The sequence below is a fragment of the Ambystoma mexicanum genome, chromosome 11 (assembly GCF_040938575.1).
Source record: "Ambystoma mexicanum isolate Mex_15411 chromosome 11, UKY_AmexF1_1, whole genome shotgun sequence".
Lineage (NCBI taxonomy): Eukaryota > Metazoa > Chordata > Amphibia > Caudata > Ambystomatidae > Ambystoma > Ambystoma mexicanum.
This window is the reverse complement of record NC_090934.1, coordinates 1,483,221,435-1,483,293,286: the sequence shown is the minus strand read 5'-3', so window position 1 is coordinate 1,483,293,286 and position 71,852 is coordinate 1,483,221,435. Positions and strand designations below refer to the sequence as shown.

General features: G+C 49.4%; 1 protein-coding gene across 1 annotated transcript; it reads right to left on the bottom strand.

Moving 5' to 3' along the window:
* Positions 1-17,359: 17,359 nt before the first annotated feature.
* On the bottom strand, positions 17,360-56,396 carry IDH2 (isocitrate dehydrogenase (NADP(+)) 2). The gene is made up of 11 exons (XM_069625217.1): positions 56,115-56,396; positions 46,584-46,675; positions 37,830-37,995; positions 37,098-37,258; positions 36,871-37,014; positions 36,423-36,559; positions 26,436-26,587; positions 25,880-25,992; positions 25,669-25,766; positions 24,707-24,802; positions 17,360-17,736 (listed from the first exon to the last, which is right to left on the bottom strand). The coding sequence occupies exons 1-11, from the start codon at positions 56,245-56,247 to the stop codon at positions 17,652-17,654; spliced, it is 1,377 nt and encodes a 458-aa protein (XP_069481318.1). The 5' UTR covers positions 56,248-56,396; the 3' UTR covers positions 17,360-17,651.
* Positions 56,397-71,852: the final 15,456 nt, after the last annotated feature.

The window sequence follows — 71,852 nt, the reverse complement described above, 5'->3', positions numbered from 1 at the left end:
GAGAAGAATAAACAAACAAATAGGCAAATCTGTCAAGCAATCCTGGGACGTGAAAATACATGGTTAAACATGGAATCCATTTCTCTTTAACACTTCACATTACAGCAGCTGTCACAAGCACTATTTGAAAATGCAAAATGCAGCTAGAGGACGGGATATGTTGAAGTAAAACAAACTTTTTTTCCTAGTTCAACAGACAGCCAAAAGGTGGAGAGAGACTAGCGTTTTAACCCTTCATTGCAAGTTGCCTACAGTACCAATAATGCCTGCGTGGGTGCATCTCAGCTCTCATAGAGCAGCCGTTTGTAGAGTTTATACAATTTGACATTCTCTTGCGTGTATATAACCTCTTACACCTTTTAAGGTTTGCTTACCTTCAGTTTCCCAAGTTTTAGTCATGTTTATCACTGAGGCTCCAGTGTCTGTCAGAAGCAGGGCTTGAGAGCGGCAGGCCTCATATGTGACAGGAATCACATCACATGTGAGGGCCCGGGAACTTGATTAATGGCTCGTTGCCATGCAACCTGGGCTGGAGCAGGACTATCACTTCTTGAACTCTTAAATGGCACCATTTTTCTTGCAGAGCTCATACAATAGGTGCAGCTCAGCAAGAAATTAACAAAAGTAAAACTTTAATGAAAGGCAGCTGGAGGAAAATCGTCCCATTTAAAGCCAAATTGATTTCGGGAAACCTCCATGGCCTGCAATGATTTATGATGGAAGAGGTGCGGAAGAACAACACAATTGAGATTGCACTTGAGAGCTGCCCCCTGATGTTCCGGTGCGGCTAGGTCAGGAAGCATCACTTGTTTCTTCCAGTATTTGCGTAGATTGAGTTCAGGTAGTGGAAGCGGGTTGGTTGAGCGAATGGCAAAAGAAACAATGAAGTGATCGGATCAGATGATAGGGGAGGATTTAGATGTATCCGGTTGTGGGAGCTGAAGATGGCATCAAGTGTGTGTGTGTCCTTTATAGTGAGTCGACCCGTTTATGTGGGGTTGGAGGTTAATCGCATCTAGGCCGTCAACCAGAGTGTCATAGGGTTGGTGGGAATGTCGAGCCATATGTTGAAGTCTCCTAGAAGGGTGAGGTTGGGATGGTTTAGTTGAAGGGTGGCAATAGAGTCGCATAGGTTGTTTGAGATTTGTCCATCGTAGCCAGGGGGTCTATAGATTAGGAAGCTGTGGGAGAACGAAGGGGCGGGGGGATAGTTTAACAAGGAGTGATTCGCAGGAAGGAATGGATGGTTGTCGATGATTGAGGCGTGGAAGTGAGACTTTAAGGCAGGTGCTATTCCCCCCTCTGGAGGGACGTTTCAGTGGGATGAGGTAGTCAGGGGGGGTGGAGGCTTCATTGGAGATGGGGCGAAGTCGTCAGAGAACCAGGTTTCGGTGATGAAGACCAGGTCTGGTTTGTCCGAGGCGAGGAGGTCAAAGATGCAGGGTCTGTTTTTTTGCTACGGATCAGGCATTAAATAGGATGCAATTCACTTCGGTAGAGGAGGGTGTTGGAGAGGCAGAGATGGGGGTGGGGGGGAAGAGGGGGGGAACTGGCGAGAGGGGTGGGGTGGTCGATGAGAAGAGTGGGCGAGCAGAACAGTTGGTGGGTTTCGGTTGGGAGTGGATGGACGCGTTTATTGGGATGATAGGGTTTGGCACTGGGTATTTGAAAGTGGGGTTAGGAGTTTCAGTTGTGGTTGGTGAGAAATCGAGGGAGAGGGGTTTCAGGCAGGGTGAGGAATGGGGGAGGTTGATTGGGGAGACGAGGTGGTGGGTCAGGACAGGAGAGGCGATGAGTACTGAGAGATTGAGGGGGACCAGGTAAGTTCTCTTCAGTGTCTTTGTTGCAATTGGTGTGTGAGAGGGTAGGTGGGTCGGGGGGACGAGGCTTCTGTTCTTGCTAAGTCGAGGCATGCAGTTTTTAGGGAAGGAGTGTGGTCAGAGGAGGATGATGGGAGTTGATGAGGGAAGCGGGGGTGAAAGGTTGAGTCGGGTGTGCTTGGCAGGGTAGTGAGAGGAGTGGGTGTGATCATGGTAGGCTGATGGGTGAGGGAATGGGAGAAGCAGCGGTTTTAGGGTGGTTGACTCACCATCGTGCCCTTCTGGCTTGGTGTTTGGAAAGGGGATGTGGTGGCGGGTGGGCTGATTTGGGGATGGGTGACAGATCGCAGGGGGTGGGAGGGATGGGGCGCACGGGATCATTTTTTGGCAGACCTTGGTTGCTTAGGTGCATTCATGGTTCGAACTGTGATATATATGGGTTGGATGATTTCGTTCACACCATCCCACTTTAGCTATATTACTTGATGTTAATTGTTCATACTTTTATTATTAACAGTGCTATGGTTGTACCTAGTGATTATTTGTACTTTCCAAGTTCAACTAATTCACCGGGTGAGGTTATTCACACTTTCTAGGTTCATCTAAACATGGTGCGATTATTCACGTATTCTAAGTATTATTGTTCCAAGTGTAAACTAGGCCGTAGAATGTTTTAAGCACACTTTCAAATGCAATTACTACACAGATTTGTTAGGGGGGTTTCTAAGTTAAATTATAGATGTGCTACTGGATACATGTTCCCAGTGGAACTACAGCACAGGCGTTAGGTGGCCTTTCCTGGTGCAACTAGACCAGAACTATGCTTTAGGCAGACTATCAGGTAGTAGCTACTGCACAGAGATGTTATTAGTCAGACTAGGATACAGGACTGATATTTAGCAGACTTTCAAATGTAACACCACAGATATGTTTTTAGGTGGGTTTCAAGTGCAACTAGATTGCAGATATGCTATTAAGCACTATTTGGTGGACTTTCTAAGAGCGGCTAGACCACAAATATGCAATTCAGCACTCCAAGTGTGACTACATCACAGATGAGCTAAATGCTAGAAGACATTTTCTAAATGCATTTAAACCTAAGGCAAGACTAGTTCACAGATGCAATTAGGGACCCTTCTGGACGCTATTTCACCACAGATATGTTATAATGGACCCTTTCTAAGCACTATTTCACCACTGGTATGCTAATCGGCACACTTTCTAAATGCACTGTGGATGCTATTAGATGGACTTTCAAATGCAATTATGCCATATTTATGCTATTGGAAGACTTTCTAAATGCAATTATACCACAGATATGCTATTAGGAGGACTTAAATGCAACAGACGGAAGAGTTTACAGCATATTATGTTCCGGTGTTGAGTGGTAAGGTAGTATGGCGTGAAGTAATTGCTTCACTCCCCGCCCTTGCCACACTTCTTGTTGGCTTCTTGCTCCTCCTGCGGATACCTGCAGATACGATCTGGAGCACTCTCTGTAGGAGCCGTCCTTTGCCATGGGTCCTTAGCCGCAGGGGCTGCACGGGCAGAGGACTGCCCTGGAGTGAACAGAAAAGAGCTGGATGGACAGCCAATCAGGGAAGTGGGAGGGCTCGGGAGGCAGGAGCTTGGTGATCCAGGAAGGGGAACAGCAACGGCAGATTGAGGCACACAGGGGCCTAGGGGCTCACAGAGGAAATTCTATTACAATTTTGGGCAAAACGAGGTCACTGCCAACAGATCTGGACAACGTCTCCCAGAGACCCCCCGATCTGCCCATGAGGCAAACTGGGACACTTAGCATTCAGGGGAGATGCAAACAAATGCTGGTCTACGAACCCCCAAAGCTAGAACAGGGGCAACAAGGAGTTGTCGTGCAACTCCCACTCATAGGTGTTAAACCACAAGCGACTCAGCTGGTCCGCTTCTGTATCGCTGTACCCGAGAAGGTGGACTGCGGAATTCCAAATCCCCCTCCATCAGAGCCCATTCCCAGATCTAATCCACCTCGATGAAGAGGATGGAGGGGCGGGGAGAATGGGTGCATCCTGCTTGTTCATGTAACTCAAAGTAGCATTGTCAGTCCTGATCAGAACCAACTTGTCCATAGGGGCAAAAATCCCTGGAGGGCCAGGCCCACTGCACTGAGCTTGAGCAGATGGATGTGTAGGAGGGCTTCGTCCTGGACCATGAATCACCTAGCGCTCTCCAGAGTAACCCCCAGCCCAAAACGAGTCAGTCGTCACCAGGGTAGGCTCCAGTCGGGTGAAGGTGCTCCCACTGAAACATTGCCTTCCAGCCACCAGTGAAGATCGGGCAGCAGGAACAGCGGTATAGGGATCCTGTCTGATCCCGATTGCCCACCAGATGGAGCTGAAGGTGCCTCTTGAGGCGGGTGTGCTGTACAGTGAGCATGCAGGAGAGACCATTGGACCTGAAATAGGCTAGACCAACCATGGAGAGGTTGTAGTGTTTGCCAGAAAGTGACCCACCGCCTTGCGGTGGGACAGAAGACTCAGGTGCAGGAAAGACCAGCTGAAGGGTAGAGTTCCAACACACCCCTAGGAAGACCAATTCCTGAGATGGGCACAATTTCCACCGGTTGGGGGGGGAAAAACCTGAGCTGATGTCTACCAGTCTCTGGCAGGAGTGCACCACTCCTTCAGGTGACCCTGTCTTCAACAGTCAGTCCTAAAAGTATAGATGGCCCTCTAAACGGAGAAGGCCTGCCACTGCGTTCATCAACTTTGTGAAGACACAAGGGGCAGAGTTCAGGCCGAAGGGCAGCATCATGTACTGAAAGTGGTACGACAATCGAACCACAGAAACATCTGATGTGGTTGAATTATGGGTACGCATCCTTGAGGTCCAGGGAAGACACCCAGGACCCTGCTCACAGACTGCTATGTGAACAGGAGTAATCGTCTTGACGTGGAAATAGATTCGGAAAGGACGGTCCAGGACTACACTCGGGCCAGCCTGATTGTTAATGGTTACTGCAAAAATCCTGGAATATTCACTGAAGCCCCCCCGTCTACAATAGAAACCAGTTCCATCTCCAAGAGTGAATGGACCTCCTGTAAATGAGCCAAGGACCCAATCTGGCAAAGCAGAGGACGGAAGAGGCAGAGGAAGACTGAAGCCTATGGAGACTACAGAGGATGCATGGGTTGCTGAATAGACTCTTCCAGGTGTCCTGGAACATAGCCAAAGGAACCACCACAGGCAAGCTGTGTTTCCAGACCTGGACGTCACTGCTTCTTGGCGTCAGCAACAGAGGGGGAGCAGAAAACCAGTGTGATGTCCTCTCCTGCTTCCTCTTGTTGTCTCTTGGCGACCTGTCAGGCCTCCGTGTACCACAGTCTCAAACCCTGGAAGCCGGAGAAAGAGCAGGTTTGTACTAGTGGGATTGAGGGAAGGATCTCTGACCTGGTTGTGTCAGGATGGTTAAGGACTTTGTGGTTTGAGTGGGGTCAATTAGTCATTGGTGGACGAATGAAAAAGGTAGACGCCCTCAAAGGTTGGATGCGCTCCTGCACATCAGATGAAAACTGGCGTAACGCTGTACTCCTCTCGACCCCAAGGCACAGCTGGCTGGGTTGATGTGGGAGATCGAACACTCCATGAGGTCCTGTGCAAGGGCCCGCGCATCTTCCAGACCACCCTTGAAGGAGGCTTGCTTGTCCTAAGGGAAGTCTGGCAGAAATTCCCTGAACTCCCGCCACAGCTTCTGGTTAACCGTAGCCAAGAGGGCATCTGCATTGACTTGCTGCAGACCTTTGAGAGGCAACTGGAGGTGTCTCCCATGGAGGAAGACAGCGAAGATGGTTTAGAATGCGACAAGGCCATGGCCACCACAGAGGAATGGGTCTGCGGGTGGGAGGCAAGCAAGAATGGCCACGATCGGTCAGCCTAATCCTGCTGCCCTCATCTGGGCATTGGCCCTAGGCTTCTCCCAAACCCTCGTGCCACCTGCAGGACATCCTGGAGGGGGATGCAAGACCGGATCATGGTACGTTTCCCCAAGATCTTCGCTAGCACATCCGACTCCCGGGGAGGGAGCATCCAGCACCACCTGGGGTAGGGAGCACATAGCCATTGAATAAAGATCATATTATGCAAGCATCCTTGGCCAATCTACAAAACTGACCCGGTGGTCCAGTAGACGCCACGATTGCCCGCTGAGGTCCCATTTGCGGCCACGTCAGATATACCATCAATCACTCAATCCCCCACCCATCAAGGGAGAGCGTTGTCAATTACACCTCAACTGGAGCCCATATGTTTTTTCTCTGCTCCTTCCCTATGGTCAGAGCATATGGCGAAAATTGCTAAAGAACTACTCGCCTGTAAAGACCCTTGTGATCTCGGCCTACTGGCGAAGGCTCTGAACTGGGTATTGAACCCACGAAACTAAGCAGCCCCCGCCATTAACCAAATCAGACCACTCGAAGAGATGGAAGAATAATACCACCCTGCAAGCACAACCAGGAGAGTTCTGTCAGTTTTGCAAATCAGACTAACAGACAAAAGAACAAAACCCACAAGCGGGGGAATAGATAAACTACACTGCAACCTACTCAACCCAAGATACATGGCAAAACGCACAGAAATCCAAGACCTGAGGGAGGCATAGAACCTCTCACAGAACCATGTCTACCAGACTACTTATACAAAGCCATACTGGACAACTCTAAATTAATCCAGGTCAGAGCAAACTATGCACCACTGATTCCACTGCTTTAAACACATCTGCACCTCACCACTTGTCTCAACCGACAAAGACTGAAACAATCTAAACAGTGGTTCCTTCTGATCGTCGATCCTACAACCCAAACTTTGCAACAAAACTAGCAGACCATTGTCAGCCCATCAACCTACCAAGAAAACCTAATCATTTTGAGAGACATCTTGTTTGAAAGAAATCAAATCAAAACATCAGCAAATTCACTTCAAGCAAATAGTAAACGGATCCAAGCACAATCTTCTGCAGAGAAGGACTGAGCATCCGCCACCAATGGTCGAGTGATCACTAACGAATACCATTTTACATCAAATTTTAAGTCGCTTAGCAACCAGAAATGCAATATTGCATGCCACTAGGAAAAGAAACTGAAGAGTCTAGACCGGGAATCATCCAAGGAGATCTGCTGGAATCAACTCTTCACTTACGAAAACAACCCAAGACTCAGTGGAAAACTGACTCAGCGCTTGGATCAGAGGCCTTAGACCAACTAGAACCAGCAAAACAATTCAAAGCCACAGCAGAACATGGTTCACTGAAGACCTGAATGAACTAAAAAAACAATGGAAAATGAGAGCATTACAACTACTGGACACCAAAGACAAACTCATTATACAAATCAACAGTCCGAAAGGCACCAAATATAAGCAACCAACCCACAAAAGTATCAAAGGGATAAAAACTTCATCCTGTAAGAAAGACTTTAAGCACAATCACTAACCACCTCTGATTAAAATGCAACCAATCCAGACCATCAACACAAAGTGTGCTAATAGAAACAGGTACTGAAACACAGATAATTGACCATACACCTATCACAGCGAAACGTTCCTGCTTTGAACCAATAAAGAACAAACTTTCTCCACATTAAGAACGCCAACCTTGCAGGATCCCCAAGCAACTTCCCCAGACATCTACAAAGAAATCCTCAATCACAAGACCAACACCACACTTCCAGCATCAAACTGGTCACTAGTCACAGGAATAGTATGAAACTCCTTAAAATTGGCATACATCAAACTACTGATAAAAAGGGAAACATTGCCGAAGATCCCAGCAACTACAGACCTGCAGCCAACCAGCCCCAACCAAGTGAAGATCCTGGAGCACCATGTATACAAAATATTCCTCCACTATGTTGAAATGAATGGAACACTACTCGCAAGTTTGCTTCAACCAATGAGATCGGAATCGGCACCTATCCAAAGGGGATAGGATAAAATGACAAAGGCACGCAATCTGTCCTCATGCAGCATTTGACACAATTAGCCACAACACAGACTGGAATACAGCATTAAAAAAAACTTCCCTAAAATGGCTAACCTCTTCCTCACAAATTGAGCCGAACTAAACTTTCTGTTGAGTGCCAAAAGGATCCAGCCTCTCCCCTACTATTCAATGCCTACATAGCCCCTGGATGAAAACCACCTAGAACTATGTAGACAAATGATCATGAAGAACCACGCCCAAGAACCAAACACTCAATTGTCTCACATGACAAAGCAAGACCTCAAACTGAACCTGGCCAAAAAAGAATGGTCCCACTCCCAGAGGACAATGGAAACAACCCATCACTGGACTGGCTGCCAGTCATGGAAACCCAACCCGAAACCTCAATTGTGATAATTTGCCTAGCATGCTCGTGGACAATCCCTGAAGTCAAAAGTCACACTATTACAAAGTGCCCCCATCGCCTTCAACTCCTCGGGAGGTTGCTCCCGTACAGCTCTTCTCAACATAGAACCCATACAATCCTATCCTCAGTTAGCAAGCTTCAACTACGCAACAGCTTTCACCTAGGAATGCTTGAAAGGCTCATAAAGTCACTGCATCCAGAACATAGCAGCAAGGCTACTCCAGAGATAACATACCACATCACATCGCAGCAGCTTCAAGAAGGCTACATTGGCTAACATTAAAAAGAACAATAAAGTCAAGATCCTCTGCATGCCCACAAATCCTTAAACAGCCCCAGAGCCGAATTTCTCCAGGACAAGATCAGCCGCCGTCAACCAAGACGAGACTCAAGATCAAGCAACAACTTCCAAATAGAAGAAATACAAGGAAATGGAGTAACTGCATTTTTACCTAATTACTAACCCATGGAACACAATGCATAATGAAATCAGTACCACAGATGACATCGCCTTCAGAAACAACCAAAACATGGCTATTCAACTGCCAATGACCAGCACAAAGTGACAATAGCAGCGAAACCAAAGCACGAAATCAAGGCGGGGCAAACAATGCCCCACCCCCCCCAGCCATGCACCACACTGCCCAACATTAGACTGGTCTGTGAAAAACACCCTGCATGCAACATACACCATCTGAAAAGACCAGCCATGCACCATATTAAATTGATCTATGGAGACTAACCATGCGTCTCTAGTTGGGGTAGATCAGTCATGTATCACTTTAGCAGGAAGTCATGTATCACTTTAGCAGGAAGTCTTACAACGCACTAAAGCACAACTATACTGAATAAAACTAGAGACCAGCTGGGAGCAGCCAATCTGTTGCACTCAGGAACCAGAGGACTGAAGTGGGTAGCCTCTGAAAAAGGTGGCAGCCAGCACACTTCAGTGGTACCCCCCAAACACTTCTGGCTGACATACTTTGAGCCTAATGAACTCACCCACCCATGTCCAACAATTCAAAACAAACCACTATACACAAAAACGGGCTAACCACCAAAGACAAATTTCACAGACACTGGACATATATTCAGATGGAACATACTAGTGCACACAATCCAGAACACCAGCCAAACACTGACACGGATACCAACACAGTTTATGACCAACACCAGACTCCCCATGATACAACAAACTTACTTCCACCCTAAACTCAAAGGATTCACACAAATAAAACAAACTAGTACACAACCAAGACACAGGCCAGTTTCTCCTGGTTCTGAACTGATCCCATCGCTAATATAAGTTGCCCTCCTTTCTTGCAGAGACCAGCCCTGGGTGGTAGCAGTGCACGTCATAAAGCAACAAAACCCTCAGTGAAGGCACGATCTGTACAATTCAGAGTACAAGGCAACTAAACGAGCCCACGCCATTGGAAACGTTTGACTGCACCATCTGGTCAGACCATTGGTGGAGACTGTGCAGGACCAATTACTACATTCGCGGGCAGCTACTAAGCAGGTTGTTTTAATAAGACAACCTTCACACGCCCCGCTGAATGTTGCCAAGCAACTTCGGTTCATGTCAAAATGAGCTTGCCCCCTTTCCCCATTGGTCTACGCGACCAACGCCCACTTAGACAGCATATTCTCTACGCACATAATGAGCACTTGATTTAACCTTTAGGCATCAAACCAAACATAACTTTCTGAATCGTAACTAAGTGTTGCCAGGCAACACTTGATCATATGACCAGTCACGTGATCCTAGGATATCTTTCACCTGTGATGTTATAGGTTTGTTCAGCCAACACCCCCATCCCTTGCATTTTAGAACACCGCGACCTGCTAATCAGCACTAATCTCTACTCTTACGCATTTACGCGGTAATTGGTGAGTTTTTGTAAAGCAGATGCCATAGTTGTACTAACCTTCAATTACTATGACCGTAAACCACAACACAATAAATGTAAATTATATTCACAAATCATACCATCTAACTTAGAGAATCTACATACAACATGCAATTACTAAACATCACTCCTCTTTTCCAGCTAACGCTTGGAAACACAGCTATTGCAAACTACATAAAATCATTGGATACGATTGCCACAGAGCTTCTCCCAAAATGACTCACTAACTTATTACCAAAATGTAAATCGGCAGGTAAGCAAGTGGGTTTATTGATCGATAGTCTATTACATTTGAGATGACTACCGTTTTCACATGCAGGCCAGCTTTAAATACAGTTCCTGTTTGCCTTCAGATATTTTGTATGGATTTAAAAAACCAAAAGCACTTGCACTTAAGCATTGTGTGGGAACACACGCCAAACTAGTATCTCGTCCATAATTGTCAAGTAAATTACAGTAATTTTCACATTACATACCATCTATGGGATGAGGTTAAGTTCACCAAAGTGTCATCTAAAATACACTTTACTGCTGAACCTATGCCGATGCATATATCCGTTTATTTCTGCATACATGATCATTAATGGTGTTTATTTTTCGTTTTCTTTCATACCCTCCCCTCTCCCTGCTCTTCTGTTTCCCCCTGTAACTGAATAGGTATGTCATGTTATAATAATTTTCTATTCAACTTAACAATGTTACTTCTGGACACTTCTGCTCAAGGGAGCACTGTACCACGAGCCCCAATCCAGTGGTTGAGAAACAGACCGTTTATCACTACACACTGTCCACCAATACACAGCAGAAAGCAAAGCCCCACCACACAAAAAAAACGACAACTCAATAGGATGTTCACCCCACGGAAACAAAGAACCAAGGGAAAGACGGTCAGGAAAGAAGGAAACAGAATACACAGGCTCACCAAAACGGATGCACTAGGAGGCCACCCCGACCTTGAACCGCCCAAAGCCTCAACCGACCAGGGTCACACTACATAACCTGAGAATAGGTATTACCTACACAGTCCCACACCCGAAGATTCTGACGCACCTACCTATCAAAACAATACTCACTATGATATAGCTGATCAGCGCAGCACCAACAAAGCGACTCGGCCCACAAGGAACCTGCAACAACCCAACCCACAGAGATACAACTCTAACGGAACCATAAGTACCTGAATGAGGATACAGACCTCACTAACCCAACCCTCAATCCTCTGCATACTTAACCCACAAAAAGCCACACAACCATCTCTCCCAGCAATCCGCACGCACTTTACCACACCGCATCAACACATAATCACCCACAGCACTCGAGGCCTCGCCGGATCTGATACTAGCACCAAAGCCCAGCACTCTGTATATCGAGCTGAGGCTGCCAACAGCACACCACTTCTCCCACTCTAATCATCCCGACTAACCCACCCGCCCTTGCCGTTTACAGATCCGCCAGAGCGCCTGGTACCAATTCCGTTGGTGCCCAAGTACCTTTAACATAACAAGTGTTTTTGGTTGGCATTCAGTTACTCATTTACACGCCCTGAGGACAACCCAGCAGGGTTGAAACATGTGTTGGCGTTTGTGTTTCTGTAGGAATATTTTCAACTTTTGTTAAAGGCGTTTTTTGTAGTAGTGTTTTCAAGCTTGAATCTGAATTTATATGTTCACATGTAAATCATGACAAATGTTGCCTAATAACAGCACATGAAACTTTAAGTGGCTACGTTTGGTTCTTCCCTTATGTATTTTGCTCCTTAAAGTGGACAGTTTTAGACATTTGTTGGAAGCACAGACAGTGAAGACACCTTGGTTATTTGTGTAAGATTAGGAAACTACATCTGTAACCATTTCTAGCGACTGAAGAGCCTGCTGTGTAACCGTAGCCTTCAGTAACCCCCCCCCACCTTCCAAGAGACTTGGGGTTCCAGAAAAAGACTACTCTTACCCAGAGGCAAGTGAGATCCACTAGTCTAGAGAAGACCTGCAAAATCAGCCATCACTCATGTGCTGCGACCTTGCAGGGCTACAAAACAAGAATACCGGGTGACCGAGCCCGAGTGCAGTGCATAGTCTTCCGAAAGTTGGAATCCTGCTGAGACTTGGAGGACTCCTGTTGGACCCCCAGAGAAAATTTGAATCCCTGATGTCTCCGCACCAGAGTGCAGGACCGAGAGAGAAGAGGATCCGATTGGCGATATTAGTTCCTCTGGCTCCAATAAAAAGGCACAAAATCGACCGAGCCAAGAGAATCCATTGCTCGAAGTCTCCTCTGGCTACTGATGCTGCCAAGTCCCCATCCAGTGTGCAGTTCATTCATCTCAAGACCAAGAATCCAGGGTGTGTCCTGTGCTACTGCTTCCTGATGGCATCCACCCAGAAGATCTCTTCTATGGTACTGTGTGGGTTTGGATAATACTCTTGTGCCAGGCTGAGTGGGTGTGTGGTTGGGAGTTTGCCCATACCACTGGCCCAGCCCATTACTGAAACATGTAGGGAGCCTTCCGTCAAGTTCCTAACATTAAACTCTGAAGCTGATAATTGTCTGAAGAGCAATTGTCTGGAACTCTGACTTGAAACCTATCCGACCTGCTTACAGTTGGCTCATAGACCCACTAGGGTCCCTCTGACTCCGTAAACTCGTGCTATAGACTAGGGAAGGATAAGATAACAGGTGCAAAAGTAATTACTTCTAAATGGGTTTCTTTTGTTAACAATTGTAACAGCAAGCCACTACTACTTGGACAGTGGAACTGTCATTTTCTGGTAACAAGGCGTGAGCTACTGCTAGCCAAGTTGTCCGATGTAAAAGTATTGCTTTACTTCAAATGGTGTCCCACAATCTAAAGCGCAATTGTGCTGGTACTGTTTTATTCCTAACTGAATGTGTAAAAGCTCACCAATCGGGTTTACCTACCTTGAATAACTGATTGTAACATTGGCCATTGCTTTCCCTGATCTGCCTAGTGCATTTAAAAGTTTGAAAGTCAATACTGGTCTTTGAGTTGCTTTTGGCCCCTCAAAGTAGATGGGTATGTTCTTTCCTTGAACAGCTGCTGCTCTTCTTAAATGGCCGGGAGGATAGCTCAGGGGCAACAAGTTTGCCTTGGAAGCAAGAAAACTCATAGCAACACAGGTTTGGATCCCAGTTTCCTGCTGGTATGAAGCGCGTTATAACAATTCTAATTATAACACTGGGTCGTGCTTAAATGTTAAAGATATTTGTACCGCGCACCGTCACCAACAGTGCTGGTCCCCGGGGGCTCTGGCAGATCTGCAAACGGGAAGGTGGGATGGGTTAGTAGGGTGAAGAGTAGGATAGTGAGGAGTGGTGTTCTGTTGGCAGATTCAACTTGGTATACACCGGGTGCTGAGCTTTTGGTGCGAGTATCAGGGTGATTCAGTCCTTGTGTAGTAGTGTGGTGAAGTGCATGCGGATTGCTGTGTGAGAGGTGGTTGTGTTAGTGAGATTAATATGTAGAATGTTCTGCTTTTTTTGGGTTAGTGGGTTAAATGTTACCCAGTTAATCACAGTATGGCTGAATGCCTGGGGTTCGGGAGTCCTGCCTGGTGCAAAAATGGCTAGACTTGGGAGACCTGCATAGTGGGGAGAGGCCCACGCCTAATATAGCATAGTAACTTATTTTGTTGGATTTGAGAAATTGAATAATTCAGTGCAGTCCTAAAACTGCTAGACTCTGGGGTCCCGCAAGGGGAGAGGCGCCCACACCTGGGTTTTGGCGTGATGCAGGAGTCGGGGGGGGGGTGGGGGTGGTGGTCTCTTACCCTACCATCTAAGTGAATATGTCTGCTTGAAGCCTTCGGTGTGGGACGGGCCGTGATGCTATGGATGAGTCGACTTAGTGGTTTTGTCTTGGTCTGATTGTGTGTTCGGTCTGTAGTGTCCTCTTGTGACCATCTCGAGATATTTTATGGATTGTTGTGGGGGTGCATTCTGATTCATTTAGGCACAATTTAATCAATACCACAGTCCCGCTATTAGGCATACGGTCTAAGTTCAAACTTTGGCACAGTGACACTGTTAGGGGACATTCGGTGATGTTGGGAACACCTTCTAAATTGAACTTTATGGGACATGCTACCATTTACAATTCTAACTAAATGTGGGACATGCTATCATTCACAGGTCTGGGGTAAGGTTATGTTAAAGTTAAAGGACATTTGCACCGAGTGGTCCACTGGTGCTCTGGAGGCTCTGAAAAAGGTAAGGGGCGAGTTATTGGGAATAAACTGGAAAAGTGAGCAGCGATGTGCTGTTGGCAGCCTCAGAACGGTGGGTCCGCTGACAGGGATTGGGGTGCTTTACAGTTGTTAGTCGTGTGCTGTTGTGCGACTATGTGTGGTTTGTTTTGTTGGTGTAGTGAAGTTTGTGTGGATTGTTGTGTTGTAGGCTTGTGGTTGTGTTTGGTTAGAGTTTGAGGTGTATGCAGAGGGGTGAAATTGTTAGTGGATCGGTTAATAGGCATTGCTGTCCTTGCAATTATGGCTAGGTGTGATGCTCGTTATCATGCAGTATTCCATCAGAGTTGCACTTGCTAATCTTCAATATCCTATCTAGATGTGAAGCAGGCTAGTGATCACGATTCCATCCAAGTGTGGCACATGCTAACATTTATATTTCTATCTAGATGCGAAGCAGGCCAATCTTCACAGTTCTCTATGGGTGTGACACTAGCTAACTTTGGCAAGTAAGTTAGTGTGTAATGAAATGCAACATTTACAGTCCAGCCATGAAGAGATTATGGCTGGTGGTCATGAATCTTTGCGTGTGCATGGTTTAAGTCGATGGCAGTCTACGTTATGGAAAGGTTGTGGCGGGGGCTTTGTTGTGTGTTGACTGCTGACTGCAGGCTTCCTTTGCGGACACCTGCAGACACATCTTGGAGCTGCCAATGTAGGAGCCGCCCTTTGTCGCGGGGGCTGCCTGGCAGAGGGCTGCCCTGGGAAGGTCAGTTATGACCAGGTGACTGTCAATCAGGGGAGGTGGGACTGGGAAAATGCCAGACACAAACAAAGGACTACACCCCACAGACTGCACCCTTTGGATGCAGCCCAGCACAGAAAAACAGGCTCAGAAGCCACAAAAACACTAGACGAACACCAGATTAGCACACAGTGCTCACCAAAAAATAAACACACATTAAAAGTTCTCTAAGTATAATGGTTACTTACTGACCAGGACTAGCCGCTGCTCTTCAAACTAATTGGGTTTTGCTTTTCTCGAATTGCTTAGTGCATTCTAAGAGTGCTCATCCTTATCATTGATTAGCTTAAGGTTCCTCCAGAAAGTAGGAGTTTTACTAGCTCTGAACTGTTCAAAATGTAATGTTGCAAGGTGTATACTTGTAACTGGTTTGGTCTATGAAATTATTTCTACAACTGAGTGTCACTGCAAGACCACTAGGGTCTACTACCCTCAATTTACTGAATGTAGTCTAAAAGTAACTGGTTTTACCCCAAGAATAGCAGACTGCCATTCTGAAGGTGTAAGTTTGACTCACCATGACCGATTGTACCCTCAATAAGGTTATACCTTGGGTTGGTTTTTAGAATTGTGTTTATGTTTTGTTCTAGTACCTACCCGGGATTTATCTTGGCCTGCTTGCATTTAAATAAAACATTTATGTTTGACATTAGTGTTTGTCTTTGGACCATATATACTACAATTTCCTTGCATCAAGCTATAGCCCCCCTCCCTCCCAATATAAGCCTGCCTGCTCAGTCAGTGATATTTTCAACCTTGTACCCAAGAGTGGTGGCTTGTGTACTCTGATATTGTTTATGAAGTCCTTGGTTGGACTTTAGAAAGACTGCCCCAACAAGGCAGCAACTGATTAGGAATCGATTTGAAGCACTGGTGCACTACCAGAAATTCCAGGAGCACCGTAAACTAAACTGACAATACAGTACTTTTAATTTCTTCTACACCACACAGGTGGCTAGATGCAACATGGTGCCAAACATTCATCCTGCGACAGTAGGTATATTACCACCAGCCCAACTTGTAATCTGTAATTATGTGTCATGCAGAAGTGATCACAGCTTTAAAGTGAGTATTCCTGAGATTAAAGTAGGATGATCATTGCAGTCTATGAACGCATTGTACTGGCAGTGGAGCAGTTTAGAGATTAGTAAACTAACCATAAACCTATTGTAGCGCTGGTCCCAGATGTCATGGTGGGGAAATGGTGCAGCCAGGAAACCACACTACCATCAAGTTTTGTGGTGAGAGGGCACCCGCTCTTTCGGTAGGTTGGGGGGGGGGGGGGCAGAGTACAGTCAGGATAGCTTTGGCTTGTGGCGCACGAAGCCCATGAGCTGCTTGCAGGCATGGCCTGCAGCAGTGAGATCTGGGTCGATGCTGCAGGTGCATTCAAACAGGAAAACCGTGAAATACTCCCATGATAGATAGACTTTCTGGCATTCAAACTGCAAAATCGTAGCTGGATCTCAACATCTCATGCTTCAAATATTCTACCTTCCAGGATAGCAGAAGCCATTGGCCATGAGTGGACATGTTACCTTTGTCATTTGTTAAGTGCTTGGCAGTTGCTTCAAAGCGCAGCACGGGAAGGGGTTGGTGAGTGTTGTGCTCATTAAAGCCCAACAGACAGACCGCATTAGATACTCCGAAGCCGACCTGACAACTTGTATCAAACAATCCCACTGCCTACACCGACACATTTAACGACAGGGGAGGGGAGAGATGCTACGACCCCATCTCCCAGGTGATCACAATACTCACACCGGGTGTAAATGTCAGCTACAAAACAATCCTTAGCAAAGCAGTACTGTTAATGCGGGCACATGTTCCCCTTGGCACAGCTGGAACCAGACCCACAGTACATGGTTACTTCCACCCATTAATAGCAAGGCTAGCGCATCTCCTCCGTTTGTCCACCAAGCACAGTTCTCCCATGCTTCCCCACCCCTCCTTCATATTTGCCAGAGCAAAAGTTCCTGCAAAATGCATAACAAACGACCTCAGAATGCTTTCCTAGCTTAGGCAAAAATCCACAAGTGGCGCACCTGGACACATGCAGGCACTACACAGGTCACCTGCTTCAAGCTCCGAGGCTTCATTAGGTTGCTAGTTTAGGGCAATGGAAACGGGAGCTGCGTGCCCAAGGTTCTCATCTTGGGCGTCATGGTCTCATGCATGCCTTGCTTCGACGCGGGCTTACCTGAATGCCAATCCATCCACACATTAAAAACAGGCAAAGGCGTATCGTAAAAGGTTTATTTGCTACAAGTGTACCATGAAAAGGCTGGTTGACATTTACAGCAGGCCAGGATACTTCCATCAATGAGTCCTGGGGAAGCCAGAAGCTCCACCCGACGGAGCCACGTCACATTCCACTTCCGTTACAGGAGTTTAAAACCAAAAAATTCAAACAGGTTAAAAAAGTAGTTTCTAGTTCAGGCCCATATGTGCATTTATGGCACTGGCTTTCTACCCTGTTCTACTAAAAATTGAGGTAAAAAAATATTGTCTGCTGCTTCCCCAGAAGTGCTCCTTCAGTTTCCCAAGGCTTTGTCAAGGTTGGTCTTGATGGCGTCCAAGAAGTCAGTGGTGTTGACATAATGTTCATTTAACCGTACACTGGAAAGAAAAAAATAGCCATCAATGACAGAAAATAGCAATACAACAAGTCTCAAATGCATTATTGAAAGATCACCTTCAAGTCCAGGTATTTTAGTCAGCAGCTCTTTGCATGCCCGACTCCACCATGTGCTGAGGATGGGTGCAAGTTCGGTACGCAAAGAATCGGCATGGAATGGCTCAAGGCGCGGTGGCTTGATATATGGGCAGGGTACACCAGTGCAATAATGGATTAAATGACTGGGAGTAGTAGTAAAATACATGGCAGGGCAAGCAACCAATCATGTTGCTTGTAATGCAGGCAGAATCAAATGTTTTAAGCCTGAGATCCAATCAAGATGCTGCTTGCTTACCTCCCAAAAGCATTACATTGAAAACAGGCTTACTTCTGCCACCTCTTCACCTTAGCCAACTGTGCAGCGTTCCTTGCTCTTCTCCCTTGAAACTCACATGGGGTCCCTGTGACAGTCTCCAGTCTAGCTCTGTGGACATCGGTTAAGGGTGGGTGGTGTGGGTTTCATTCTAGTGAAGTGGCATGGATTCACATGTTCATGAATATTCCCGTCAGGCTTGGAATCCTTGGCAAACTGCTGAACTGTTTCTCCCAACAAGCAAGTCTCTGGGTCTTACTGCCCCCAGGCAATGACTGCCCTCTACCTAAGCCCCTCCCTCTGGCAGCCATCTTTAGATTTGATAGTATGTAAAGTGGCAGTAGGGCCAACAGAAGAGCCGCAGAGGGGTAGACGGGAGGTTTCGCGTGTGAATCCATGCCAGACCCATGCTGGAAAATACTTGTTCCTTCTCCAGCATGGGGTCTGACATGGATTCACATGCTCATGAATGCATAGCACAACCACGTGAGGTGGTAAGGTGCAACATTAAGCAACTCTTACCTCCTCACCAGGCTCCCCTTCAAGCGAACAGGTTGTGCAACACTGCTTGGCCGACTCTGGACTCCTCCCTGGAAACCCGGTCGCTGCAGTAGAATCTGTGTGCGTTGACCTCCATGAAGCAGCGCTGCAGATGTGGAACACCGTAGTTGCAGTGATCGCTCTGGTCGAATGGGCTCTCGGACAGCCAGGCAACAGTCGGTTTGCCAACCGGTGACAATGGGTGATGCAGCCGGAGAGCCACCTGGAAATTGAAGCCTTGGGGAGGGCCTTCCCTTGGTTCACAGGGCCAAGGTTCACAGGGCCAAAGTTCACAAACAGTTGTGACCATCTTCCGAAAACTATGTGGTCCACGTTGAACTTTAGCCACATCCAGCAAGTGCAGTGTGAAGAAAACGGTAAAAGTTAGACGGCACCTTGGGCATGGAGGGGTGCATCCAAGGCACCACCCTCGTCTCATGGAATGTCAAGTAAGGTGGTTTACAAGATAGGGCCTGATCGCTCCCACTAGTCGCGCGGAGGCAATGGCCACAAGAAACGTTTTCCACGACAAAAATGTCAGTGGTGCAGCATGCAGAGGCTCGAACAGAGGACCCGTGAGACAAGTCATCACCACATTGAGCTCCCACGCCGGGCTGGAGCCTTCACCGGCCGGAACGAACGGAAAAGTCCTTTGATGAACTCCTTGACCAGAGTTCTGGAGTAGCAGGAGATAGCCGCCAGATGAACCTTGATGAAAGCATGCGCCAGCCCTACTTTAGCCAGCGACGGCAAATATGGCAGCACCTGAGGAGCCGTAATCCATAACCTCTTCCACTTATGTCCGTAGCATTCCAGTGTAGACAAAGCCCTGGCCTTAGCAAGCACCTCCTTGCAGTCTGCTGGGATATTGTATCCTCTAAATTCTAGCGCTGCAGGAGCCAGGCCTGCAAGTTCAGTGGCCCAGGGTTGTGATGCAGGATCACACCCCCCCTCTTGCGAGAAGCTCTCCTAGTCGGTCTTGTCGTCACTCTCGACATCTCCGTCGGAGTCCTCTTCCCCCTCCCACGAATTTCTCCAAAATGGTCTGAGAGTAAAAAGCTCCTCAGAGAAGATGTCTGTGCCCTTCTCGACCAGGGGAGACTGTTTTGGCATCGCCTTCTCTGGCGTCCTCTATGGGCTGAACCGACGATTCCCTCCTGGCAGGCAGGGAAACTCTCGCCTTGGGGACTCTACCCTGCGAACCTAGGGCCTTCGCTGGGGTGCCACCAAGCCATCAATGGAAGGCTTCGCTGGGTGAATCTGGGCGTGCACGACCCGGGGCTTCTCCAGAAGCTTACCCAGGTGAACCGGAGTGTTGGCTCATGGTTGAAGGTGCTGGAGACGCTGTGCTCGCCGTGGCCGCTGGGTAGCCCACCACAACAGCCTTCTGTTGGGTCGCCAGAGCACCCTCAAAGGTCTTAGAAGACAGCTCAGATTCTTCTTGTGGCTGGCGGTCCAACCTCATCTTTGACTACCAAATCCTTCTCATCCCTCAATTCCATTTATATGCCCCTTCACACACCAGGGCTCAAAAGAAAGCAGAATGCCTTTTTACTAGAATGTCAAGGTGCCCAAAATAACCTGCAACTCTGCCCTGAAGCGGGCAGCAGATCCTTCTCGGCACAGGCTACTCGCCTGTGCGACTTCTATACCAAAGCTTGCGCTTCCCAAAACACTGGCTATGAAGCACTCACTTGGAAGTAGGCCGTTACAGCTGTAGAGTGGAATGGTAGTGCTGTATAAATCTAGACCCAAATTACCCCATGGCATACAGTGACCACCTTGGTAGGACCTAGCACTGCATGGTTTAGCAATGCAAGTAAAGTAATTTAAAGGAAAACAAGCCCTGCTTGACATGGCAAAATACTGCATGTATGGCAAGAAACCGCAGATTAAAGTAAAAATGCAGAAGTTGATGTGCTTATTTTAGACTGGTGCTGCCATCAGTAAACCTTGAACTCATCCTCTTGTAGGACTGAAATCACTTCATACATCTTCTGAACCACCCCAAAAAGTTCAGCAAACAGCATGGTCTGATGGAGCTGCTCTGGGAAGGCCAACTCACCTGCACAGCCATCCCGATCAGAAACACCTGGCTTGCTTCAGTTTCTTGGTTTGTTGGCTAGAGATTAACGTTCCAGAGCAGCCAACAAAACACGTACAATAGAATGCCAGTAAGCAGCTTTCCTGTGTTAGGTTTAATATGATGAAATATAAACCAGTTCAGCACAGGTAGTTACACGTTTCCTCCGTGCAAATGTTACAGAAAGGGACTGCCAAGTGCCAAAACGTTCCCCAGGGCAGGCCTCCAAATGCCCTGGACTGGAAATACACTCGATGCCCTGCTGCCCTCTGAATAAAAAGCAATGGTAATGTATATTCAGCAGTGTCAAAAATATGGGCTTGGTAATGTCAGCCACCAGATTACCCACAGTGACGGAGGGCTGTGTGGGATGCCTAGGTACAGATTGCCAATTCCATTTTTCTGAATGATTTGGAAACCATAGCGGCCCTTGACAAAGACAGTATGATTTCACCAGCTCAGACCGTTAAGGGGTTTCACTCGGTGGTGGTCATTCTGAAGCCATCGCTTAAGGGTTCTTATGCGGGGGATGAAGACAGACCTACTAGAAAGGAATTGTGGGGGGGGAGGAGGGAGAAGAGACATGTTCGCAGGTCGGTTGGGTATGTAGGTGCAATTAGGATCACAAGCCAGAATATTGGGCAAAGGTACACTCGGAACCGTACTCAAGATTCTGGAAATATTCACCCCCAGTCAAGTCAAAATTGCTGGGGCCACACACCTAAGCCATGGCAGAGAAGAGGTGGGAGTTATGCAGAACACACGGTTGGATCCAGGAAGTGGTTCAGATCTTTGCAGCAGAGACTCCGACAGGACAGCCAAGCTTGAGGCCTACCCACTCCTTCCATAACTATGGCCCCTGGGAAACTACAGGAGAGCTGATAAAGAAACCATGATCAGGGGTCAGTAGGAGGTCTTGCCAGCAGTGGGTCAGCCTCTTGCAAACCGCTGTTCAGGCCGAGGGGCGGCAGCTGCACCAAGTAACTATATTATTAGCCCACAAGCTAAAGAACGGCCAAGCCATAAGCTCCAACTTGGGACTACCTCCACTGGCAGTATGCAGGGAAGTCTGTTAAGGCACCGACAAAGGCCAGCCCTGAAACCAAGCAGGTCCCTGGTGATAGTCATCTGGTTCGCAGAGCAGTCTTTCCTCTAGTAGACAACCAATAGAATGGCCCCACAATCAATCACTCCACCAAAAACGTAGGGTGGCCCAAAAATTGGATAGGTTGAAACTGCAACATTTAACATGGACAGGCAACCAGCAACAGGCATCCACTTGGCGAAATGCAATCACAGTGCATCTCAAAGACTAGGAATCCGCTGCAAGCACAGGCCTTGGTTTCCAGCCTCTAATATGGTAACCAAAGCAAGCCCGCCAAAAGGACAGGGATCGGAACTAGCGGAGCAGTCATTTTGACACTTAATACTTCCAAGCCACCAGCAGAGCAAATGGAGTTAAAGTGAAAAACAGGAAATAAACCAGTGCACCAAACAAATTAGTGACAGTCGAGGGAAGCTAAAAAAGATTCACCTAAGCAACCAGGATACCAAGACAGGTTTAGGGATCAGGGGGTTATCATCCAAAGGACAGTCACCTCAACCAATACATGACTTGAAGGCCTTTATAACATATTAAACATTGGGATATAAGACTAGAACATTATGGGTGTGGAGGTAGTGTACGAGCTAACAATTTGGTCAAAATTAGAGTTGTGAGCCCAGCAATCGTTTTCACAAGTTAGCGAGCAGCATGCATTGCTGCCTCCCCTCTATGAGTAGCACGTGTTAGGGAGAATTCTCCAAATGTGCCAATTTCCCTCACCTTTTGAGACCACCCCTAGCCCCCAAGAAACTTTGCTGGATTTCTAGGATTTCATTGTTTACCTGGGAAGAGTGAGCCCCCCCACTCTATGTATTTTGATGTGTGTGTTTTACTTGTGTTCTTTGGTTATGGAGTTTTTAACAACTCCAGAGGCATATTTTTCTGTGTGTAACGGTACCTTCAGTGCAGTGGCACAGGGGTGTCTTTTCAGACTCCCTAAACGTTTAACTACCTTCCCTGAGAATGACTACTGTCTCTCAGGGCATGTAAAGTTAAACTGACTTTACTAGCCTTTTAAATTTACTGACCCAGCAACTCCCATCTTACTAGACTTCTGGAGGGGTTGTTTCGTTTCCCCCGAGTCTAAACACTTGTTACCTTTTCCTATTTAACGGCTGGTGGCAGCTTAGATCAACTACTGTGATTTTTCCACGACTGCCAACAGTAGCTCAACGTTTTTCAATGGCCCCCAGACGCATCTGTAAAAACAGACTCCCGTCATCTTTTTTCACCATTTCTTTTACGAAAAGTCCTTGTGTTGGTATCTGCGCGCCAAACTAGGTTTGATCCCTTTGTTAGTGCCCTTTGGCAGGCTTTTGCACTGAAGCCCTCCTCTGGTGCCAGAGTGTCTGGGGTGGACAGGATGTGAGGAGGTGCCTCGAAACTCTGCTTAGTCTCCTAGGAGGCATGAATGTACTCTGGTTTGATTGGCCAGCTAGCTGTCCGTCAAGGACAGCCACCCCGCTGGGTGAGTGACAGCCAGGCTGAATATGAATTGGGGGAAAAAAAGCAAGTCTCTGGGACTTGGAAAGAAGAGTCGACCACTGGAATGAAAGAACCGAATGAGGAAGGAAGAGGACTGCTGCAACTCCTGAACGACCAGTGAAGCCCTGCTGCAGGTCCGAATTGCCTGAAACTCGGGACGACAGAGGTTAACTTCTTCCCTTGAGTTTGGTGGAACAACCAACTCGCAAACCACCTGGACACTGTACTATGCTGGTCGAATTTTCAGCAAAGTGCTGTTGAAAACCGGATAGCCAGAGGGAAGGAAACCAGGGGGCCTTTAAGGCTCCCACACCTTACGTCTTGCTACTAGCTTTTGGCCTCTTCCCTGGCCAGTGCAGGAACCTCCTGATGTCCTTTTCCCCACGACTGAAGTAGAGTAACAGCGAGATCTGCTCCAACTGCCAGAACAACTGCCTTAGCTACAGCTTTCAAAAAAAAAAAAAAAGGTACTGTGCAAACGCGGTTAGGAAATCTTTTCGGCCATCAAGAAAGTGCGTGCAACTCCTCACCTACGAAGGCTTGTCCTACCCTAAACATTAGTCAAACCTTTCGCCTAGCCAAAGCCTTTAAAAACCTGTGGCAAAGACTTAACCGTTACATACCAGAACTGGCCCAGGCCTATTGAGAATTGCTGTTCTTGAACCCTTGGCCCTGCCTAGGATTATATTTGTGCTGTCTATTCTTATAACCGTCTTTTCCTTCCTTTTCTAAGTAAAGTGCCATTTTGCTCACACTTCATATGCGCTAAACTGGTTTAGTTACTTACTGGTTGGATTTTTGTGGTTTATTAGTGTATATTGAGCTGCTTGTGCTAGTATAATAACGATTGAGTAAATAAATGGATTTTTACTGAGAAACCTTAAGTGTTTACTTGAATCACTGTATTTGTTGGTCCTTTGTGTAACCTGTTCTACTGCTCACTTAAGTCTGACTGCTCAGCCATCGATACCAATAACTGTAGTACGGGCTTGTAACAAAGGTGAAATTGTGCTTACACTTGTAGCCCCAATTACCCGTAGCGCTCCCAAAGGATACAGCAGGTGATTCTGCCTAACATCGCCACCTCCCTCTATCACTGCCTCCCCCTTTATGAGTAGAATTGTTGGAATTTGAGAGCCCATCATGCAATTAGAATTGGCTACATTTTTACAACGCAAACTGGATTTAAAATGCACTGACTTGCGATTATAACCTATGTTTTAAAACTTGCATATTCTCAGTACAATTCTAAGATTTCTAGCCAGTGGCAGGCCACCACAGACCAATACATGAGTGCATTTCAGTCTAGCATCAACGAGAGCACCACGCAATGCAAGTCATTAAGAACAGACTAGCGCAATGTTGTGAGGGTTTAACTACACTTACTTGCTGAAGCCTCCATGAATGCATCCCGCGAGATCCTTGGTCATTACACCACTTTCTACGGTCTCCACACAAACCTTCTCCAGAGTTGAGGCGAACCTGGAAATGCAAAGCAGGCTTAGCAGAAATGTCGAGCTACAGTAAATCAGCAAATGCAGGGCATGTCTGGGCTTTAGCAGCAACTTTCATGGCAAGAGCTGTTGCAGTTTATAAAAAAGGCTCCTATGCACAATCCAGCACTCTCTGGCTAGAGGTGAATAGCTTTGCTTGCAATGGTACAATGGTGCAACTGGAGGGCCAATGAAGGTACAGCAGCCTGTTACCCTCTCTATGCCAGCTGCCACCAAGACCAGTGTGCAAATGATGAAGGCAGCAAAGCAAGGCACCCCGGCTAATCAGATTAGTTTCTCCTGGTGCTAAACATAACTCAGGAAAGGGGGGGAAGGGGGACGGCAGCATGGCTCCTATGGCATGGAGTCCGTCCTTCTCCTGGTGCTAGATCAGAAAGGGGGGGGGGGGGCGCAGCGGCATGGCTCCTATGGCATGGAGTCTGTTCTTCTCCTGGTGCCAAATCGGGAAAGAGGGATGCACGGGGTGGGGGTGTCTGTCATGGAGTCCGTTCTTCTCCTGGTGCTAAACATCTCATCGGAAAAGGAGGAGGCGGTCTGTGGCACAGCTACTATGGCACAGAGCCAGTTATCCTGCTGCCCAAGATAGACGGCAGGGGATTAAACTCAGTGGGAGAAACATTGGTTATTGCTCTTTTACAGTCTAAAAGCCCTTCACTAGTGGCCTGCAAGGCTTAACAGACTAAAATCTACATTTTGACTAGTAGAACTGTCCAAAGAAAATGCAAAAGCTGAAGCAATGGCTTAGTCTTTAGAGTAGGAGCACATAACAGAATTCAGTAGGTTGACCGGTGGATAGAGGCCCCTGCACTCTAGAAATAGCCCAATTTGACTTACTTGACAAGGTCCTGGTTGCCATCCAGTTTGCCCCTGTGCTCCAATCCTCTGGTCCAGGCAAAGATACTGGCAATAGGATTGGTGCTGGTAGGATTCCCCTAAAAGATTTAATGAATGTAATGGTGAAAATTAGATGTGGCCAAACAATTTGGCTGCCACACTATTATCAGGCTAGCAGAAAGATGCGTGGCGTTGATCGCTGAAAACAAACCTTTTGATGTTCCCGGTAATGGCGAGTAACTGTGCCATGAGCAGCCTCTGCTTCAATCGTCTTCCCATCCGGGCAAACCAGGACAGAAGTCATTAATCCAAGGGAGCCAAAACCTGTCAAAACCACAAAAGCAAATTATGGAGAAGGAAACGCACAGAATTGTCCAGCAACATACTGTGTTCTTGGTTGCATTGTCCACATCTGCACAACATTGTTCAGCTCAGGTTTAGCAAGGCGGTTATCATAACGATTTAGGGGTGCGGGGAGCTTCTCAGAAGGGCCCTTGACAGGGATTTGTGAAAGGCCAGTAAAAAAAAAAATAAACAAACGACCACAGTTCAGGGAATGCATCATGAATGTATGGTGCGTTCCTAAAAAGACAGTAAGTCACCACCACACCAGCCTCCCCATTCACTCGACATGCAAGTATGCTGTAATCACCCCATGTCATTCCAACACGCACAAGTCCGTATTCCAAGTGCAAGCATTAAAAGTCAAAACTTTGAGGGGTCATGTGACACGGCAGCTGACAGATTATGCCTTCACCACGCCTTACCTTGAGCCAGGATGTCAGACTGCACATCTCCATCATAGTTCTTGCAGGCCCAGACAAAGCCACCAGAAGACTTGAGCACCTGCGCTACCATGTCATCAATCAGGCGATGCTCATACCAAATCTTCAGCTTTTCAAATTCAGGCTGGTAGTTCCTGGAATATGAAGGAGAACAGATAATGCTTGAATACCACTACTAAGTCTAGAGCACAGATACCAGGAGACAAATCAACCAGCAAATAAAAGCTCACGTGACCAATAGAATAAATATGGAAGCATCTGGGCGCACTGGCACTAACATGGTCAACACAGCAGGAACAAAATTGTCCTTCAGTATGTGGTGGCCCAAGTTCCTCAAAGTCCCAACATACAGGAGATGGTCAAGGATATGGGCAGTCCAGTGCAGAGTCAGGAAGTAGATGCTGCCGCGATGTAGATGAACTACTGGCAATTGGGGCCACAATAACCTCTGCAGATCCACTGACGGAGAAGGTGAAACCAGGTTGTACAGTCAGGCCGAATAAGCTGGAAGGGCGGTCTCAAATAGTGCAGGGTTTCTCAAATAAAGCTTTGCAAATCCCAAAGAGGTTGGACCTTGAGAGCTTAACCTTAACTCAGTTAACCATGGCTAAATGTCAGGCTGGCCCAAAGACAAGAAGTAAACCTGAAATCAAGCAAAGTTGGTGTAGATTTGTTGCCCATTACTTTATGGATTGGAACTATGTGATAAGTAACATTTTAATCGAGAATTTCTGTAACCCTCTTTACAACACTGAATTTACATTGGACTCGACACTAAAGTTCAACATGGCAACAACATTGATGAGGCACTTCATGCCATTGGTTTGGGGATGCCACATGGCAGTGCCCTTGTGTGGTTTTGCCACTTATTGATTACTATATTTGTACTACTTTGTAAATTGTCGAATAATCCTGTAACGGTTGGCTTTCAATAAGATGTCACCCGGCCACCTTGAAACTTGAGGAAAAAATATCGGTTCCGGAAACTTCTGAAGACCTTACTCTTTGCCTCTGCCTTTGACCCCCCTTCTCCCCGTTGATCCGTTTCTTCTCATGGCACTGTGCACCTGGCCACCCTCTGTTCTTTCGGGCCCAGGTACCTGCTCACCCTCCTGCACTGCCTCCAGGCCACCATCTGCACTAGGGTTCTGTATCTGTACCCATACAGTCCCCCTCCCACGCTTCTTCTGCACTTATCAGATATGCCTTTCTGACTAACTTTCACCTGCCACTTGCTGGCTGCACTACCATGGTTTAAAGCCCTTATTTATTCCATTTCATATTTATTTGTTTTTCTCTCCTCTGCTTCGCACCCCCCCCCCCCCCCATTTTCCTTTCCCATGCACTTGCGCTTTCCCTGTTATTTCAGTTTTTTCCTCTCCCTTGTTCCCCTTCCTTTTTGCCTGGTCACGTTCTGAAACACTTGTGTACGAGCGCGATATAAATAAAATATCATTTCATTTCACACCAGTCTGGTGAGGATTGTGGGGTGTCCTACTTTTTAAAATCTGTGAACAGTGGGTTGTCAGGCAATATGTGCTATAAGAGTGGCTCCATGCATAGATGTGTCACTCCCATGTTAGCTGCTGGGTCCATGTCGTGATCAGTATTTACACCACTTATACAGCAAGGTTACTCACTGCTTTTTAGGTCTCACATTCATTACCATATTATAATTGTTTTTTGTAACACGCTTAAGAGGTTTCTAAGCACAGACTTGGGATCCGAGGCTAGCCCTTTGCCACTGATCTATACTACCCATTACTGCCATACATGCCTCCACATTTCATGTAATTTGCTGCTGTGAGCAGTTCCACCTTATACCATCTACACCCATTTCCAATTATGAGTATTTGGATGTGCTTAGCTCCCATCAGGCCGCCTCCCCCTCCTCTTTCCACCGTGTTCACTCCAGATGAGGTTAGAAGTCCGGTCAATGAAAGTGTTGGGCAGGTGCTCCCGGCTCCTCCAGAACCACAGCGACAACCTCGCTTCAACCTTGGCCGATTCTGCAATCACTTTTGGCACTGAACTTTGCCCCCTGCACTAAGCACTCCCTTGTGCCCCTCCCCCTTAAGCAGCCTTCTACTGACCCTTCCTCTCGGCAAACTACCGCCTGATCTCTTCCACTCCTTTCCTGGGCAAACTGCTGGAAAAGCTGGCCTTTTCCCAGCTCACTTTCCATACTGAATCTGTTGGTTATTTAGAAACAATTACAGGATTCCATATATAAATGGAATAGGACAATACATCAAACATCTTGGGTTACAGTTTTCATCCTCATATTTGGGGTAGCTGTGAGAGGCTTACAACAGATCTTGTACGAATAGCCAGGTTCACATTTTTTGCAGACGATCCAGAAGGATGATTCCGACCTTAATAAGGCTAGCAAGGTGTTAGTTTGGTGGCTTCCATTGGGCAGCTGCTACCCCCAGGCTTCCAACTTAAATGAGGGAGGATGGCGGCGGGGGTTGGGGGGTGTGGAGGAGAGTATGTGGGTCTGTTGGATTGATACATGGAGAACCTATTGGCTAAATACTTGGGGCTGAACTAGATGTGCATCAAGGAGAGGGTTTTGAATAGAATTAGATCTTGGACTGGTGACCTGTGGGTGTTCTGGGGATGGGCAAGGCTGCTCTTAAGGTGATATGTTCAATCACCTGAAGTTGTTATTGTGGCTTAGTGCTAGTCTTACCTGAATAAGATAAAGGGTCTAGCCAGCACAATACAGCTGTTGGATGACGGGGGGGGGGGTCTACAGGCATTGGTGAGCTTTGTAGTGGAAGCTGCTGCAGATGCCATGGTGTTGACTCATCTAGTTAAGGAGAGAGTCACGTCCATGACCATCTATCTAGCTTTAGAGCAGCCAGAAGCACGGAAACTGCACTCCTGAACACCCGTGACGACCTGCTCTCTAATCTAAACTCTAGCCTTCCTTCGGTCCTTGACCTTCAACACAGCCAATCACACCATCCTGATCAATCGTCTCCATGACAACCTGGGCATCGAGGATTAGGCCCTAGCCTGCGTGACCACCTTCCTCTCTGATCGACCCTCCCAGGTCCAACTAGGGTCTCTCCACATGTGTTCCCGTGGCTCTAACCTCACCCTGGATCTTCAACCTTTACTTGGCACCTCTGCTCTACATTTTCTCCTGTTAGGCAGACTCTGCTCCCCTTCAGGCTCCCCTCTCTCGCTCATTCCCCGACTATCCATGATTCAGGAATGGTGTGCGTCCAACAATCTCTGCCTTAATGCCAATAAGACCGTTCCTTTTCCTGCTTTCCCTCATGCAGTCTGGCCGCCCTCATTGGGCCATCTACCTGCGGCTACCTCCGAGGCAAAAAGCATTGGCGTCATTTTCAACTCCAGCGCTCCTTCTCTCATCCTGGACGTCTAGGAAATCCCACTACCAGCTGCACCTCAGAGGTATTCTTCCTTTTCTCACTTTCCCCCAGAAGCCCACTGTCTTCAGAGCCTTGCTTCTCCAGGCTGGACTACTGCAACAGCCTCTTTCTAAATCCTCCTGCTGCTACTCTTCCGAACTTTACAACTTCTCCAGAACAGGACTGGAAGACTTGTCCTTCGCCTCAAGCCCAGGGATCGTATCTCTCCAGCCCCAAATCTCTCCACTTGCTCCCAGTGGCTGCAAGGATCCAAGTTCAACACCCTCTGCATTATCCACAAGGCTCTCACTACATCCAACTCTCCAAGCACTTTCCCTCGAACCCTCTGCAACTTTGAGGGTCACACCAGGCAGAGTGGCAGTAAGATCTCAGCTGGTGCCTCCCTCTGAGCAGCCTCCCTGCCCCTCAAACTTGACATCCTCAAGTTCCAGAAGCAACTCAAGACATTCCTTTTCAGTTCCGATTTCTCTCTCGCCGATTTTCTTATCTGCTTAACTAACTGGTTACTTGGCCTTCCTCTGAACCGTATGGGGGGGTGGGGGGGAAGGCCCCTCCACGACCAAAAGCACTGTGCACTGCCCCCCCGGCCTATCACGCAATAGGGACCATCTGTAACCCCTACAGTCCCCTGCCTCCTTGCAGCCACCCTGTGGCACTCCAGCTTTGCTACTGCACTCTACCCTCACACCTGGCACTTCTCTCCCTTACAGGATTTCAATGACATGTAAAATTGTTTGGTTCCCCTTCCTGGTCTCATCGTGCCAGGAAACATTACAGTCGTGTCATAGCATACGCTTGTACACATGCACTTGTTGAATGCCAAGATCTATGCCCTTACTCAGATGAGTCTGGAAAACGGATGAGTGTGGAGAGCTGATGAGTGTGGACGAGTGTAGAGGATTAATGCGGTTGGCGGATGAATATGGAGAGCCGATGTGTATGAAGGGCGGATGAGTGTAGAGAAGCGACGAGTACGGAGAGCGAATGAGTGGGGAGGGTGGACGAGTAGAGAATAGTTGAATGTGGAGAGCAGCTGAGTATGGAGAGCAGAGGGGCGTGGGGAAGAGAGTAAGAGCGGAGAACGGAGGAGCCTGCAGAGCGGAAGAGAGTGCAGAGGGGAAGAACAAGCAGGGAGGCGCAGAGTGTGGAGGGAGGCGCAGAGCGTGGATGCATACCTCTTATCACACCCCACGCTTACTCTCTCCTTACACCACCAACTAGAACACAGAGATACTATGACACCATTCGGTATAACTGTTCTCATATCAACATCTGCCACTCACTCCCCATCACTCTAAGTAAACATTGCTGGTCTCACACCCCCAGCCAAGCGTTCTCCTCAGGCTTAACGCTGCCACTCTCGGTCTGGATAATTCCGGCCAGATCGAACACATACTCCTGATCTATCAGCCACCACACCTACCGCTAGGAAGCAGCTGCCACAGGAATTCCGCACCAGCTGCACACATAACTGGTGTGCACACGCACCTTTGGACTCTCTACTCCCTCTACTGACCAGGACTTCGGTTCCCAAGGGCGTTCAACCTACCAGCACCTTCAGACCATACCAATGGTGTAAGGCGCTATACAAGTGCAAAATAACATAAGCACTACTTTTATAGTTGCCACTAGTTCGGTTGGATTTCTTACATTTATAGCTGCTGTATGTTAATGTTAAAGGATATTTGTACTGCGCACCATCACCACCGGAGTGGTCCCCTGGCGGCTCTGGGAGAAGGGGGCCTGGAGGGCGAGTTCGTGGTAGTAAGCTGGAAAAGTGCAAGAGAGCAGTGATGTGCTGTTAGCGGCCTCAGCCCGGTGGGTTTGTTGGCTGTGCTTGGGGCGTTTTATGGTCAGTAGTCCTCGTGTGAGAGTCTGGTTTGTTGCAGTGTAGTTAAGTTTGTGCAGGTTGTGTTGTAGGCCTGTCCTTGGTTTGAGAGGTGTATGCAGAGGGGTGAAATTGTTAGTGGATTGGTTAATTGGCGTTGCTGTCTGGACCCGAGGCGCTGAATTTCCGTATTCTCTCCAGGTGGGGTGCAGGAGCATCTCTGCATCTCTGTCCTGATCTGGGCCATCCAATACTCAGTCCCGTTCACACATGGCATCCACTCACATTCATAACCTTACCCAAGTTAGGCCTCGCCCACCTATGTGACACCTGTCTATGCAGGGCAGGCAGGCATTTGTTGTCCCTTAAAATCTGGTCCAAAGAACGTTCCCAATCCAGTCGGTGCGTGGCATTGACTTGTCAAAGCTACTGCATCTATGTGGCGTGTGGCTGGCATTTATCATCTCATTCAGTTGTTTATGCAGACTATCGCTCTACAAGTGTGATACCTGGTAGCAATTATGGGCCGTGTGTGGTTGTTGGCTGGAGTTTGCTAGGGATGCTGATTTCTGTCCTCATGGGTGTCTTGTGTCACTCGTAGTAAGAGTTTCTTCTGGTCGGTTCAGGGTGTTGTCAATGTCATCCTAAATTTAGTCATCCTTTGTTTTTTGCGTTTGGTTGTTCGGTTTTTCTGTTTGAGCCCAGTTTTCAGCAATTTTCTGAATTATAGCTGGTCCTTGTGTTTTATTTCTTTTCGGGATGTTCCAGGTCCTCCTCTACCCCCCCCCCCACGTTTTTGCTTAAGGAATGGTTTTTCTTCCGGACGGATTTTGTTGCTTGATCTAAGGAGTCATGTTGGCTTGTAGATTGTTAGTTTCTTTTGCAGGAATTGTCCTCTGATGTTTTGAAGATGATGCAATGTTTGACTGGGAGCCAATGCAGTGGGCTGGAGTGATGTGGTCTCTTCTGGATAGTTTCAGGAGCTGTCTGTATTTTGGATCTGTTGTAGTTTCTTCAGAGGTATTCTGTTAACCGGAGGTAGAGGCTGTTTGCATAGACTATTCTTGAGATATGATATGGCATTTATAACGCGCCTACACACAAGTGTTTCAAGGCGCGACAAGGCAAGGGAGGGGGAACAGAGGGAAGACAGACAACGATCCTACTAGGCCAAGTGTCATTCAGATCACGCAAGTGCATGGGAAGGGGGGCGGGTGGGGAGAAGGGAAGTGCAGGGGGGAGAGGGGACAGTGCCATACTTGGGATAAGAATAAATAACGTAAAGAATGGCCAACAGGTGGCAAGTGCATGGGCGAAGGGTAAGTGCAGGCAGCAGGTGTCAAGTGCTAGTGGTAGGACTGTAGGGATACAGAGAACAGTCCAAGTACAGAGGTATCCAGGAGGGCAGTGCAGGTGTGTGACTGGAAGAGGAGGGGTGGTGGGGGAACCTGGGTCCGAGATCAGAGGGTGGCCAGGTAAGCCAGTGCAGTTTCAATACAAGCAAGGAAATCAGCAGGGGAGAGGAGGAGCAGAAGCAAATTAAGGTTTTGAGGTGCTTCCAGAAGCAGAGATGGTTCTCAAGTTTCAGGGGGCAGGGAGGCTGTTCCAGAGGGAGGCCCTGGCCGAAGAAAGTGATCTACCACCAACTTGTTGCTTGGAGAAGCGACTGACCCTGAGGGAGTTGGATGAGCAAAGAGCTTGAGAGGGGAGATATTTAGTAAGAGTTGAAGGTACTAAGACCCTTGGCCCCAGAAGGCCTTGTGGACGATGCAGAGGGTTTTGAACTTAATCCTTGCAGCCACTGGGAGCCAGTGCAGAGATTTCAGTCCTGGAGAGATACGATCCCGAGATGTGAGGAGAGAAGGAGAGTGTGGAGTCGAAGATGACCCTGAGGTTTTTAGCCTCACAGGTGGGAGCAGGAAGGCGGGCCAGAGTGACAGGAAAGGAGGGTGTGGGTGTGCCGATCGAGGAGCAGCTCAGTCTTGCTGGCATTCAGGCAGAGATCATTGGCGGCACACCACTTCTGGATGGCAGACAGGCAGTCAGAGGTGAGGGAGAAAGTGGCTGAGGGTAGCCTGAAAATGAGCCGAGTATCATCCGCATAGCACTGAAGTTGGGACAGAGAGCGGCGATGTGCTGGGCAAGGAGTGCCAGGCATTGGTTTAACAGCCAGGGAGAGAGGTTAGACCCCTGGGGAACACCACAGGTAGGAGAGAGATGGAGGAGAGGAAGGACCCGAGTTGGACCTGGGAGGAGGGCACCTATTGTGAATATTTTGTGGGTCAAGGAGAGGAAAGGTAGGATTCTTCTTGTATGCATTCCATACTTACCTGTGTCAGTTTAAATTATGCATATTTGGATGTGCATGCTAATATATGCAGACTCCCTCTTTCCAGTTTCAGGTTTATATTTAATGCGTTTGACATAAGCCCTCAATGAGCAGCTAATCAATGTATTCCATGTTGGGCAGCTTTCTCTATATGCTGCCAATTCCAAGAGGTCTGCCTGCGTGTCCTATGTATCACTGCGCTGCCACTACATTGCAATAGACTGAACACACAATGTATTCACCTCATAGCCAAAATGTGGTCAAGACCCTTAGTGCAGCCCCCCCCACCCCCCTCCCCCAGTTCGTCCTCGTTCACCCTTTTTTCTGTCACGTCCGGTTTATGAATAAAAATGCCAGTAATTATTTCTTGTATATTATGAACTGTTGACGACGCGGTGTGGTCCTGGCGTGATCTACTAAATTGAGCCAACAAAGCAGCCATAGAACCACCAACCTAGGAATTCTGGTCTAACAAGCTTGCAGACACAAAGGTTTTACGGCAAGAGTGCTCTGTGGAAAGTGCCTGCGGCAGAAATCTGAGTGCAACATCAAGGTTACAATTCCTGCAGGTCTACCTTCACCCCCAGGTTTCCAAAACAAGTCCCTTTGAATTAGGGAACCAATGCAACAAAATATATTTTTAGAGCTTTAAAAATAAAAAGCATCAAAGCCCAAAATGTTTAGATGCATTTGAAACACATGGCATACATTATTTTTTATAAATCAAAACAGAGTAACAGGGAGTGGTCTGGCATTAGAGGGCAGATGTAAAAGACAAAATCGCCTCAAGGGATATTGCCGGGCACCTCACCTCAGGGTGTCGCGACCTGACCAAGCAGCTTTGCCTTCAGGGTTCTGCAACTTTTGGATTCCCAGATGTTTTAGCCATCAACTCCCATTCATCATGGGAGTTGGACCAAAACATCTGGCAAGCCACAGGTTGCAGACACGATATATTTGGCCAGTCAACTGCTGGGTGACTTGCAACACAGTAGGTGGCATTTCTTCGCATATTCTGGAGGCTTGCCACCTGTAAAGGGTGTAGAATCTCAGCCATTCAGTTAATGCAACAATGTCTGGGCCTGCATCTACTGTCTTGAGTGGCACAGAGCAGGTTCAAAGGTCACAAGTGCCCTGTTCCAACAGCTGCTAGTACAGCAAACTCACTGTAGACAGGTCCAACTCAAAATCATGTAATGAAGAGCAGTCTGGGGAAGAGTAATCTCAAAGCCAAATCTAGGTTTTGGTGTCACCTATGCCAACCCGGTGAGCTCAGGCCAGCTGGATCTGCATATGGCCTTTTCCCTTCTGTAATGGCTTGGCAGGCTGAGGAACGATGTTCTGGAGGGTTGCCCAGAGCGGAGTTATGATTTATTCCAAACCTTCCTTCCACCCATCACCTATGTAGTTGGCACAATTCCAGCTAAACCGCCAGTCTCTGCTCGGCCAACAGGCCAATAGGAAGGAAGACTAGCTCTCCTTTGATCCCAACCTCCCAGGGAAACACTTGGACAGGAAACTATGCAGGGGGAAAGGTTCAGCCACAAGCAAGTGGCAGCCTCACACCAGGGTGTTGCATACCAAAGGACCTTTAAAGTTAGATGTCAGAAGGGGGCAGGATTACAACACAGCAGACGAGGGTTGGAAGAAGGGTACCTCCATCTTGATTTCCCCCCACCCCTCCAGTCTCCTCCACTTCCCGCAGAGCACTTGACGCATAAGTCACTTGGTACCTTGACATGGAATGGAACCCCTAAACTAGGCTTGCTTTTACCCAATCCCCTGGGAGATTCTTTTTGGACCAACACCTCAATCAGCGCATGGAGTCACCAGGATCTTATTGCAAACCTACATGAAGCTTCACCTCAAACCAGACGGGACACTCGCAGTATCCAAACCTGGCGAGACCCGTTTCACCATTACCAAACACCAATGCTGTGATCAATTAGGTTCACCGGAGTAGTCTCAAGCATTGGAAGTCACCCCGGGCGAATAGAAGCACAACATCATCATTCCCACAATGGAACAGAAATGTGCGAGGGTTCAGAACTCGTGGCTATCATGCAGAGGGCAAATACAAAGATGTGGATCCAGGATTCCGCCAAAGCAGGCACAAGTCTTCATCAGACCCATGCAGCCCGAAGGAATATGCATTAGAATTGCAGCGCAGGTAAATGTGGCCGGAGTGTTATAGTGGAGGATTAAACAGACTATAGCAATGCGGATCACCATTGAGCTTGTAATGGAGGCACTAGGTTAGCCAATCCATAGGACAATAAATCGTGACAGACATTAGTAATGTCCCAGGCCCGCTTTAAGCACCACTGATGAGTGCTCCATTATGTCAAGAGGCCCCAGGGCACAGTGTATAGCTCAGATCAAGTATCGAAAAAACAAAGACCTACTTCTCATAGATTTCTTGGAAGATGTCTTTGAAACGCCCGTCATAAGCCTTCAGAATAGTATTCTTCGTACTCATGTAGAGGGGCCACTTCTTCTGAATGGCGTACTGGAAACAGCTATGCGCAAAGCCCGAGATGGACTAGAGGAGACAGGACAAAGTTTTAAAAAAAAAAACACAAGTAAAAGCGACCATGGAAATACAATGCAAAATATTTGGAGGAACTGGGTCGAAGTCTTACTGATCTATCGCAGAACTGGATAGATTGATCCCCTTCAAGCAGCAGGTGATCACACGGCCATTTCCACATCCGCCATTAAAGCAGCATCATGCATAACAAGCTTCTCCACTCATGCATGTAACCCTCACAACTCAGCAGGTGTCAAACCACCAAAAGAAACCCCCTGCCCAATTTTCTTCATTGCCCTTACAATCAGTAGCCTCAAGATTACCTCATCTGTGTTGTACATTCCCATCCCCACGCCTCCGGCTGTAAACTTGAACACCTCCCATTCCTTCGCAGAGGTTCCGTCAGTTGGAGTAAACACCATCTTGAAGGTACCAGCTCGGTCCACAACGAAGTCTGTGGCTTTGTACTAAAAAATAATTTTTAAAGGGTTCAAAATAGCTCTTAATTTTGAGCAACATAATCACAAGCGTCACACCAAAAAAAGATTACCTGGTCACCAAATGCATGTCTGCCTATTGTGATTGCCTTCGTCCAACCGGGGACAAGACGAGGAATGTTCTTGCAGATGATTGGCTCGCGGAAGACCGTGCCACCCAGAATATTTCTGATTGTACCATTGGGACTTTTCCACATCTTCTTCAGCTTAAACTCTGAGGGAGAAAAAAGGTGTCATTACTACACCAGTGTCCAAAAAGCTGGAGTAAAAAGCTCCGCACCCCAGTTTCAATCATTACACACTGAACCAAAGTACTCCATTGTCCGACACAGGGTAATTCTTTGAACGGGTGATGGACCTTTCTTATGGGGGTTGCAGATCTGCAAATGAACATAGGAACATGGAATGGCAAAATGCAAGTACCAACACGTGCAGCTGAAGGAAGCTGCATGCCCACCAAGAGGTGGTGCTAGCTGTTCTGGTTCCAACCACCCATTAGCCTGGGAGCCATGCATGTGCTTCACAAAAATCAGCACAATCTAGGGCTCAATAAAAACGGATTCACCCCCCCCCCCAGCCCCTTTAGGGAGAGTGTCCGTGACTAGGTGAGCTTAAAATGAAGCCAGTAATTCACTCAGTGCTGTGCAGCTCCACGTTGGGAGAAACATAAGTGTCCATGAAAAAGAATCTAAGCAAACCGACCCTGGAAAATTGATTGCATAACAGGAAAGCATCTTTAAATAAAAGAAACCCCTCCTCCCCACTCAGCTAAATGTTAGTTCTACCTTCCACCCGGGCTTCATCAGGTGTGATGGTGGCACACTTTACAGCCACGTTGTACTTCTGGGTTGCCAGGGCGGAGTCAATGGTCACCTGGTCGCTGGTCTGGTCCCGGTACGGAAGCCCAAGATCATAGTATTTAAGCTCCACGTCCACATTAGATAGGATCAGCTGGAAGAGTAACAGCCATGAATGAAGATGCGCCATTCACAGATCAGACAGAAAAGGGCGTACAAAGTCATTCCAAGCAACAACCTGAATTATCTACATGGACAACCGGACAAGTATGGTCCACAACTTCAGTCTCGCAGCAAGGTCTACCATTAATACGAATGCAAAATTAAAAAAGGCGGCAGCAGCTTTTTCAAGAGCAACAGAGGGCAAAAATTCCTGCCAGAATATGTTAACCCGCCACCTTAACACTAAACACATCACGTCTTACTCACCAGTGGCGAGTGCACATTTTGCACCCTGCTTACAATCTAGAAAGTATTTGGTTTTACGCAAAGCATTATTTTGTTCATTCAAGGTCTGCAATCAGGCTCTCTCCCTGCTTGACCGCTCCCCAGACACTGCAGAGGACTCATGGGAATTATCTGAAAGGTCTGGGTGCCGACCATTGTACAATAAAATTGCAAACAGGAGCTTCAGCCAATGACCAGAAATTCCACAACCAAAATAGATTCCAGACCCCAGACACTATGCTGACCCACTTAAAAGTGCATGCTTTGTTTCAGTGAAGTACTAGGCACAGGTCCCCTACACTACCATCTATATTACAACACTTTAAAAATGACAGTAAGTAGTATCCATCTTAGGGGGTGAGGGAAAATATGGAGGGATAGAATTACTGTAAACAATCCCAGCTTACAATACAGAAGGGAAAGAGCGAGTAGAGAAAAGAATCTCAAACCTAGCCCCCCTACATATCCAGACTCCCCATCTGCAACTGCTCAGATGTCTTAAGGTTCAGCATATGGCACCCCAAAAATGGATTGCACTTGTCAGGCTAGTTTGAGCACTGACCTAACCCAGGCAGATGCAATCCCACACTCCAATCTTCACTTTACATTAACAGTTTAGGTTCAGCGGAAGCTTCACTAAGATGAGTCTTCCCACGCCCACGAGTTACACCTGAACATTTTACAAAGACGCACTTAAAATTGGACCACATGCTCGAGCGTAACAAAGCAAAGTAGTTAACACATCTGTAGACCAAAGCACTGGGGCGGGTAATGGTGGACACTCAGGCGATTGGAAAGGTTTCAGTGTAGTCATTAAAGTTCTTGGGGTCTTGGGGGTAGCCTTTGGGCATCCACCTCCCATTAAGTCTTTAGGCTGCTGAACACGATCTGTCCCAATTCCTCTCAGCAAACTACTGCCGGGTCACAACTACTGGTCCCAATCCAGAGGTTACAGTTTTGCAAATCAACATTTCGCCATCTTTATTTCTGGGAGAGGGCGGGATGACTAAAGTTGATCAGGGTTTCTTAAGGAGATAACAGCAGACCTGTGGTTTACTAAAACCCTTCTTAATTTAGATGTGGCAGCCTATGCGGTAAGTAGGGGTAGGCATGTGTGTGCCCAAGTAAGTCAGAGGACAGGGTGGTAGAGCAGACAACTGGGTCTGGTGGGAGATGGGATGGAACGAGGGGAAGGGGCGTGCCAAAGGAAAGGTATAAATGAGCTTGCAGGCAAACAGAACCGCAGAAGGCACATACCATTCAGAATGTACTCAACTGGATCACCATCTAGAGAACAGAAGCAGCAAACGGGTCAAGACAATCAACCCAATAGCCATGCATGGTTATAAGCTGATACAATATTAATTTATTGTTCATTTGTAATGCACCTATACACAAGTGTCAAGGCGCAACAAAAATGCAAGGAGGGGAGATGAGGGAAGAACAGACAATCTTCAAGGCATGGTACATTCAGGTCTTGCAAGAGCTCAGGCAGGTGATGGGGGGGGGGCAAGTGCGCTCAGTCAGAAGCTGGTGTAAGTGTGGAGAGATGCCACTCATGGGTCATTGGCCAAGGGCAATACTGAAGTGCAAGGGCCGGAGGCAAGTGTGAGCACTGGTGAGGGTGCCAGGGACCCGTGGGACTGAGGTACACCAGGAGCCCAGTCAGCAGGCCATGCAGCCAAGGAGGGAGAGGGGAAGAGCGGAAGAGGATAGCAAGGGAGAGGGAGAGGAAAGAAGAGGAATGCCTTGAGGAGTTTCTGTAACTTAGAAGTCGGCGCAAGACTGAGGGTTGCAGGGAGGCTATTCCAGAGGGACACCCCTGCAGAGGATAAAAATCTCACTCCAAATCTCTGCTGTGAGAACCTGCTCACTTGCAGAAGATTGGAGGTGGATTAGCAGAGGGCTCGGGAGGGACTGTATTTTAGGTAGGCATTGTCGCAGATAGTTGGGTCCCAGGCCCCAGAAACCCTTTTGGACAATGCATAGGCTCTTGAACTTGATCCTTGCCGCCAGTGGAGGAATTTCAGCACTGGAGAGGTTGTCCCTGGGCTTGAGGCCAAGGAGAAGTCTTGGGGTTCTGTTCTGGAAGAGTTGCAGAGAGGCGGTTAAGCAGTCCAGCCTTGAGAACCAGGGCTCTGGAGACAGTGAGTCACTGGGGGACGGTGAGAAAAGGAAGAGTACCTCTGAGGTGCTGCAGCTGGTAGTTGGACTTTGATGTCCGAAATGTGAGTGGAGAAGGAGAGTGAAGTCAAGGTGACCTCATGGTTTTTTGCCCCACAGATGGGTGTGGGCAGAGGGCCATGGGAGGCTGGCCAGAGTGAGAAAGCGGGAGCAGGAGTCCCAATGCGAACGATCTGTCTTACTGGCGTTGAGGCAGAGGTCATTTGCAGCGGACCATGCCTGAATAGCAGAGAGTCAGATATGAGCGAGTTAGAGGCGGTTGCTGAGGCTATCCTGAAGGGGAGTTGCGCATCGTCCGTATAACACTGGAAGTGAAAGATGAAAGTGGCAATCACACGTGCCAGGGCAGCCAGGTAGACATTGAAGAACCAGGGGGAGACCACAGGTTGAACGTGATAGTTGAGAAAGACACAAGTTCCACCTGGGATGGTTAACCATGCCAGAGCCTGACCTGCGATTCACAGGGTGTCTTGGAGACGTGCGATCATGATGTTGTGGTTTACTGCGTCAAAGGCAGACGAGATGTCAAGAAGAAGTTTAGAGGGAGTAGTTTCAATATTTGAGAGCCGGTCTTCACAGGTGTTCAAAAGATCAGTTTCCGTGCCTCTGGATGCTCTACAGCCAGACTGATGGTCGTGGAATCTACCAGCAGCTTCAGTGTGGAGGGTAAGCTGAGAGCCAACTTCTCCAGAAGTTTGTCCAGGAAAGGAGTGATCGAGATATGGCAGGAATTGCCAGAATGGAGGGGGTCGACAGAGGGTTTCTTGAGCAGAGGGTGCACAAGGGAGTGCTTAAGGAAGTTGGAAAAACTCCAGTGGCAAAAGATTGCAAAGATCAGCCACGGCTGGAGTGAGAGTCAATGATGTCCTTAATGGTTTTGGAGGGGCAGGGGTCCAACTGTTTGAACGAGACCTTGTTTGTTTATTTATAAAGCGCGGCCGAACCCTTAGGTAGCTAGGCACATAATCATGTGGACAACATAGTTACATAGCGTTTCGCAAGACAAAAAGGGTACATACAATCAATGTACCAAATAGGTATGCAGCAAGCGGAACAGATACATGCAGACCGGGTTACATGTTGGTGCGTTACAAGATATGGATATGTCGTACGGTAGAAATTGGTAGAGAAAAGGTAGCAAAGGTGGCAGCGAGTTATGTGGAGAGCAAGGATTTCACCATGGCTCTCTGAATGGCCAGAAGGAAGCTTCGGATCTGATAGCGAGAGGGAGTTCCAACTTTGAGCTGCAAGAACAGGGAAGCTGGAGCCTCCTGCTGTTTTGGGAATATTTAGTTGGTGGAGATAGGGAGTTCTGGTAGTGCTGTGTCTAGAGAATGTGTCAGATAGGTAGCGTGGGGCAGTCAATGACAGGCACTTATGAGTAATGACAAGGGTTCTTAACTTAATTTTGTCACGGATGGGGAGCCAGTGAACTTCTTTGCTGGCCGTGGAGATGTGTGCCTTGCATGGGAGGTTAAGAGTGCATCTTAAGGTGTTATTTTGTAGAATCTGGAGTTTGTTCAAATTTGTATTCATTGTCTGGTGACCTCATCAGATGTTACGGGAGTGAGAAGTGTTGAGGGGCCATGGGAGGCTCCAGAGGTGTTGGTGTATGATGTGGTGTGGAAAAGAGGAAAGGATGTCTTGGGTTTTTGCAATGACGTGTGCAGCCAGGGCAGAGCAAAGATCCTGGGTGGGTGTGAAAAGAGGCTGCTGCAGGACTGGCCAGTTCCTTACAACATTGAAAAGTTTGGCTGTGTTGGATGCTGCGGAGATGCAGGCTTGAAAGACTCCCCGGAGTGGATGCAGAGTCGAAATTGCCTTTGAAGGCGGCGGCAGGCCAGGGTCCGCCTGACGAGTTCCATTTCCACTCAGCTGCCCTACACTTGGGTTTAGGGCAGCCAGACAGATCAGAGTCGCACGAAGAGTGGCACTTTTGGAAGGCTTCAGAGTGTTGGAGATAAAAAGATTGAAGTTAGCGAGGGCTGTGCCAGGGTGGGAGTTGGCTGCAGGAGTAGGAGGCGGCAAAGGCAAAGACCTGCTCTTGAACCTCGATTCCAACACTCCGTGTGCTCTCATTCTGCTCGATCTCTCCTCTGCCTTTGACACTGTCAACCATGCCATCCTGCTCAACCGTCTCCGGGAAAACCTGGGTATCACTGGTCAGGCTCTGGCGTGGTTGACCTCTTTCCTTTCAAATCGACCCTCCCAGGTCCAACTGGGGTCCTTCATCTCCGACATCTTTTTCTCCACCTGTGGTGTCCCCCAGGGATCTAATCTCTCTCCCTGGCTGTTCAACCAGTATCTGGCACTCCTTGCCCACCGCATCGCCGCTCTCTGCCCTAATTTCCAGTGCTATGTGGACGATACCCAACTCATCTTCAGGCTACCCTCAGCCTCCCCCTCTCCTTCCCTCATCTCTGACTGTCTGCTATCCAAGAATGGTGTGCCGCCAATGACCTCTGCCTTAATGCCAGTAAGACTGAGATCCTACTCATCGGTACTCCCACTCCCTCCTCCCCTGTAGCTCTCTGGCCTGCCTCCCTTGGCCCCCTCCCTGCTCCTACCTGCAAGGCAAAAAACCTTGGGGTCATCTTCGACTCCACACTCTCCTTCTCTCCTCATATTTCTGACGTCGCCAAGAGGTCACACTACCAGCTGCACCCCCTCAGAGGTATTCTTCCCTTCCTCTCCTTCCCCCAGAAGCTCACTGTCTCCCGAGCCCTGGTTCTCTCGAAGCTGGACTACTGTAACAGCCTCCATCTTAATCTGCCTGCCTCCACTCTCCGCCCTCTGCAACTCATCCAGAACAGAACTGCGAGACTTGTCCTTGGCCTCAAGCCCAGGGACCGTATCTCTCCAGGACTGAAATCTCTACACTGGCTCCCAGTGGCTGCGAGGATAAAGTTCAAAACCCTCTGCATTGTCCACAAGGCCTTCTGGGGCCTGGGTCCTAAATACCTTCAACTCTCTCTTCCCAAATATCTTCCTTCCCGAGCCCTTCGCTCATCCGCCTCCAATTCCCTCAGGGTTAGCCGCTTCTCGAAGCAACGAGCTGGGGGTAGATCTCTCTCCGCGGCAGGGGCCTCCCTCTGGAACAGCCTTCCTGCCTCCGTGAAACTTGAGGAGAACCATCTCCGGTTCCGGAAGCACCTCAAAACCTTCCTCTTTGCTTCTGCTTTCTCTCTCCCTCTCCCCTGCTGAAGAGCTAATTTAATTCCTCACTGAAACTGCACTGATCCTGCAACTGGACCACTCTAAACGGCCTCGGCCCTGGGCCCTGCCACTCTCCACTTGCACTGATGCTCTGGAACCCTTTTGCACTGCGGGACTGTCTCTGTATCCCTACAGCCCCCCCCCCCCCTCCAGCACTGACCTCACACTTGCCACCAGCTGGCCCTATTTATTTATTACGTTACGCCACTTACCTTGTACTGCACTTCCCCCCCCCTCCCCTTCCCCTTGCACTTTTCCCCCTCCCCCACCCCTGCACTTGCGCGATCTGAATGACACCTGGCCTAGTAAGATTGTTGTCTGTCTCCCCTTGTCCCTGCCTCCCTGCCTCGTCGCGCCTTGAAACACATGTGTATAGGCGCGTTACAAATACCATATCATATCATACCCTTCAGCCGTCTGGTGACTGAATCTAAGTGGCCGCGCCGGGTGTGCCGCTGCAAGAGGAGAACTTCAAGTGTGAAGAGTGGTCCGTCCAAGAGAGGTAGTAAGAGGGATAGAGCGATGGCGGTAGAGATTAAAGCATCCCAAGTGTGACCCACTGTGGAGCCAGAGGGTAAGAAAGCGAGGGAGAGACTTGTATAGAGTGCGGAAAGGTCCCGAGTAGTCAGGAGAGCCCAGCAGGAGGAGTTGAAAGGACAGTAGAGGTCAGGTTAGCACATTCCAAGAGGAAGAGTGAACTGTCCTGGTGGCTGATAAGAGAGAGCCTGCAGACTAGGCCAGAGTAGGGAAGATGGACACCGGTATCCATTCTGGGAATATCAGCACCACTCCCCCCCCCTGTCCTCTTGGGCCTGGGAGCATGGCAATATGGAGCAGCTTTCCATCTTTGAAGGACTTCTGCGGGGGAGCGCAGGGACGGTGGTCCCACCCCTAGGTGGCAAGAGAGGCAGAGGGGTAGTTGTGGGTGGCGGAGGAGCCATGGCCGACAGGAGCCGGGCGGTGAGTAAAGGCAAGGGAGCCTGTGCAGAGGAGGAAGGTACAGCGGGCAAGGGAGCCTGTGCAGAGGAGAAGAAGCCACAGCGGGCAAGGGAGCCTGTGCAGAGGAGAAGAAGCCACAGCGGGCAAGGGAGCCTGTGCAGAGGAGAAGAAGCCACAGCGGGCAAGGGAACCTGTGCAGAGGAGGAGGAAGCCACAGCAGGCAAGGGAACCTGTGCAGAGGAGGAGGAAGCCACAGCAGGCAAGGGAGCCGGCCCACGGTGAGAAGTAAGGGTTGAGAGATGAGGTAGGAGCCTGTCAAAGAGAAGGTTGGGTTGAGGCCCCTGAACCATGATGGTTTCATTCAGATATTGTCCTAGAAATGGTGAAAAGGACCTCCCAGTGGGTGCCACCATTAATGAAAGAAGAGGCGATAGGAGAAAGGTGACCATAGGTCGGGAGAGGAGAGTCTGACAGAAGCCATGACATAGGTGTCTGCAATAGGGTGGCCTGTGTTGGAGTCCAGTATGTCCTGAAGTTTCTTCTGAGCAGATTTAGTGATAGGAGAGGGGCAGGAAATGGAGAAGGAGTTAGAAAAGATAGATAGCGACATAGCTAGCTGCAATGGTCAGGAGGACACTTACCAGAATGATGTACCGGGGAACATGGAAGGGGGTGGAGGGCTGGGCACCCTCCTAGATTCGATTTTAGCTAAAAGCAGACTAAAACGACGCAGCATGTGCACAAAGCCAAATACGATTTTTAAGAGGAATTATGAGCGGAAGTACAGGTGAGACAGAGTGGAGGGTGGAACAGTCACTAGAACATTAGAAGTACACAGAAGTGTCATATGCCCACTATCCCTCGTAACAGCAGTGTTTTAGTCGACCCTATGCCATGTTAGAGTGGGAAGGAGTGAACTTAAATGTTATTTCCGGCCAAGCAGGGATCTACTGTGAATAATGCAGGGCAACATTGTGGGATGGTAGTGCCTCTTTACGACAGGCCCCAGGCAGGCCCAGGCCGGCCCCAGCCCAGGCAGGATTTCCAAGTATACTTTTTGCGAGGAATAAGTATCTCAGGACAGGGCCCGCAATTGTAAATCATATCAACTTCATGTCAGTGAAAGAAAGTCACTTTTTATAGCTCAAAGTGATCGATTGTTCACACTGAATCCTTCTACTGTAAAAAAGCGCAGATGCTACTAAAACAGTCTATCGTTTACGATATTACAGGGTGTGGGCAGTGCATGTGGTCTGGCACGAGCTGCAGTAAGGTTTGTGGGCAGTGCATCTGGCTGGCATGAGCTGCAGTAAGGTGTGTGGGCAGTGCAGCTGGCATGAGCTGCAGTAAGGTGTGTGGCCAGTGCAGTTGGCTGGCATGAGCTGCAGTAAGGTGTGTGGCCAGTGCAGTTGGCTGGCATGAGCTGCAGTAAGGTGTGTGGCCAGTGCAGTTGGCTGGCATGAGCTGCAGTAAGGTGTGTGAGCAGTGCAGTTGGCTGGCATGCAGTAAGGTGTGTGAGCAGTGCAGTTGGCTGGCATGAGCTAAGGTGTGTGGGCCGTGCAGTTGGCTGGCATGAGCTAAGGTGTGTGGGCAGTGCAGTTGGCATGAGCTAAAGTGTGGGCAGTGCAGTTGGCTGGCATGAGCTAAGGTGTGTGGGCAGTACAGTTGGCTGGCATGAGCTAAGGTGTGTGGGCAGTGCAGTTGGCTGGCATGAGCTAAGGTGTGTGGGCAGTGCAGTTGGCTGGCATGAGCTAAGGTGTGTGGGCAGTGCAGTTGGCTGGCATGAGCTGCAGTAAGGTGTGTGGGCAGTGCAGTTGGCCGGCATGAGCTAAGGTGTGTGGGCAGTGCAGTTGGCCGGCATGAGCTAAGGTGTGTGGGCAGTGCAGTTGGCTGGCATGGGCTGCAGCCTGCCCCTTCGTTGGGACGAGTCCTTGGTCAGGTGTTCGGGGCCATTACCTTCTCCTTGATGAACTCCCAGATGATGCGGGTCATCTCGTCGCCATCCATCTCCACCACTGGATTTGCCACCTTAATGCGATTGTCGGCATCTGCATAAAAAAGAGGTAGCAATCAATTCTGACAATCGGTTACAGAAAACAATTCGGTCTTAAAAACCGAGTCAGCTGACCAACACATCTGTAGTTCATTTCAACCCATTAAAAGGACGCAGGGCCAAGACAAACATATCAGCACATGGCACATCGTCCCTTACTTTCCACACTGCCTGCTTTGGGACCAATGACCGGGACCAATGATCGGCCCTCCCTTATGCCACGTTGCCTGCTCTGGGACCAATGATCGGCCCTCCCTTATGCCACGTTGCCTGCTCTGGGACCAATGACCGGCCCTCCCTTACGCCACATTGCCTGCTCTGGGACCAATGACCGGCCCTCCCTTACGCCACATTGCCTGCTCTGGGACCAATGACCAGCCCTCCCTTACGCCACATTGCCTGCTCTGGGACCAATGACCGGCCCTCCCTTACGCCATGTTGCCTGCTCTGGGACCAATGACCAGCCCTCCCTTACGCCACATTGCCTGCTCTGGGACCAATGACCGGCCCTCCCTTACGCCACATTGCCTGCTCTGGGACCAATGACCGGCCCTCCCTTACGCCACATTGCCTGCTCTGGGACCAATGACCGGCCCTCCCTTACGCCACATTGCCTGCTCTGGGACCAATGACCAGCCCTCCCTCACGCCACGTTGCCTGCTCTGGGACCAATGACCGGCCCTCCCTTACGCCACATTGTCTGCTCTGGGACCAATGACCGGCCCCCTGCTCTGGGACCAACGACAGGCAAACCACGGGGTGAACCAATGCTCAGGGTTAAAGTGATTGAATCCCAGGAGTTTGTATTTTCAGATGTGCTGCGAGAGGTATAGCAGTTGGAAGAGAAAGTTCCAATGGAGCCAGTGACCCAGGGAACGAGATAATGATCGATAATTCAAAGAGCACCTGTTTACTCTGCCTCCTCCATATGCTTGAAATGTATGTGAACCTTTTGCAAGAGGTTAAGGTTAAAACGGCTTTGGCCAGTCATTACTAGTAATGACTTATGTGCGCACACAAATCAACTGTTTGAGGTCATGACCTACTACGGAAACTCCTAAAAGGAGCAGTGTTCTACGCATGAGCTGAAGATGGGAGTAAAGAGTCAATGTCCAATCAGTGAAGGAACTGGAGAGAGTGGCGATTTCTTTTGAAGGGGTTTGTCCAATCACTTGGGGAAGGATTAAGTATCTGCGAGTGTTTAAACTGTTGCAAAAACGTATATTAGACGTCAGCTGATTGTGGGTTTAGTTCCACAACACCATCCAACTGCTCTCCAGGAGAGTGCACAATAAAGTTACTTAAAACGTCCGCTCATTCCCAGGTGGGGGGGGCTGCTTGGGTTGCGGTAATTAAGGGTCCACCCTCACAACAGTGCACGCAAAGTTTCGTGCAGATAAGTTGCAGAGGACAGACTGCCCAAAAGGGAGCCACCTAGAGCACACACACTAGCCCCAAGTTGGAATCAACCAACAACCCCTGAAGAGCCAGTCAGGAAATAAGTTAAATACCCGAGTCTCAGCCAGTTCTGAGTCCACTCGCCACAAGAATGACTGGAAAATATAACAGATTTAGAAAAACCGGGGTCAGCTGACAGCCAGTGTCAAGCACCACCGGGTAAGGAAGGTGGTCGCCAGCCGACGCGGCAAGCACCACCGGGTAAGGAAAGTGATGGCTAGTTTTTTTTTCCTCTTCTAAAAACAAAGCTGAAGCACAGGGAAGCCAGTAATCAAATTAGTCATTTCAGAGGCAGAACCGCCCCCCCCCATACAATTTACATCAACCGAGATTGTACCCTGGCGCACAGGGCAAATATGGATTAATCGAGATCATGAAGGCCATAGAGCCATGAAACTACAGCAGAGCAGTGGGGTTTTACACCGCGCTTCATGCCGAGTCCAGCCTCTACGTATGGGATCGGGCAGCAAGGCCCTGCTGCCCAGTGTGGCCCTGCTGCCCAGTGTGGCCCTGCTGCCCAGTGTGGCCCTGCTGCCCAGTGTGGCCCTGCTGCCCAGTGTGGCCCTGCTGCCCAGTGTGGCCCTGCTGCCCAGTGTGGCCCTGCTGCCCAGTGTGGCCCTGCTCACTGAACAAAGCTTTAAGCAGAACTGTATGATGGGAAGGGTGAGAAGAAGCCGGTGCAAACTACCAGTGAGGCATAAACTCACGGATGAGGCCTGAAAATATAGCTTAGGGGAGGCAGCACGTCCACTGGACGGTTCTTCACTGCTCTTGCTAAGAGCAAACTGAAAATGCAAATAAGGTTTGACCACATTCATTCACTAAGAGCAAAGTCCCTGTAACAATGCCATTATGTTAGCATCCTACTGCTAACAACAACCAACGCAGTGGTCCAGCGGTGCCATGGCAAATGGAAAGAAAGGGCAAGACCAAGGGTGGAGCCTGCGGCAAATAGTTTTCTGCACTGGAGGGGAAAAGCAAACCATTCTATTCGAGCAAGCAGTGGCCGCTCAAGTCACAAGATGGAAGGCTGTATAGCACCAAGGAGAAAGCCACAGGCTGTAGGCACCAAATGTCTGAACAGGGAGACGCCCCCCCCCCGCCGAATGACCGGTTCTATAGTGACCAGGGCCCCCTCTTGGGACTACAGCACAGAGGCTGTTACCCAAGAAGTCATTCAGCCGCGGGCACACTGGGGACTGTAAAACGTGCTCATTGGGGGCCAGTCTCTAATCTCAGAATAATATGCACAAACACTTGCCACCCTCTTCCCCCGAGTGCAACAGGTGGCAGAGCAAATCCATACTTGGAAGGGGGTGCCCATTTGACATAACCCATCTCACCTTTTGCAACCCTGATCTGGACCAAAAAGGGGGTGGGAGGGTGTTAGTGGGCTAGAAGGGTCCTAGAAGCACAGGCAAAAAGCCGAGCTGTCAGAAAACCGGCGGATCTCTCGGGGTGGACGAGTTTGCAATATGTTCTTGGCACACACTTGAGAATTGTTGCACTGGGGGAGGCACAGCTACAATACAGATGGTGGCATGTGCAGGCCTTGGTATGCCCCCTCCCTGTGAAGAGGGAGGTTGGGAACTGGCGGAAGGAGGAACCGGAGCCAGCACACGGAGCACAATCTCACGCGCCCACGACCTATTAAAGCACGACCTTGAAGTCTGCTCACGCGCTCCACTACTTGGGCAACAGGTTTAGAGCAGCCGTGCCAGCAGCTTTGCTGTAAACCCTGGCTCCAGCAATCAGCTGACCTCTGGAGAAGGGCATTCAGGGCGAACACAGCGTTCACCTTCAAAGGCACTCATTAAATACAAGTGCGCGTTCGTTGGTGGCTGCGAATGAACTGCCCAACATGTGGGCAGTGTCCCAAGTCAAGCCCTGCTCCGAGGGGACACTGCCGTGTACCCCTGCGGGGTATGGCTTGCGATGCACCCACAACCCTCCAGGCATGGCAGCTAAACGCCAAGCTCCTCTGGTACACGACCAAGGCTACCCCGGACCCACTTAAGCACGAGAAAGCACTCTCACTCGTTGAGCAAACAGCTGCGGGGAGGGGGGGCCCTCCCTAAAGTGCACCCGGCGGGGGAGGGGCAATCGCACGTTTCAGGTAGTTGGCGAGAGCTAACCAAGCAAACACCTCACCAAGACATTGAGTGATGCGCGGGGGGGGGGGGGGGGCGAGTGCTTGGGCTATAGCCGCGGATAGAAGGTCAGGGACCCCAACCAAAAGGCTATGGCTAGCCCCGAATCCCGCCAGTCCAGACATTAGCCCCTGATCTTTTCCAGACCTGACACCAGGTGTGGTGGACCCGTGTGTAGTAGCTTCCCACCCCACACGAAAACAGACAGGTGCCAAACAAACATCGAAACTGAAGAGGGCCAATAAATTCACGATCTTCATGTATGGTGATTACAGGCCACAAAAAAAAGGCCACTTCTAGCCCAGGAGAGCCTGGCCAGCTTGAAAAGACACCAGGAATTACTTCATTAATAATTTGGCATTTTATATAGCGCTACGAACCCTCAGGTATCTGAGCGCTGCTTATTATTACCCACGGTGTGTGGTGCTCATTTAGACCTCGGAAGGATGAAAGGCTGAGTTTGGCCCCGCCGGGATTCGAACCTGCGGATGTCAAAGCGAGCGCTCTACTCGCTGTGCCACTTGACCGACTTTAGCTCCCTCTGCCAACTGGTGCCTTACAACCATGAATTTGTGACATGAACCGAGTGCTCGCAGATGTTACCAAAGAAAAGTTACTGTACATCATCATCTGAAGATGGTTTGTGGGGCGCCGGTCTGTACATCCTGCCCATGGTGCGGTGACCCACACCCCGGAGCTGGGTTCAGCTCCTGATCAAATCTATATTAATTGGATATGAATTCCAGGTAGAAGGCAGGGCCTGCACTGTAAATGCAACATTGCATGCTAAGCCCAGATCCAGAGATCTCCCGCCCACGCTCCCATGAGGACAGTTTGCACCCCACCTGCCACACTGTCCTTCACTGCCCCTAAAATGTTGGAAAGATGGGGTTTCTCACCCAAGAAGAATATGCCCTAGAAGGCAGTGATCAGAGACCAGCATCTGGTGTGCAGGTCACCTTATACTGGACAAAGCATGACCCCGGCCCATCCCCTGGCGACCAGGAGTTATATCCCATATAACTGGCTGAGCCCTGAGACCCCAGAATTCCATGGCGCCAGGTGCCCTCTGACCACCAACCCCAAAGTAACAAGTCCTGAAATGTTGCATGAGGATGGACGGGCCGGGCCATATGGTTGAAGCCACAATCGTGTGATTTGTATTGCGAGGGGCTGGGTGGGATAAAATATAGTTCAAAAAGAGGGTGGAGACCTTGGAGCCGGATGACATGGAGGGGAGGGAGTGATGTGTGTATGAAGGTTAGAGTGCCCCAGAACCCCATGCGAGTCCGTCTTTAGGCCTGCCAAGCGCACATTATGAGTGAAAACAAGCTGTATAGCAGGAGTATAATTAATTTGGTTTCTGGCCTTCAACATGAAAAGATGAGCCCCACAGCACCCACGTGATGGAAGACGAGACCAATAAACTGCCATCCCTTATAGATAGGATTTGGCATATTTATAATGTGCCCATACACAAGTGTTTCAAGGCGCAACGAGGCAAGGGAGGGGGAACAGAGGGAAGACAGCAATCTTACTAGGCCAGGTGACATTGAGATTGCGCAAGGGCGGGGGCAGCAATGCAATACATAGGATCAACAGGCAACAATAAAATAAATACAAATTATAGTGTGGCCAGCTAGTTGCAAGTGCAGACATGGGGTGTCAAGAGCTGGTGGGACTGTGGCGATACAGAAACAGCACCCCCCAGTGCAGGTGTTGCCCAAGAGGCAGTGCAGGCGTGCTGCTGGCAGAGGAGGGACCTGGGCCCGATATCGGAGGGTAGCCAGGTGATCAGTCCAGATTCAGCAGGGGAGAGGAGAGAAAGCAGAAGCAAAGAGGAAGGTCTTGAGGAGCTTCCGGAACCGGAGATGGTATGTCTCAAGTTTCAGGGAGGCAGTTCCAGAGGGAGACCCTAGCCAAAAGAAAGATCTAACACCAACTTGTTGCTTGGAGAAGCAACTGACAGGGAGTTGGAGGCGGATGAGCGAAGCGCTCGAGAAGGAAGATATTTAGGAAGACTGAGCTGAAGGTATTGAGGCCCCAGAAGGCCTAGCGGACAATGCAGAGGGTTTTGAACTTAATCCACACAGCCACTGGGAGCCAGTGCAGAGATTTCAATCCTGGAGAGATACGATGCCTGGGTTTGAGGTGAAGGACAAGTCTCGCAGTCCTGTTCTGGGTGAGTTGCAGAGGGTGGAGAGTAGAAGCAGGCAGATTTAGAAATAGGCTGTTGCAGTAGTCCAGCATAGAGAGAACCAGAGCTCTGGAGACAGTGAGCTTCTGGGGGAAGGAGAGGAAAGGAAGAATACATTTGAGGAAGTGCAGCTGGTAGCGTGACTTCTTAGAGACGTCAGATGTGCACAGAGAAGAGAATGGAGTCGAAGGCGACCCTGAGGTTTTTAGCCTCATAGGTGGGAGCTGGAAGAGGTCCAAGAGAGGCCGGCCGGAGAGACGGGAAAGGAGGGAGCAGGAATGCTGATGAGGAGAATCTCAGTTTTTCTGGCATTAAGGCAGAGATTGTTGGTTGCACACCACTCATGGACAGCTGTCAGTTGAGAGGAGAAGAGTTGGCAGAAGGGAGCCTGAAGATGAGTTGAGTGTTGTCCGCATAGCACTGAAAGTTGGGGCAGAGTGGCGGGTATTGGTTGAACAGCCAGGAGAGACGTTAGACCCCTTGGGAACACCACAGGTAGAGAAAGGACACAAGTTGGACATGGGAGGGTCAATCGGAGGAGAAAGGTCAGCCAAGCCAGGGCCGATCACCGATACCTAGGTTACCACAGAGACTATTGAGCAGGATGGCATGGTTGACGCGCTGGTTTTTAATAGATGTATTGCATCATGTTTGACTATGTTTTGCTTTATAAGATTCTGTTTGTACTACTTTTCGGCAGAACGTTATTAGCAGCCAAGAGTTATTTTCTGTTGCTCTCTTTGAGTAATTTTACTTGTTATCCTTACAAGATCGACATTGTCCTTACTTCTCTAGCAGGGTGTCATGATTTAAAATGTGGGAGCATCACCAACACAATTGCATGAAAGTGTGCATTATTAGGACCAGATACTGGACTTTCCACCAACACAAGAACGATGGTCGAATTCTATGCACTGTCACGTCACGAAGGAACTGTGAAATCGCTGGTGTGAAGGAACCGTGTGAAATCGCTGGACGCTATTAGCGCCTGCTCCTACCTTACCAGTGCCTGGGTAGCTTAAATTCAAGTTAGCAGAAAAGAAAAAGAATTAGAACACATTTAAATATAATTGATGATACCTAACATTGTGCATCTCACGTGAAAGCTACATTGGCAGTGGGCAGAATACTCGACCCTGGCCCCACAGTAGCGCTGGCCTACTGGGTGATTGCCGATATCTGGAGCTGGCATTACCCCCTCATCTAATCTGAAGTTTGATCATGTGAAGTTCCTCCTAAGCCAACTGTGCTGTCTGGAGATTTAGCAAAGGGGTGATGGCCGGGAGGTTTAGAATTAATTTTAACGAATCTTAACCTCTGGCATTGCTCTGGGCAACCTTCCAGATAGTTCTTCAGCCTGCCAAAAGGGGAAGACCAGCCCTAACTGCTGGGTGGCATCCCTTCTGCCCGAGAGCACGATCATTCCGCGCTGTTGGGCCCTTTCTGTAAGGGCTTGGCAGATGAACAATGATCCGGAGGGTCGCCCAGAGCAATGCCAGAGGTTATGATTAATTCCTAACCTTCCAACCACCACTTCCTGTAGCAAACGTACACATATTGCCCCCAATACTTCCCTAAACTAGACTACCCAAATGGACATACAAACCTACCATTCAGTGCCACTGAACAACAAGTGAAAGCATCTGATAACATTTAAGCAACCGCACCAACCACAAGAAGGGCACAGGCGAGTGACAGGGAAAGGATGGGCTGCTGAACTGTTGTGAAGCATCAAAGTAGACAGCAGTCAAAGCCAAGTTATGGCCCCGGTGCATATTAATGTGAGCTAGAGAAGCACAAAAAAGGCAGACATAAAGCCAAGATTGAAAGTAACGTGAAAATACCCAGCAGAGCATCGTAAGAGCAAGGAAGCCGCGGCACCATGGACAACAAAAAGTGGGAGCCCTGGCCCAGAGGGGTGACCCTGGGAGGGGAAGCTGGGGGTGCCAGAAGTGCAGGGTCTTGGAGGACTAGGCCTAGGGGTAAGGAGTACCAGGCAACCCTGGCTCAGAGGGGTGACCCTGGGAGGGGAAGCTGGGGGTGCCAGAAGTGCAGGGTCTTGGAGGACTAGGCCTAGGGGTAAGGAGTACCAGGCAACCCTGGCTCAGAGGGGTGACCCTGGGAGGGGAAGCTGGGGGTGCCAGAAGTGCAGGGTCTTGGAGGACTAGGCCTAGGGGTAAGGAGTACCAGGCAGCCCTGGCTCAGAGGGGTGACCCTGGGAGGGGAAGCTGGGGGTGCCAGAAGTGCAGGGTCTTGGAGGACTAGGTCTAGGGATAAGGAGAACCAGGCAGCCCTGGCCCAGAGGGGTGACACTGGGAGGGGAAGCTGGGGGTGCCAGAAGTGCAGGGTCTTGGAGGACTAGACCTAGGGATAAGGAGTACCAGGCAGCCCTGGCTCAGAGGGGTGACCCTGGGAGGGGAAGCTGGGGGTGCCAGAAGTGCAGGGTCTTGGAGGACTAGGCCTAGGGGTAAGGAGTACCAGGCAGCCCTGGCCAGAGGGGTGACCCTGGGAGGGGAAGCTGGGGGTGCCAGAAGTGCAGGGTCTTGGAGGACTAGGCCTAGGGGTAAGGAGTACCAGGCAGCCCTGGCCCAGAGGGGTGACCCTGGGAGGGGAAGCTGGGGGTGCCAGAAGTGCAGGGTCTTGGAGGACTAGGCCTAGGGGTAAGGAGTACCAGGCAGCCCTGGCCAGAGGGGTGACCCTGGGAGGGGAAGCTGGGGGTGCCAGAAGTGCAGGGTCTTGGAGGACTAGGCCTAGGGGTAAGGAGTACCAGGCAGCCCTGGCCCAGAGGGGTGACACTGGGAGGGGAAGCTGGGGGTGCCAGAAGTGCAGGGTCTTGGAGGAATAGGCGAACCAGGCCCCTCAACAACCCGTACCCGTGTGGGGGGGGGGGCGATCTGCCGCCCCTGCACTGGAGGGGCTGGAAGAGGAGTGTAAAGCGCCTCCTCTCGCCCAGGACAGCGCCCTCCCATTCACAGAGAAGGGCATTAGAATGACCTCGAGAGCGGCCTTGGCTGCCCCCCCCCGTGCCACCCGGGCGCTGCCCTTCAAGTCACCTCCAGCCGCAGGCCCGGCACAGCGCCAGGCACGGGGGTGCGGGGGGGGGGAGAGAGACAAGCCCTTCTGCCGGGGCACGACATTATGGAAGCCCCCACGCCCCCAGAAATACGGAGATCCCCGCTCCTGGCGACACTCCTAATCACACCGCCTCCTCCCCCAGCTCCTGAAGAGCAGCAGAAAGCGCTATAAATAGCCCCCCCCCCCCCCCATGCGCAGAGCCGGGCTCACACCGTGACTCGCCCGGGAGATGAGCCGCGGGGGGGGGGGCACATAGCGCCCAGAGGGGCCCAGAGGCGCTAGAGCACAAGAACAGAACCCCCCCCCACCCCCACGATGCTGCAAGCGGTGATCAGAGCCCAGTCCTGCAGGTGGGGGCAAGCCTCGGTATGCTGCCCCCCCCCCGCCCCAGGCGGGGATTAGTGGCCCTGGAGTGGGGGTCTCTCCAGGGGCCCCTGGAGAGACCCCGGGGACTGGCCAGGCCAGTGAGGAGCCTCGGAGGCAGCGGTGGTGGAGGTGGTGATGATGATGAAGATGAGGACCCCTCCCCCCGGGCCGGGCCCCCCCATACTCACAGTGCCTGCGCTGCTGCTGCTGCTGGCCGAGCGCCGGCCCCAGGGCCCCCATTGCGCTCTTCGGCCCCAGGGCCCCCGCGGCGCTGCTGGCCCTGCTGCAGGCGCACTGGAGTCCTCGGAGGTAGCCGGCCATGGTGGGCGGGTGGAGAGGCAACGAGGGCTCAGTGAGGCTGAGGCGGGCGAGGGGGGAAAGAAGGAGGCGGCGGCGCGGGCGAGCGCTTCCTTAAGCCGCCGGCGCGCGCAGGCGTCACGTCACGCCCCCTCCGCCAATCAGGCGAAGGGGCGGGCGGCGAGCGCGCCGCAGGGCACGCCCCCGCCACCGCCGCCCTCACGTCACCGGTGCCTCCGCCAATCAGGCGGCGGGGCGGGGGTCGCGCGTGGCCCACCGGCCGTGCGTCGCGTTTCATTCATTCTCTATGTCTTGCGCGCCTCGGGGCCGCGCGGCGGCCGAGGTCACGTGGCCTCATCTGCCCTATGCCTGACTTCCTGAGGGCCACTAGTAGACAGGCTGCAGCTGCCCTCTGGGGCCACACAGGCTGGAGCTGAACTCTGGGGCCACACAGCCTGCAGCTGCCCTCAAGGGCAACACAGGCTGGAGCTGAACTCTGGGGCCACTAGTAGACAGGCTGCAGCTGCCCTCTGGGGCCACATAGGCTGGAGCTGAACTCTGGGGCCACTAGTAGACAGGCTGCAGCTGCCCTCTGGGGCCACACAGCCTGCAGCTGCCCTCTGGGGCCACATAGGCTGGAGCTGAACTCTGGGGCCACTAGTAGACAGGCTGCAGCTGCCCTCTGGGGCCACACAGCCTGCAGCTGCCCTCTGGGGCCACATAGGCTGGAGCTGCCCTCTGGGGCCACACAGCCTGCAGCTGCCCTCTGGGGCCACATAGGCTGGAGCTGCCCTCTGGGGCCACACAGGCTGCAGCTGCCCTCTGGGGCCACACAGGCTGCAGCTGCCCTCTGGGGCCACACAGGCTGCAGCTGCCCTCTGGGGCCACACAGGCTGGAACTGGCCCCAGGGGCCACACAGGCTGGAGCTGAACTCCGGGGCCACACAGGCTGGAGCTGACCTCTGGGGCAACACAGGCTGGAGCTGAACTCCGGGGCCACACAGGCTGGAGCTGACCTCTGGGGCAACACAGGCTGGAGCTGCCCTCTGGGGCCACACAGGCTGGAGCTGCCCTCTGGGGCCACACAGGCTGGAGCTGCCCTCTGGGGCCACACAGCCTGCAGCCTTACCTGCCAAGAGTCCAAGTGCAAGTGTTAATCCCGGGTGCACAGGCCCACCACCAAGACCCCCCGCATAGCAGGGTGTACAATGAACGTAAACGCGACCTGTGCCCGGCTGCATTCTGCAGCTACGGTTAGTACAAGTCGGCGGGAAGGGCTCCAGTTCTCGTCTGGAAATGCTCTTTCTGTTTAAAACGTTTTCAAAGTCGGTTTTCAGGGACTGGAATTTGCTATCGTTCCCTACTTTTCAGCACGTGAAAAAAGTATACTATGGGACTAGTTAATCTTATGGCTTAAAGTCTGAGCTATGTGGGGTGGGCCTTGCCAATGGCGGGTCTAGGTCCCTACATCGACTGCAGATTTTGGCCGCGGTCAGAGGGGTTCTTTACCTGGGAGGAGCTGTTTACCTTATTTCAGCGGCTGGCTTCCCCAATCACCCTGCAGGCGGTGTTTCCGTCTCTAATGAACCCTTTGACCTGAGATGTGAGAGTGGAATAATTGGCGGCGCTGTAGCATGTGCACGTATTATTCATGTCGTTGATGCTAACACAGTCCATTGCTTAAGTTACTGAGGCTATGTGTCCACTGGCTCTTGAGGGCACAGTCTGTTGCCACCCTCCAAATGAAGCGTCCTGCACCCGAGTGCTGCCGGCTGACACGTGCCCCAACAGAGACACACGAGCAGTCTACTTTGCAAACATTAGATGCCTCTTTCTATTTAGGCTGTAAGAGACTCAGAAGGCGAGTTTATTCGGCCTCTGGGTCACAGCAAGGACGTGTTTCATCCAACTTGACACCCCTTATCTCTACCTTATCTGGGATGTCTACCTTATCCGGGCCTTATCTCTCTTTGCATTGTCTGCGAGACAATGCACCAGGCAGAGCTGGGGAGCTCCGGTGCAGAGGGGCCCTTCTCTGCTCACTGGGATCAGTCTAGACCATCACTGGTCCTCACTTTCTGAGCCATTTCTAAGGGAAGCCGGTCCAGGGTGTCCTCTGCAGACTAGTCTTTCTTTTGTGTCCTTTCCCCAAAGAATCTGAACCTTAACGGGGCAGAGAAGCAAAGGACAGCGTTTAACCCCCCCCCCCCTAGACATGACGAATAAGGTCCCCCGCCCCCGCGTTATCACGTTACACATTCATAGTTAATCCCGTTTCTTACTAATACTGCCTAATTCATTTACAAGACAGTAAGCCCTTGGCACCCACCCAAACAATGAGCATTAGAGTAATCCTCTTTAAATACGGATCCTCAGCACATGTACAATGTTACAGGGTTCCCAATATACGTGTTAAGCAGGACTCGAGTCCTACATACAACGCAGGGTCACTGTGACGCACACAATGCGAAGTGACGTCATATCAAGGGAACATGGGAGACCTTTGACTGTGACCTAGGACAGACTTCACCCAGTTTTGCAGCTAAATGGGACCCCCTTGAACCACGCGACGATTCGAAGGCGAGGCGGCAGGACGGTTAGTTCTGAGGGTTCAGAGGAAGAGAGTGAGAAAGCACCCAGAGTTTAACACCAGGAGTGCAGCGATGAAGAGGGGCCAGCTCTCCTCTGTCGTGCCCCCCAAACCTCCAGACTGCACCCATAATGCTGCTTTTCATCGGCTTGTTCATAATGTTTGTCTGCACAATTGAAAACAATAATACAGCTGAAAATAATGCAAGCATGCCTCATTTGCACAAGTCATGGTAATAGTGCACGCATGCCTCATTTGCAGAAGACATGGAAATGGTGCAAGCATGCCTCGTTTGCACAGGACATGGACATAGTGCAAGCATGCCTCATTTGCACAAGACATGGAAATAGTGCAAGAATGCCGCATTTGCACAGGACATGGAAATAGTTCAAGCATGCCTCATTTGCACAGGACATGGAAATAGTGCAAGCATGCCTCATTTGCACAGGACATGGACATAGTGCAAGCATTCCTCATTTGCACAAGACATGGAAATAGTGCAAGCATGCCTCATTTGCACAGGAAATGGAAATAGTGCAAGCATGCCTCATTTGCACAGGACATTGAAATAGTGCAAGCATGCCTCATTTGCACAGGACATTGAAATAGTGCAAGCATGCCTCATTTGCACAAGACATGTAAAAAGTGAGAGCATGCCTCATTTGCACAGGATATGGAAATAGTGCAAGCATGCCTCATTTGCAACAGGACATGGAAATAGTGCAAGCATGCCTCATTTGCATAGGACATGCAAATAGTGCAAGCATGCCTCATTTGCACAGGACATGGAAATAGTGCAAGCATGCCTCATTTGTACAGGTCATGGAACTGTGAACATGGCAACACAAAAGCAGTACAAGGATTTAACAGCAGAGATGAAGGCAGCCAATGAAACGGTGGCTTCAAGGCGTCCCCTCGCTCTGCAGAGCCATTAACCCTACACCCGGACTAGGGACGCGTGCACCACGCCCACTTTGCAAACACTGCACCCGGGTGTCTTTTTCCATGTCTATCTATATGTTAAATGTTAAATGTTAAATGTTAAAGGTATTTGTACTGTGCACCGTCACCAACGGAATTGGTCCCCAGGCGCTCTGGCGAATCTGCAAACGAGAAGGTGGGATGGGTTAGTAAGGTGAAGAGGGAGTAGGATAGTGAGAGGAGGGGTGTTCTGTTGGCAGCTTCAACTCAGTATAAACCGGGTGCTGAGCTTTGGTGCGGGTATTGGATCGGTGTCAGTCCACGTGTGCTGTTGCTCCGGCTTATGTGTTGTTGCAGTGTTGTGAAGTGCGTGCGGCTTGAGGTGCGAGATATGGTTGTGTGAGTTTTTGGGTGAGATAAGTATTACATTCCTTTGAGGAAGATTGCAAGAAACGAGCCGAGGCAGATGCCATATAGATGGGGGGAAACCTTCGCTTACTGGGGTCCACGCCACTGGCTGTGCTGTAAAGTGCCCTTTAGTGCCATTTACAGTTTATTTTCTTTGGCGCCTTGTGTTGCTGCACTCGAGAGCTAGAGGAAGAAACTCCCCCACCCAACCCTTCAAACCAGTGCTTTAAGTGGGAGTAGACATGGAGGGGGTACTCTGGTTAGGGGGTGTGCCTAGGCCACGCTCCCCATCGAGAGCCCCCCCCTCGCCTAAGGGGTGGGGGCTGCTAAAAGAAGCCGAGCTGGGGCACACTGACATTTATTTTTTATGCGCCAGCCCCTCCTTTAAAACAAAAGAAGGGGCTGGGCGCACAAAAGGTGTGACACCAGTGTGCCCCAGCTCACACCTAACAGGCAGCCCTTTCATTCAAGGAGCCACAGGGTGCAACACTTTAACCATGGGCTCTTTGAATGAAAGGGCTGCCTGCTGCTGATGACTCTGTACTCTGAAACAGGAGGAGGGCTGGACTGCCCAGCTCTCCTTTTGTTTCCGAGTAAATATCCATCTGCCAGCGTGAGGAGCCTATGGACTTCATGCTGGGGATGGCTATTTACTCAGAAACAAAAGGAGGGCTGGCATTCCAGCCCTGATGCCTTTTCTTTTCTTTTCTTCTAATCCGAAGTGCTGACACCTGCAGGCAGCTCGTGTAACCGTGCAGCCGCTACACAGGCTGCCTCAGGTGTCAGCATGACAGGGGCTAGTCGGGGTTGGGCCCCGGCAGGGCCCCCGTTCGGGAGTCTTTTCTGGAGACTGCCGGGACTCAGCCCTGGCTGGCCCTAGCCCACTTAAAGCAGTGCTTCAAACTCACACCACTCCCTGACAATCCAACGCGCAGACCACCTAGTTAGGCAGGCATCATTGTGTATACACATCTGTAAATGTTTTTTCAAACTAAAAAACATTTGTAATGTTATTTTAGATGTTGGGCTGCAGCTCCCGTGGAGTGCGTGGTCCTCACTAAGATTACACGTCCAGCTTAATAGGGTGACCACATTTTCAAGACAAAAAACCGTGACAGCCAACGACATAAAAGGACTCCCCGCACCCCTAACCGGACCCCTCCTCCCGCCCCCATTCCCACAGTATATGCATGCACATTGTGCGGCTTTGATTGTTGATAAAAGCAGGAACATGATACTGATGGAATTATGCATTGTAATGTTATATTTGTACAATGAACTTGACCGTTATTGATATTTAGTGTCAAAATGTTGAGCATCTCAACTATAACACTAAAAAAACACATGTAAACATTAATAACAGCGGTGGTTCTGCTCTGTTTGACCTCACGTATCTGGCAATGCACCTTTCTCTCAGCATGACTCTGTGGTGCAAGCAGTTAATGCATAAGGCTTCTTCCCGGAACGATGGGGGGTCACTCCCCTGGGTATCAGGTAATACTATCGCCGGGAAAATGTCGTGGCGATATTATTTGGGTGACCATATATATGGGGACGGGCAAAAAAAATAAAAAAAAAAATAATAAAGTTTGGGGGTTGCAGGGGTGTCCCCCGCATGTTCCATGCAATAATGTCGCCACAAAAAACGGCCATTTTTCGGCGAGATTTTTGCATGGCGAGATTTTTGTGGCCACATTATTACATGGAACCGTCACAATGTCCTTAACATCTAATACTGTTTATATAGTTGATAATTGTTTGAGGAGTAAAAAAAAAATGGGACTGTCACTCTCCCCTTTCCCAAAACCGGGACAGGGTTTTTAAAAGATAAACATTCTCAGGACAGGGGGGCAGAAGTCCTAATCCAGGGACAGTCCCTGCAATCCCGGGACGCCTGGTCCCCCTCAAGCTCACAGAGCATGAAACATGGTGGCATTGTGTATATTCCCACGGTTACCCGATGCTCCACCCGGATTACGCTCGCCATCCACTTTCCTTAGGGATTGTGGGCACAAAGGCTGGAATGTGAGTGTATATGTGACCAGATCGGAGTGTAAATGACACACAGAGAAGAAGAACACTCCAGACCAGGGCTGTCACAAGGTATGGTTCAGGCATCTCCTTGAACTCTTGAACCTTCATGTTCTTGCCCTCACTGAGACATGGTTTAAGGACAGCTCTGTCACGAGTTTTGACACTCTTCTCCCTGAAGGCTACAAGATCCTCTCTGAGCCCAGGACTAAAAGACCAGGAGGGGGAGTGGCCCTGATCTATCCATAGTGGATCCGTGTCTCCATCATTCCCTCTCAGGCCTACTCCTCCTTTGAATGCCTGGTCTGCAGGCTCGCTCTCTCTCCAGTGTCCTCTCTTACTTTGGCCACCTTCTATAGGCCTCCAGGCCAGTCCACCCTCTTCCTCTCTGAATGGGCTGACCTGGCCGCTTCCCTCCTTCCCACCTCCTCACAATTCCTCCTGCTAGGGGATCTTAACATCCATCTGGACTCCCCAGACTCTCAGGACCTTTCCGCAAACTCTGCGACTTTCTCTATATATCCATTCTACCTTCTGGACCAACGCACACTGCCGGCCACACCTTGGATGCTCTGATCTCCACTGACGTCCCTCTCTCTACTCCTCTTACTGCGGCACTCTCCTGGACCGATCACTCTCTTCTCTCTACCCACCTTATGCTCTGGTCCCCTCTAGCATTGGCACCCTCCACACTGCCTCCCGTCTTCAAGGACACCCGTCCCATGAAAAGAGTGACAGTGGCTGCCTTTGCCTCCTCCTACTCTCTGTCCCCTATTCTTGCGGCTGGCTCCCACCCTGACACAGCCCTCTCCAACATTCATTTCTCCATTTCCAACACTCTTGACATCCTTGCCCCTGTCATTAGGGTACGTATGAAGCCTCCCAAAAAGTGCAATTCCTGGTAGGACTCTGATCTGGCTGCCCTCAAACGCAAGGTTAGAGCAGCAGAACGGAAACAGGTGGCCTCAGGCGCACCCTGTGACAAACTGACCGGTCGCTTTCTCCAAAGGCAATATAGACTCTGCATCCGGTCCAAGAGAAGAGTCCATCTTCCAGCCTGCATCTCTGCTGCATCTAACAACACGGCTGAACTTTTCAAAGTATGGAAGGAATTGGACAATCCTTCTGCAGCCCCATCTTCCACTGCACCCACCCAGGCCCTCTGCTCGGCACTGGCAGCACATTTCACCAACAAAACCTTGGACATCTTTTCCTCTCTCACGCCTTCACAAACACATGCATCACCATCCTCCGAGCCCTCTTCGGCCTCTCATTCTCCTCCCCCTTTCTCTTTTCCTGCTTTTACCGCTGTCACACCTGAAAAGCCTCTTCCAGACAGGTGGATCCACGCCCTTCCAAAACTATCAAGGACAACATTGACACTCTAGCTCCAGCCTTGGCGGACCTCTGCAACCTCTCCTTTGCCTCTGGAGATTTCCCCTCCTCTCTCAAACACTCTCTGGTGCACCCACTACTCAAAAACCTTCTGTCGACCCTTCTATCCTGGCAAACCATCACCCTATTTCTATCACTGCTTTCCTGGGCAAAATACTGGAGAAGCTGGCTCTCTCGCAGCTTACTCCCCACACCAAATCTATTGGTTGTCTCCACGATCATCAGTCTGGCTTCAGAGCATCCAGAGGCACGGAAACGGCTCTCCTGAACACCTGTGAAGACTTGCTCTCAAATCTTGACTCTAACTCTTCTTCTGTCCTCATTCTACTTGACCTCTCCTCCGCATTCGACACGGTAAACCATAACACCCTGATCAATCGTCTCTGTGATACCCTGGGCATCACTAATCAGGCCCTGGTGTGGCTCACCTCCTTTCTCTAGGATCACCCATCCCAGGTGGAACTCGGGCCTTTCTCTCTGCTATCACCCTCTCTACTTGCGGGGTCCCCCAGGGATCTAACCTATCCTTCTGGTTCTTCAATATCTACATGGCCGTCGTGGCCCACATGATCTCCTCCTTCACTTCCAACTTTCAGTGTTATACGGATTACACACAGCTCTCCTTAAAGCTACCCCCAGGCTCTTCTTCCTCCTCGCTCATTCATTACAGTCTTTCCACAATTCAATCCTGGTGTGCAGCTAATGATCTCTGTCTTAATGCCAGTAAGACAGAGATTGTTCTCCTTGAGACCCCTGCTCTGTTTCCCACTTTCACTCTGGCCAGCCTCCCTTGGCCCTGCACCCACACCCACGACTGAGGCAAAAAATCTGGGGGTCATCTTCGATTCTACGCTGTCCTTCACCCCACACATTTTAGATATATCCCAAAAATCTCACCACCAGCTGCACATCCTCTGAGGTACCCTACCTTTTATCACTTCCCCCAGAGACCCACTCTCTCTAGAGCTCTGGTTCTCTCCAGACAGGACTACTGCAACAGTCTCTTTCTCAATCTCCCTGCTTCAACACTCGGACCTTTACAACTCATCCAGAACAGAACCACAAGACTTATCCTTGGCCTCAAGCCAGAAGGCTGCATCTGTCTGGCACTGAAATCCATACACTGGTTCCCCATGGCTACAAGGACCAAGTACAAGACCCTCTGCATAGTTCACAAGGCTTTCTGGGATTGAGCCTGCACTACTTACAACTCACTCTTCCCAAATACACTCCCTCTAGACCACTCTGCTCATCCTCCTCCATCTCTCTGAGAGTGAGACGTTTTTCCCAACAGAGCCCTGGGGGTAGATCCTTATACCCTGCAGGGGCCGCCCTCTGGAACAGTCTCCCTGCCTTTCTCCGCCTCGAGCCAGATCTCCTGAAATTCCAGAAACTCCTCAAGACCTTCCTCTTCTCCCCTGGCTTCTCTCTACCTCTCCCCTACTAACCTCCGCTCTATACCGGCTACCACCTCCCTCTGCTCACCTAGCTGACTGGTCGCCTGGCTCCACTCAGAACCTTACAGGTCCCAGGCACCCACACCAGTCCCTGCACTTGCCTTTGGGCCCCTGCACTGCTTGCAGCACTACGCACTTCCCTACGAGATAACCCTCTGCACTTACAGCGGCTCCCTGGACCAGGCACACTTCCTTTCCCCCATCCCTCGCACTTCCTGTATGGCACTCACACAATCTGTATGCACCTTACCCAGTAAGTTGGCGTCTGTCTGTTCTTTGGCCTCAGTTACCCCCCGCACCCACCGAGCACTGTGTACCCTTATCACTTGGGGTAGGGGCACTTTAGAAATGCACAATAACCTGCTCATATCCCCTCCTTTCCTCACTTCTTGTCACGCACTTGCATTATTGTCAGTTTGTCATGCCTGTACCCCCCTCTCCTCTCACCCTGCCTTCCTACTCCCCCTACTCCCTGGTAATGCACTTGAATTAGCTGAAATGTCGTTAGGTCTGGTTTTGCTCCGTATTATTGTATCTCATTTGGAAATTTCCAAGGCCTATGAATTATTGTATCCCATGTTCTCCTCCCACCTTGGAGTGCTTTGAAGCACTCGTTTTGTGTACAAGTGCTTTATAAATAAACCATACAATACAAACAAAAATACAATACAACTGCAAATCAACTGCAGCAAAGTTAGGTTTCTCTACTGAAGAAAGGTTTATGCCGGAGCAACTTTTCTATCCTATTCCATGGCATGACGGCGTGTGGGGCTCGACGCCAGCATTGATGCGCACCTGCCCCTGTGTGTGCATTAAAACACACATCATAACGTATGTGTCATGTGGGGTGAGGAGGGTCGAGGGGGGGCAGGAAATGAGTTGATTCGAGATGCTGTACTGGGATGTATTGTTTCATCTTTCAGGGTTAAAGCAGATCGTTTGTTGATTGTTCTTCGAAAAGAAAATGAATATATTTCTACTTGGAAAAGAAACCAAACATCATACAGAGTGACAGATAGATGGCGTGCAGTGGAGGCTGGTCAATATTTAAACTGGAGAGGCTTAAATGTTTGCTCTAACTCTGCGGGAACGATAGAGCACAGTGAGGGAGCCCAAACCAAACAAGGGGTGCTTGAGAGGGTTTCTCACTCCAAGGAAATGTTTGAAACTTTGCATTAAAATAGTGCATTCTACAGCACTTTCTATGAAAATTGGGTAGAAAGTCAGACAGTTTGCAATTGGTTTTGTATGCTAGCACGTGGAAACACCCAATACATGCAAGTCACCAACCACGCACAGATGCATTTACCAATGCATGTCATGCCGCATTTGCCCACACCTTCTGCTAGTATTAAAATATATTCAGGCTGGCTGGTCCCATGTATGTCCATGCAGGCTGCACCAATATATGCCAGTATTACCATATAATGTCTCCCAGCCAGCAAAAACGCCATGCCACAGAAAGAATAACCAGGCTGGCTGTGCACCATAAGTGTTATTAATGGCGAGACTGGCCTACATTCAATGTGGTCCAGTTTAGCCATGCAGTAACTCTTATGTGTGCTTTACCCTTGATGCATGGTCCTGTGCTTCAAAGGGGTTGTAGGTGAAAGGGTTGACTGCAATTGATTGGAATGGAATAGTTTTGAGTCAAAAGGACAAAAAAAGGTCTCATTTATATGGGGGGTCACCCCCAAAACACCTGTTTTTGGTGTAAAAAACACTTTTTTTTCCTATACAGAAGCCACAAAAAAAACTGTTTAAAAAAGGCATTCAACCTTTTTTTCCGGTCCTTTTGACTCGACACTATTGTAATTCAAATCAATGTATTCAACCCTTTGACTGAACACCCTTCAAAGGTAAGGCAAAACAAGCGACAGCAATGCTTACAGTTTGGGCTTTTGTGTAGGCACGGGGAGGGCCTTGCTGTATTGGTATTAACTGCCCATTGATGGTAGCAAGTACAGAATGGTTTGAGTACCTGAGCATCTAATAGCAGTGCCTGGCAAATACCTAATACTTATGCACAATCCAACACTGCCGTCTTGGCCATGGCTTATTTTCAACAGGACTGCAGTGAAGGACACGCATGGTGCTTTTAAATCCAGTGACTAAAGGCAGACCTGGTCAAGACATTTTTATTACACCAGCGGCATAAGTCATTAACTCTCAGGAGACAGCTTTGAGAAACCCTGCGGTTTTTGTTTCTAGTCATATGCTGATGGCACACAGCTGCTTTTCAGGGTTGACCTGGAGTGTAAGGGAACTACTGCTAATTTTAGGGCTTGCATTGAAGCCATTGGTGAGTGGATGGGCTTAAATTGGCTTAAACTCAATGTGGATAAGAGAGGCGTGCTGGTGGTTGGTCCCCCTTCTTCCTCTTCTCTTTGAACTTTGGAGTTCTGCCACCCTCTTTGGGCTCTGTACCAGTTCTGGTTCAGGAAGTTAAAGATCCTGGCATCACAATCATGGCCTCACTTTCGCCTGATACCGAGATTAGTGCCACCCCTTAGCAAAGGCTTTTAGAAACTAAAACAACTAATGAAAATAATTCATTACATCCCCATTAGATGTCAATGTCCTGTCATTGCCGCCACTATAAATGGCGGACTTGACCATTGCAATGCCACCTTGTTGGCTCAGAATTTTTATCAACTAGATTGCCCCCCTTTGCTGCAGAATGGAGCAGTCCTTCTAGGTATAGGTGTACTGTTAGGCAGAATCATATGTAGTACCCTTTGGGAACACTATAGGCAAGTAGGACTACAAGTGTAAGTACAATCTCATATTTGGACAAGCCTGTACTACACAGTAAAGTGATAGCGATGGCTGAGCAGCCAGACTTATCTCAAGAGGAAAGTGAGCAGTAGAACAAGTTACACAAAGGACCAACAAATACAGTGATTCAAACACTTGCTCAAGGTTTTTTGGAAAAATAATATACATTTATTTACACAATCATTTGGTAAACATTACACTACCAAGAGCAGCTCAATATCATCTACTAATATACTACAAATACACAATCGATAAGTTACTGAACAAGTTCAGCTCCCCTGAAGTGGGAGCAAAATGGCACTTCAGATAGTTTAAAAAGGGGTAAAAAGACAAGGTTATAAGAATAAACAGCAAAAATACTTGCATAGGCAGAGCAAAGGGTTTCAGTGACTACAACCAGCAATTCAGTTCATAGGCCTGGGCCAAAGTCAATCGTTCAGAGTCTTTGTGTAGGATAGCACAGTTTTAGTAGTAAACGGTTAAGTCTTTGCCATGGATCTTAGAAGAATTTGGTCAGACGAAAAGTTAGATGTTGGTTTAGGGAAGGACAAGCCTTCAAAGTCGGGAAAGTTTCACAAACTTTCACTGTGGTCGAAAAGATTTCCGGGCTGCGTTTGCACAGTACCTTTAAAGTGAAGAAGAGCTGTAGCTGAGGCAGTTGTTCCTAGCAGTGCGAGCAGATCTTGATGTTCCTGTGCTTCAGTCGTGGGGACAAGAAGGAGGATGTGAGGAGGTTCTTGCACTGCCCAGGGAAGAGGCCACAAGCTTGGCAAAATGTCGATTTAAGGTGGGAGTGCCTTAAAGACCACAAACTGGTATCTTTCGCACTGCGTATCCGGTTTTCCACAGCACTCTGCAGAAAATTCGACCAGCATGGGGACGGTGTCCAGGCGGCTTACAAGTTGGTTGTTCCTACCAAACTCAAGGGAAGAAGTTAACCTTGAAGGGCTTCTCTGTCGATAGAGTTTCAGGCAATTCGGACCTGCAGCAGGGCTTCACCGGTCATCCAGGAGTTGCAGCAGTCGTCTTCCTTTAGCTCGTCTTTGGTTCTTTTGTTCCAGTGGTCGACTCTGCTTTCCAAGTCCCAGAGACCTGCTTTTAAACAGTTTTCCCCCCATCCATTCCAGCCTGGCTGTCACTCACACAGCAAGGTGGCTGACCCGATTTTTAGCTACCGGTGTTCGCGGTTGGGAAAAATCATGGTAGTTTGTTTAAAACCACTGCCACCAGCCATTTCCAGTTGGCAAGAGTAACATTTGACTGTTACATGAGTGTTTAGACTCAGGGGAAGCTAGGCAACAACTCCAGCACTCTATAGTAAGATAGTGTGTGCTGGGTTTGTAAATTTAAAAAGACTAGTAAAGCCAGTTTAACTTAACACGCTCTGGGAGACAGTAGTCAGTCCCAGAGAAAGTATTAAAACCTTGGGGAGTCTGAAAGACACCCCTGTGCCACTGCACTGAAGGTGCTGTGCGACACACAGAAAAAGATGATGCCTATGGAGTTATCTTAAAACTCCATAACCAAAGAACACAAAAGTAAAACACACACAAAATACATGGAAGAGTGGGAAAAAAGGCTCACACTCTTACCAGGTAAAAAATAAAATCCTAGAAATCCAGTGAAGTTGCTGGGGGTCTCAAATGGTAAGGGAAATTAGCACATTCTTGAGAATTCTCCTTAACACTCACCCCCATCCACCCAGACTAAGGGACAGGAGGATTTAATCCACTCCTGGATTAATCTTCTTACTCCAGTCGGTCAAACATCCTGGTGAGACCATCAGCATTTTGGTGGTGACATCCTGACCTGTGTTCAGTGGTAAAATCAAACCCTTGCAGCCTGATTGACCATCTCAGTAGTTTGCGTTTTCCCCTTTCATTTGCATCAGCCATCTCAAGGGTTGGTGGTCAGTCTGAATCACAAAAGTAGATCCATACAAGTATGGTCTAAACTTCTTCAGTGACCACACAATAACAAAACATTCTCTTTCAATGGTTACCCACCTTGTCTAAGGTTCCTTCAGCTTCCTGCTGATGAAGGAAATGGGGTGCTCCCTACCTTTCTCATCCAGCTAACTCAGAACTGCACCTATACCTGTACTTGAAGCATCTGTCTGCACAACGAAGGTTTGGTTATAGTCAGGTGCTCTTAGGACTGGAGCTTGACAAAGGGCTTTCTTTGGGCCTTCAAATGCTTGAGTGCACTCCTCATTCCACCTGACCTTTTTAGGGAATTTGGGAGAGGAGACCACATTCAAGGGAGAAGCTATGGTCCCATAGTTCTCTATGAAGTTCCTATAGTAACCAGTGAGGCCTAAGAAGGCTCTCACCTGGGTTTGAGTAGTAGGGTTGGCCCAGTTTTGTACAGCTTGTACTTTGCTAGGCAATGGCCTGATTTCACCTCCTCCTACCTCATGCCCAAGGTAGACCACTTTTCTCTCACCAATTTTACAGTTACTTGCCTTTATTGTCAGATGGGCCTGCTCAAGAGCCTGCAAAACATATCCTAAGTTGTCAACATGTTTTTTCCATGTAGGGCTGAACATTACAATGTCATCCAAGTATGCATGCATAGGTCCTCCATACCATTCATAACTTGATTAACCATCCTTTGGAATGTAGCAGGTGCATTCTTTAGTCCAAAATGCATTACCTTAAACTGGTAGAGGTCTGCTGGGGTGGAGAATGCAGTTTTCTATTTGACATGGTCTGTCAGTGCTATTTGCCAATAGCCTGGAGTGAGATCAAATCTACTGAGGTACTTGGCTGAACCAAGATTGTCCACCAGTTCATCTATCCTTGGTAAAGGGTGGGCATCAGTCCTGGTGACTGCATTAAGAGCACTATAGTCCCCACAGAATCTCAACTCCTTGGATCCTGCCTTTGACACTAGGACAACTGGACTAGACCATGGACTTGTAGATGGCTCTATTACCCTGAGATCAAGCATCTTGTTGACCTCCTCCTTTATGTGGGATCTTAAATGGTCTGACATCCTGTAACCTCTGATTTTAACAGGTAAACAGTCACCAGTGAGAATGTCATGCTGGCTCCAAGGGGTCAAGCCTGGTGACAGTGAAAACAGGGAGGCAAACTGATTTAACAGAAACTTGCACTCCTCCTGTTGTTCAAGTGTCAAATTAGAAGAGAGATGACCTCCTTCTATGTTCTCATCTAAAGGCTGTCCTCTGAGTAGGTCAGGTAAATGTTCACTCTCCTCCTCCTCCTCTTGAGCTGAAGCTAGAAGCAAAGCTCTCACTTCTGGTCTTGAGAAATACGCTTTTAGACGGTTAGTGTGAAAGACTCTGGGATCCTCCTTAGGATTGCCTAAGTCCACCAGATAGTTGACCTCTCCAAGTTTGCCCAAAACCTTGAAGGGTCCTAACCACTTGTCCTGTAAGGCCCTCTGCCCTGTAGGAACCATAACTAAAACTGGCTGGTCTTGAGTAAACTCAACAATGTTGGCCTTCTGGTCATGCCAATGTTTGACCAGAGCCTGACCTGCTTTTAAGTTATCCAATGCTTCTGCCATCACGTGTGACATTCTCCTCCAGAGACCTATCACATAGTCAGTGCCTCTCACTGGCTTGGGGGAAGGAACACTCTCCAACCCCTCCTTAACCAGGGCCAAGGGGCCTCTAACTGGATGGCCATAGAGAAGCTCAAAGGGACTAAATCCAACTCCCACCTGAGGGACTTCTCTATGAGCAAATAGAAGACATGGCAGTAGAAGGTCCCACTTTCTCCTAAAGGGTTCCACTAAAGCACCTATCATGCTCTTCACTGTACGGTTGAACCTCTCTACCAATCCATTTGTCTGAGGATGGTAGGCAGTTGAGAACTTGTAAGTTACTCCACAGTTTTTCCACATGGCCTGCATGTGGTGGGACATAAGATTGGGTCCCCTGTCAGAGATAACTTCCTTAGGAAAATCTACCATGGAAAAGATGCCAAGTAGGGCCTTAGCAACAGCCTGAGCTGTAACAGTCCTCATAGGTATTGCTTCAGGATACCTAGTAGAATGGTCTACTACAACCAGGATAAACC

Excerpts from the sequence above, each read along its gene's own strand:
- IDH2 (XM_069625217.1), bottom strand. The coding sequence starts at position 56,247 with ATGGCCGGCTACCTCCGAGGACTCCAGTGCGCCTGCAGCAGGGCCAGC. Across the intron at positions 37,996-46,583 it reads GGGAGTTCATCAAGGAGAAG|CTGATCCTATCTAATGTGGA; the intron begins GTAATGGCCCCG and ends TTACTCTTCCAG. Across the intron at positions 37,015-37,097 it reads GACATGCATTTGGTGACCAG|TACAAAGCCACAGACTTCGT; the intron begins GTAATCTTTTTT and ends ATTATTTTTTAG.